At 43.7% G+C, this 72,089-nt stretch overlaps 1 protein-coding gene across 3 annotated transcripts; it reads left to right on the top strand.

The window, feature by feature from the left end:
* Positions 1-48,061: 48,061 nt before the first annotated feature.
* LOC106609036 (uncharacterized) lies at positions 48,062-54,913 on the top strand. Of its 3 annotated transcripts, none has more exons than XM_014207371.3 (4): positions 48,062-48,199; positions 48,528-48,604; positions 49,179-50,820; positions 51,025-54,913. In XM_014207371.3, exons 2-4 carry the CDS (start codon positions 48,538-48,540, stop codon positions 52,121-52,123), a joined length of 2,808 nt encoding a protein of 935 aa, XP_014062846.1. In that variant the 5' UTR covers positions 48,062-48,199; positions 48,528-48,537; the 3' UTR covers positions 52,124-54,913. The 3 variants fall into 3 exon arrangements, with proteins under 3 accessions (XP_014062846.1, XP_014062849.1, XP_014062848.1); XM_014207374.3 differs by having other exon boundaries at positions 48,076-48,199; positions 48,532-48,604; XM_014207373.3 differs by having other exon boundaries at positions 48,076-48,199; positions 48,513-48,604.
* Positions 54,914-72,089: the final 17,176 nt, after the last annotated feature.

The raw sequence follows: 72,089 nt of genomic DNA, 5'->3' as shown, positions 1-72,089 counted from the left end.
AGCTACACGTCAACTAGCTACACATCAACTAGCTACACATCAACTAGCTATACGTCAACTAGCTTCACATCAACTAGCTATACGTCAACTAGCTATACGTCAACTAGCTACACGTCAACTAGCTACACGTCAACTAGCTACACATCAACAAGCTTCACATCAACTAGCTACACGTCAACTAGCTACACATCAACTAGCTATACGTCAACTAGCTTCACATCAACTAGCTATACGTCAACTAGCTATACGTCAACTAGCTACACGTCAACTAGCTACACGTCAACTAGCTACACATCAACAAGCTTCACATCAACTAGCTACACGTCAACTAGCTACACATCAACTAGCTATACATCAACTAGTTTCACATCAATTAGCTATACGTCAACTAGCTATACGTCAACTAGCTACACATCAACTAGCTACACGTCAACTAGCTACACATCAACAAGCTTCACATCAACTAGCTACACGTCAACTAGCTATACGTCAACTAGCTACACGTCAACTAGCTACACGTCAACTAGCTACACATCAACTAGCTACACATCAACTAGCTACAAATCAACTAGCTATACGTCAACTAGCTTCACATCAACTAGCTATTCGTCAACTAGCTATACGTCAACTAGCTACACGTCAACTAGCTTCACGTCAACTAGCTATACGTCAACTAGCTATACGTCAACTAGCTACACGTCAACTAGCCTCACGTCAACTAGCCACACGTCAACTAGCCACACGTCAACTAGCCACACGTCAACTAGCCATACGTCAACTAGCTTCACGTCAACTAGCTATACGTCAACTAGCTATACGTCAACTAGCTTCACGTCAACTAGCTACACTTCAACTAGCTATACGTCAACTAGCTACACGTCAACTAGCTACACATCAACTAGCTACACATCAACTAGCTACAAATCAACTAGCTACACGTCAACTAGCTATACGTCAACTAGCTACATGTCAACTCGCTATACGTCAACTTTTTATAAAATGTTTTATTTTACCTTTTTTTAACTAGGCACGTCAGTTAAGAACAAATTCTTATTTTCAATGACGGCCTAGGAACAGTGGTCAACTGCCTTAAGTGGCAGAACGACAGATTTGTACCTTGTCAGCTTGGGGATTCAATCTTGCAACCTTTCGGTTACTAGTCCAACGCTCTAACCACTAGGCTACGCTGCCGCCCTTGTTAAATGTCAACTAGCTATACATCAACTAGCTACACGTCAACTAGCTATACGTCAACTAGCTTCACATCAACTAGCTGTACGTCAACTAGCTATACATCAACTAGCTACACGTCAACTAGCTTCACATCAACTAGCTATACGTCAACTAGCTATACATCAACTAGCTATACGTCAACTAGCTTCACATCAACTAGCTATACGTCAACTAGCTATACCTCAACTAGCTACACGTCAACTAGCTATACATCAACTAGCTACACATCAACTAGCTACACGTCAACTAGCTATACATCAACTAGCTATACGTGAACTATCTGCACATCAACTAGCTATACGTCAACTAGCTTCACATCAACTAGCTATACGTCAACTAGCCTCACGTCAACTAGCCACACATCAACTAGCTACACGTCAACTAGCTACACGTCAACTAGCTTCACATCAACTAGCTATACGTCAACTAGCTATACGTCAACTAGCTACACGTCAACTAGCTTCACATCAACTAGCTATACGTCAACTAGCTATACGTCAACTAGCTACACGTCAACTAGCCTCACGTCAACTAGCCACACATTAACTAGCCACACGTCAACTAGCTATACGTCAACTAGCTACACGTCAACTAGCTATACATCAACTAGCTACACGTCAACTAGCTACACATCAACTAGCTACACGTTAACTAGCTATACGTCAACTAGCTATACGTCAACTAGCTATACGTCAACTAGCTACACGTCAACTAGCTACACGTCAACTAGCTATACATCAACTAGCTTCACATCAACTAGCTACACGTCAACTAGCTATACGTCCACTAGCTACACGTCAACTAGCTATACATCAACTAGCTACACATCAACTAGCTACAAATCAACTAGCTATACGTCAACTAGCTTCACATCAATTAGCTATACGTCAACTAGCTATACATCAACTAGCTACACGTCAACTAGCTACATGTCAACTAGCTATACGTCAACTAGCTTCACATCAACTAGCTATACGTCAACTAGCCTCACGTCAACTAGCCACACATCAACTCGCTACACGTCAACTAGCTACACGTCAACTTGCTACACGTCAACTAGCTACACGTCAACTAGCTACACGTCAACTAGCTACACGTCAACTAGCTATACGTCAACTAGCTATACGTCAACTAGCTACACGTCAACTAGCTACACGTCAACTAGCTACACGTCAACTAGCTACACGTCAACTAGCCTCACGTCAACTAGCCACACGTCAACTAGCTACACGTCAACTAGCTATACGTCAACTAACTACACATCAACAAGCTTCACATCAACTAGCTACACGTCAACAAGCTTCACATCAACTAGCTTCACGTCAACTAGCTATACGTCAACTAGCTATACGTCAACTAGCTACACGTCAACTAGCTACACGTCAACTAGCTTCACGTCAACTAGCTACACTTCAACTAGCTATACGTCAACTAACTACACGTCAACTAGCTACACGTCAACTAGCTACACGTCATCTAGCTTCACGTCAACTAGCTACACGTCAACTAGCTACACGTCAACTAGCTACACGTCAACTAGCTACACGTCAACTAGGTACACGTCAACTAGCTACACGTCAACTAGCTACACGTCAACTAGCTACACATCAACTAGCTACACGTCAACTAGCTAATCATCAACTAGCTTCACATCAACTAGCTATACGTCAACTAGCTATACGTCAACTAGCTTCACATCAACTAGCTATACGTCAACTAGCCTCACGTTAACTAGCCACACATCAACTAGCTACACGTCAACTAGCTACACATCAACTAGCTACACATCAACTAGCTACACATCAACTAGCTACACGTCAACTAGCTACACGTCAACTAGCTACCCGTCAACTAGCTATACATCAACTAGCTACACATCAACTAGCTCCACATCAACTAGCTATACGTCAACTAGCTATACATCAACTAGCTATACGTCAACTAGCTTCACATCAACTAGCTATACGTCAACTAGCTATACCTCAACTAGCTACACGTCAACTAGCTATACGTCAACTAGCTTCACATCAACTAGCTGTACGTCAACTAGCTATACATCAACTAGCTACACGTCAACTAGCTTCACATCAACTAGCTATACGTCAACTAGCTATACATCAACTAGCTATACGTCAACTAGCTTCACATCAACTAGCTATACGTCAACTAGCTATACCTCAACTAGCTACACGTCAACTAGCTATACATCAACTAGCTACACATCAACTAGCTACACGTCAACTAGCTATACATCAACTAGCTATACGTGAACTAGCTGCACATCAACTAGCTATACGTCAACTAGCTTCACGTCAACTAGCTATACGTCAACTAGCCTCACGTCAACTAGCCACACATCAACTAGCTACACGTCAACTAGCTACACGTCAACTAGCTTCACATCAACTAGCTATACGTCAACTAGCTATACGTCAACTAGCTACACATCAACTAGCTTCACATCAACTAGCTATACGTCAACTAGCTATACGTCAACTAGCTACACGTCAACTAGCCTCAAGTCAACTAGCCACACATTAACTAGCTACACGTCAACTAGCTATACGTCAACTAGCTACACGTCAACTAGCTATACGTCAACTAGCTACACGTCAACTAGCTACACGTCAACTAGCTACACGTCAACTAGCTACACGTCAACTAGCTATACGTCAACTAGCTATACGTCAACTAGCTATACGTCAACTAGCTACAAGTCAACTAGCTACACGGCAACTGGCTATACATCAACTAGCTTCACATCAACTAGCTACACGTCAACTAGCTATACGTCCACTAGCTACACGTCAACTAGCTATACATCAACTAGCTACACATCAACTAGCTACAAATCAACTAGCTATACGTCAACTAGCTTCACATCAATTAGCTATACGTCAACTAGCTATACATCAACTAGCTACACGTCAACTAGCTACATGTCAACTAGCTATACGTCAACTAGCTTCACATCAACTAGCTATACGTCAACTAGCTATACGTCAACTAGCTACACGTCAACTAGCTACACGTCAACTAGCTACACATCAACAAGCTTCACATCAACTAGCTACACGTCAACTAGCTACACGTCAACTAGCTACACGTCAACTAGCTACACGTCAACTAGCTACACATCAACTAGCTACACATCAACTAGCTACAAGTCAACTAGCTATACGTCAACTAGCTTCACGTCAACTAGCTATTCGTCAACTAGCTATACGTCAACTAGCTACACGTCAACTAGCTTCACGTCAACTAGCTATACGTCAACTAGCTATACGTCAACTAGCTACACGTCAACTAGCCTCACGTCAACTAGCCACACGTCAACTAGCCACACGTCAACTAGCCACACGTCAACTAGCTACACGTCAAATAGCTATACGTCAACTAGCTTCACGTCAACTAGCTATACGTCAACTAGCTATACGTCAACTAGCTACACGTCAACTAGCTACACGTCAACTAGCTACACGTCAACTAGCTACACGTCAGCTATCTACACGTCAACTAGTTACACATCAACTAGCTACACGTCAACTAGCTAATCATCAACTAGCTTCACGTCAACTAGCTATACGTCAACTAGCTATACGTCAACTAGCTTCACGTCAACTAGCTATACGTCAACTAGCCTCACGTTAACTAGCCACACATCAACTAGCTACACGTCAACTAGCTACACATCAACTAGCTACACGTCAACTAGCTACACGTCAACTAGCTACACGTCAACTAGCTACACGTCAACTAGCTACACGTCAACTAGCTACCCGTCAACTAGCTATACATCAACTAGCTACACATCAACTAGCTACACATCAACTAGCTACACTTCAACTAGCTATACGTCAACTAGCTACATGTCAACTCGCTATACGTCAACTTTTTATAAAATGTTTTATTTTACCTTTATTTAACTAGGCAAGTCAGTTAAGAACAAATTCTTATTTTCAATGACGGCCTAGGAACAGTGGGTCAACTGCCTTGTTAAGTGGCAGAACGACAGATTTGTACCTTGTCAGCTTGGGGATTCAATCTTGCAACCTTTCGGTTACTAGTCCAACGCTCTAACCACTAGGCTACGCTGCCGCCCTTGTTACATGTCAACTAGCTATACATCAACTAGCTACACGTCAACTAGCTATACGTCAACTAGCTTCACTTCAACTAGCTGTACGTCAACTAGCTATACATCAACTAGCTACACGTCAACTAGCTTCACATCAACTAGCTATACGTCAACTAGCTATACATCAACTAGCTATACGTCAACTAGCTTCACATCAACTAGCTATACGTCAACTAGCTATACCTCAACTAGCTACACGTCAACTAGCTATACATCAACTAGCTACACATCAACTAGCTACACGTCAACTAGCTATACATCAACTAGCTATACGTGAACTAGCTGCACATCAACTAGCTATACGTCAACTAGCTTCACGTCAACTAGCTATACGTCAACTAGCCTCACGTCAACTAGCCACACATCAACTAGCTACACGTCAACAAGCTACACGTCAACTAGCTTCACATCAACTAGCTATACGTCAACTAGCTATACGTCAACTAGCTACACGTCAACTAGCTTCACATCAACTAGCTATACGTCAACTAGCTATACGTCAACTAGCTACACGTCAACTAGCCTCAAGTCAACTAGCCACACGTTAACTAGCTACACGTAAACTAGCTATACGTCAACTAGCTACACGTCAACTAGCTATACGTCAACTAGCTACACGTCAACTAGCTACACATCAACTAGCTACACGTCAACTAGCCTCACGTCAACTAGCCACACGTCAACTAGCCACACGTCAACTAGCCACACGTCAACTAGCCACACGTCAACTAGCCACACGTCAAATAGCTATACGTCAACTAGCTTCACGTCAACTAGCTATACGTCAACTAGCTATACGTCAACTAGCTACACGTCAACTAGCTACACGTCAACTAGCTACACGTCAACTATCTACACGTCAACTAGCTACACGTCAACTAGCTACACGTCAACTAGCTAATCATCAACTAGCTTCACGTCAACTAGCTATACGTCAACTAGCTATACGTCAACTAGCTTCACATCAACTAGCTATACGTCAACTAGCCTCACGTTAACTAGCCACACATCAACTAGCTACACGTCAACTAGCTACACATCAACTAGCTACACGTCAACTAGCTACACGTCAACTAGCTACACGTCAACTAGCTACCCGTCAACTAGCTACCCGTCAACTAGCTACACATCAACTAGCTACACATCAACTAGCTACACATCAACTAGCTACACTTCAACTAGCTATACGTCAACTAGCTACATGTCAACTCGCTATACGTCAACTTTTTATAAATTTTTTTATTTTACCTTTATTTAACTAGGCAAGTCAGTTAAGAACAAATTCTTATTTTCAATGACGGCCTAGGAACAGTGGGTCAACTGCCTTGTTAAGTGGCAGAACGACAGATTTGTACCTTGTCAGCTTGGGGATTCAATCTTGCAACCTTTCGGTTACTAGTCCAACGCTCTAACCACTAGGCTACGCTGCCGCCCTTGTTACATGTCAACTAGCTATACATCAACTAGCTTCACTTCAACTAGCTGTACGTCAACTAGCTATACATCAACTAGCTACACGTCAACTAGCTTCACATCAACTAGCTATACGTCAACTAGCTATACATCAACTAGCTATACGTCAACTAGCTTCACATCAACTAGCTATATGTCAACTAGCTATACCTCAACTAGCTACACGTCAACTAGCTATACATCAACTAGCTACACATCAACTAGCTACACGTCAACTAGCTATACATCAACTAGCTATACGTGAACTAGCTGCACATCAACTAGCTATACGTCAACTAGCTTCACGTCAACTAGCTATACGTCAACTAGCCTCACGTCAACTAGCCACACATCAACTAGCTACACGTCAACTAGCTACACGTCAACTAGCTTCACATCAACTAGCTATACGTCAACTAGCTATACGTCAACTAGCTACACGTCAACTAGCTTCACATCAACTAGCTATACGTCAACTAGCTATACGTCAACTAGCTACACGTCAACTAGCCTCAAGTCAACTAGCCACACATTAACTAGCTACACGTCAACTAGCTATACGTCAACTAGCTACACGTCAACTAGCTATACATCAACTAGCTACACGTCAACTAGCTACACATCAACTAGCTACACGTCAACTAGCTATACGTCAACTAGCTATACGTCAACTAGCTATACGTCAACTAGCTATACGTCAACTAGCTACAAGTCCACTAGCTACACGTCAACTAGCTATACATCAACTAGCTACACATCAACTAGCTACAAATCAACTAGCTATACGTCAACTAGCTTCACATCAATTAGCTATACGTCAACTAGCTATACATCAACTAGCTACACGTCAACTAGCTACATGTCAACTAGCTACACGTCAACTAGCTTCACATCAACTAGCTATACGTCAACTAGCTATACGTCAACGAGCTACACGTCAACTAGCTACACGTCAACTAGCTACACATCAACAAGCTTCACATCAACTAGCTACACGTCAACTAGCTATACGTCAACTAGCTACACGTCAACTAGCTACACGTCAACTAGCTACACATCAACTAGCTACACATCAACTAGCTACAAGTCAACTAGCTATACGTCAACTAGCTTCACGTCAACTAGCTATTCGTCAACTAGCTATACGTCAACTAGCTACACGTCAACTAGCTTCACGTCAACTAGCTATACGTCAACTAGCTATACGTCAACTAGCTACACGTCAACTAGCCTCACGTCAACTAGCCACACGTCAACTAGCCACACGTCAACTAGCCACACGTCAACTAGCCACACGTCAACTAGCCACACGTCAACTAGCTATACGTCAACTAGCTTCACGTCAACTAGCTATACGTCAACTAGCTATACGTCAACTAGCTACACGTCAACTAGCTACACGTCAACTAGCTACACGTCAACTAGCTTCACGTCAACTAGCTACACGTCAACTAGCTACACTTCAACTAGCTATACGTCAACTAGCTACACGTCAACTAGCTACACATCAACTAGCTATACGTCAACTAGCTACATGTCAACTCGCTATACGTCAACTTTTTATAAAATGTTTAGCTACACATCAACTAGCTACACATCAACTAGCTACACATCAACTAGCTACACGTCAACTAGCTATACATCAACTAGCTTAACATCAACTAGCTATACGTCAACTAGCTATACATCAACTAGCTACACGTCAACTATCTACACGTCAACTAGCTATAAGTCAACTAGCTTCACATCAACTAGCTATACGTCAACTAACCTCACGTTAACTAGCCACACATCAACTAGCTACACGTCAACTAGCTATACATCAACTAGCTTCACATCAACTAGCTATACGTCAACTAGCTATACGTCAACTAGCTTCACGTCAACTAGCTACACATCAACTAGCTACACATCAACTACCTATACGTCAACTAGCTTCACATCAACTAGCTATACGTCAACTAGCTATACGTCAACTAGATACACGTTAACTAGCTACACATCAACTAGCTACACATCAACTACCTACACGTCAACTAGCTACACGTCAACTAGCTACACATCAACTAGCTACACGTCAACTAGCTAATCATCAACTAGCTTCACATCAACTAGCTATACGTCAACTAGCTATACGTCAACTAGCTTCACATCAACTAGCTATACGTCAACTAGCCTCACGTTAACTAGCCACACATCAACTAGCTACACATCAACTAGCTACACATCAACTAGCTACACGTCAACTAGCTACACGTCAACTAGCTATACGTCAACTAGCTTCACATCAACTAGCTATACGTCAACTAGCTATACATCAACTAGCTACACGTCAACTAGCTACACGTCAAGTAGCTATACGTCAACTAGCTTCACATCAACTAGCTATACGTCAACTAGCTACACATCAACTAGCTATACGTCAACTAGCTTCACATCAACTAGCTATACGTCAACTAGCTATACATCAACTAGCTACACGTCAACTAGCTACACGTCAACTAGTTATACATCAACTAGCTTCACATCAACTAGCTATACGTCAACTAGCCTAACGTCAACTAGCCACACATCAACTAGCTACACGTCAACTAGCTACACGTCAACTAGCTACACATCAACTAGCTACACATCAACTAGCTACACGTCAACTAGCTATACATCAACTAGCTTCACATCAACTAGCTATACGTCAACTAGCTATACGTCAACTAGCTTCACATCAACTAGCTATACGTCAACTAGCCTCACGTTAACTAGCCACACATCAACTAGCTACACGTCAACTAGCTACACATCAACTAGCTACACATCAACTAGCTACACGTCAACTAGCTACACGTCAACTAGCTACACATCAACTAGCTACACATCAACTAGCTATAGATCAACTAGCTATACATCAACTAGCTACACATCAACTAGCTATACGTCAACTAGCTGCACATCAACTAGCTACACATCAACTAGCTACACGTCAACTAGCTACACGTCAACTAGCTATACGTCAACTAGCTTCACATCAACTAGCTATACGTCAACTAGCCTCACGTCAACTAGCCACACATCAACTAGCTACACGTCAACTAGCTACACGTCAACTAGCTACACGTGAACTAGCTATACGTCAACTAGCTACACGTCAACTAGCTATACATCAACTAGCTACACATCAACTAGCTACACATCAACTAGCTATACGTCAACTAGCTTCACATCAACTAGCTATACGTCAACTAGCTATACATCAACTAGCTACACGTCAACTAGCTACACGTCAAGTAGCTATACGTCAACTAGCTTCACATCAACTAGCTATACGTCAACTAGCTATACGTCAACTAGCTACACGTCAACTAGCTATACATCAACTAGCTACACATCAACTAGCTATACGTCAACTAGCTTCACATCAACTAGCTATACGTCAACTAGCTATACATCAACTAGCTACACGTCAACTAGCTACACGTCAACTAGCTATACGTCAACTAGCTACACGTCAACTAGCTACACATCAACTAGCTATACGTCAACTAGCTACATGTCAACTCGCTATACGTCAACTTTTTATAAAATGTTTAGCTACACATCAACTAGCTACACATCAACTAGCTACACATCAACTAGCTACACGTCAACTAGCTATACATCAACTAGCTTAACATCAACTAGCTATACGTCAACTAGCTATACATCAACTAGCTACACGTCAACTATCTACACGTCAACTAGCTATAAGTCAACTAGCTTCACGTCAACTAGCTATACGTCAACTAGCCTCACGTCAACTAGCCACACATCAACTAGCTACACGTCAACTAGCTACACGTCAACTAGCTACACGTCAACTAGCTACACGTCAACTAGCTACACGTCAACTAGCTACACGTCAACTAGCTACACATCAACTAGCTATACGTCAACTAGCTATACGTCAACTAGCTACACATCAACTAGCTATACGTCAACTAGCTACACATCAACTAGCTACACGTCAACTAGCTACACGTCAACTAGCTACACGTCAACTAGCTACACATCAACTAGCTACACGTCAACTAGCTACACATCAACTAGCTTCACATCAACTAGCTATACGTCAACTAGCTATACGTCAACTAGCTATACGTCAACTAGCTTCACATCAACTAGCTATACGTCAACTAGCCTCACGTTAACTAGCCACACATCAACTAGCTACACGTCAACTAGCTACACATCAACTAGCTACACATCAACTAGCTACACATCAACTAGCTACACGTCAACTAGCTACACGTCAACTAGCTACACGTCAACTAGCTATACATCAACTAGCTACACATCAACTAGCTACACATCAACTAGCTACACATCAACTAGCTATACGTCAACTAGCTTCACATCAACTAGCTATACGTCAACTAGCTATACATCAACTAGCTACACGTCAACTAGCTACACGTCAACTAGCTACACGTCAACTAGCTTCACATCAACTAGCTATACGTCAACTAGCTATACGTCAACTAGCTACACGTCAACTAGCTACACATCAACTAGCTACACATCAACTAGCTATACGTCAACTAGCTATACGTCAACTAGCTTCACATCAACTAGCTATACGTCAACTAGCCTCACGTTAACTAGCCACACATCAACTAGCTACACGTCAACTAGCTACACATCAACTAGCTACACATCAACTAGCTACACGTCAACTAGCTACACGTCAACTAGCTACACATCAACTAGCTACACATCAACTAGCTATACATCAACTAGCTATACATCAACTAGCTACACGTCAACTAGCTATACGTCAACTAGCTGCACGTCAACTAGCTACACGTCAACTAGCTACACGTCAACTAGCTACACGTCAACTAGCTATACGTCAACTAGCTTCACGTCAACTAGCTATACGTCAACTAGCCTCACGTCAACTAGCCACACATCAACTAGCTACACGTCAACTAGCTACACGTCAACTAGCTACACGTGAACTAGCTATACGTCAACTAGCTACACGTCAACTAGCTATACATCAACTAGCTACACATCAACTAGCTACACATCAACTAGCTATACGTCAACTAGCTTCACATCAACTAGCTATACGTCAACTAGCTATACATCAACTAGCTACACGTCAACTAGCTACACGTCAAGTAGCTATACGTCAACTAGCTTCACATCAACTAGCTATGCGTCAACTAGCTATACGTCAACTAGCTACACGTCAACTAGCTATACATCAACTAGCTACACATCAACTAGCTATACGTCAACTAGCTTCACATCAACTAGCTATACGTCAACTAGCTATACATCAACTAGCTACACGTCAACTAGCTACACGTCAACTAGTTATACATCAACTAGCTTCACATCAACTAGCTAAACGTCAACTAGCTACAACATCCAACTAGCTATACGTCAACTAGCTTCACATCAACTAGCTATACGTCAACTAGCTATACGCAACGTCAACTAGCTACACGTCAACTAGCTACACGTCAACTAGCTACACATCAACTAGCTACACATCAACTAGCTACACGTCAACTAGCTACACGTCAACTAGCTACACGTCAACTAGCTACCCGTCAACTAGCTACACATCAACTAGCTACACATCAACTAGCTACACATCAACTAGCTACACGTCAACTAGCTATACATCAACTAGCTTAACATCAACTAGCTATACGTCAACTAGCTATACATCAACTAGCTACACGTCAACTATCTACACGTCAACTAGCTATAAGTCAACTAGCTTCACATCAACTAGCTATACGTCAACTAGCCTCACGTTAACTAGCCACACATCAACTAGCTACACGTCAACTAGCTACACATCAACTAGCTATCACATCAACTAGCTATACGTCAACTAGCTACACGTCAACTAGCTACACATCAACTAGCTACACATCAACTAGCTACACATCAACTAGCTATACGTCAACTAGCTTCACATCAACTAGCTATACGTCAACTAGCTATACATCAACTAGCTACACGTCAACTAGCTACACGTCAAGTAGCTATACGTCAACTAGCTTCACATCAACTAGCTATGCGTCAACTAGCTATACGTCAACTAGCTACACGTCAACTAGCTATACATCAACTAGCTACACATCAACTAGCTATACGTCAACTAGCTTCACATCAACTAGCTATACGTCAACTAGCTATACATCAATTAGCTACACGTCAACTAGCTACACGTCAACTAGTTATACATCAACTAGCTTCACATCAACTAGCTATACGTCAACTAGCCTCACGTCAACTAGCCACACATCAACTAGCTACACGTCAACTAGCTACACGTCAACTAGCTACACATCAACTAGCTACACGTCAACTAGCTATACATCAACTAGCTTCACATCAACCAGCTATACGTCAACTAGCTATACGTCAACTAGCTTCACATCAACTAGCTATACGTCAACTAGCCTCACGTTAACTAGCCACACATCAACTAGCTACACGTCAACTAGCTACACATCAACTAGCTACACATCAACTAGCTACACATCAACTAGCTACACGTCAACTAGCTACACGTCAACTAGCTACCCGTCAACTAGCTACACATCAACTAGCTACACATCAACTAGCTACACATCTACTAGCTACACGTCAACTAGCTATACATCAACTAGCTTAACATCAACTAGCTATACGTCAACTAGCTATACATCAACTAGCTACACGTCAACTATCTACACGTCAACTAGCTATAAGTCAACTAGCTTCACATCAACTAGATATACGTCAACTAGCCTCACGTTAACTAGCCACACATCAACTAGCTACACGTCAACTAGCTACACATCAACTAGCTACACGTCAACTAGCTACACGTCAACTAGCTACACGTCAACTAGCTACACATCAACTAGCTACACATCAACTAGCTATACATCAACTAGCTATACATCAACTAGCTACACATCAACTAGCTATACGTCAACTAGCTGCACATCAACTAGCTACACATCAACTAGCTACACGTCAACTAGCTACACGTCAACTAGCTACACATCAACTAGCTACACGTCAACTAGCTATACATCAACTAGCTTCACATCAACTAGCTATACGTCAACTAGCTATACGTCAACTAGCTATACGTCAACTAGCTTCACATCAACTAGCTATACGTCAACTAGCCTCACGTTAACTAGCCACACATCAACTAGCTACACGTCAACTAGCTACACATCAACTAGCTACACATCAACTAGCTACACATCAACTAGCTACACGTCAACTAGCTACACGTCAACTAGCTACCCGTCAACTAGCTATACATCAACTAGCTACACATCAACTAGCTACACATCAACTAGCTATACGTCAACTAGCTTCACATCAACTAGCTATACGTCAACTAGCTATACATCAACTAGCTACACGTCAACTAGCTACACGTCAAGTAGCTATACGTCAACTAGCTTCACATCAACTAGCTATACGTCAACTAGCTATATGTCAACTAGCTACACGTCAACTAGCTATACATCAACTAGCTACACATCAACTAGCTATACGTCAACTAGCTTCACATCAACTAGCTATACGTCAACTAGCTATACATCAACTAGCTACACGTCAACTAGCTACACGTCAACTAGTTATACATCAACTAGCTTCACATCAACTAGCTATACGTCAACTAGCCTAACGTCAACTAGCCACACATCAACTAGCTACACGTCAACTAGCTACACGTCAACTAGCTACACATCAACTAGCTACACATCAACTAGCTACACGTCAACTAGCTATACATCAACTAGCTTCACATCAACTAGCTATACGTCAACTAGCTATACGTCAACTAGCTTCACATCAACTAGCTATATGTCAACTAGCCTCACGTTAACTAGCCACACATCAACTAGCTACACGTCAACTAGCTACACATCAACTAGCTACACATCAACTAGCTACACGTCAACTAGCTACACGTCAACTAGCTACACATCAACTAGCTACACATCAACTAGCTATACATCAACTAGCTATACATCAACTAGCTACACATCAACTAGCTATACGTCAACTAGCTGCACATCAACTAGCTACACATCAACTAGCTACACGTCAACTAGCTACACGTCAACTAGCTATACGTCAACTAGCTTCACATCAACTAGCTATACGTCAACTAGCCTCACGTCAACTAGCCACACATCAACTAGCTACACGTCAACTAGCTACACGTCAACTAGCTACACGTGAACTAGCTATACGTCAACTAGCTACACGTCAACTAGCTATACATCAACTAGCTACACATCAACTAGCTATACGTCAACTAGCTTCACATCAACTAGCTATACGTCAACTAGCTATACATCAACTAGCTACACGTCAACTAGCTACACGTCAAGTAGCTATACGTCAACTAGCTTCACATCAACTAGCTATGCGTCAACTAGCTATACGTCAACTAGCTACACGTCAACTAGCTATACATCAACTAGCTACACATCAACTAGCTATACGTCAACTAGCTTCACATCAACTAGCTATACGTCAACTAGCTATACATCAACTAGCTACACGTCAACTAGCTACACGTCAACTAGTTATACATCAACTAGCTTCACATCAACTAGCTATACGTCAACTAGCCTCACGTCAACTAGCCACACATCAACTAGCTACACGTCAACTAGCTACACGTCAACTAGCTACACATCAACTAGCTACACGTCAACTAGCTATACATCAACTAGCTTCACATCAACTAGCTATACGTCAACTAGCTATACGTCAACTAGCTTCACATCAACTAGCTATATGTCAACTAGCCTCACGTTAACTAGCCACACATCAACTAGCTACACGTCAACTAGCTACACATCAACTAGCTACACATCAACTAGCTACACATCAACTAGCTACACGTCAACTAGCTACACGTCAACTAGCTACCCGTCAACTAGCTACACATCAACTAGCTACACATCAACTAGCTACACATCAACTAGCTACACGTCAACTAGCTATACATCAACTAGCTTAACATCAACTAGCTATACGTCAACTAGCTATACATCAACTAGCTACACGTCAACTATCTACACGTCAACTAGCTATAAGTCAACTAGCTTCACATCAACTAGCTATACGTCAACTAGCCTCACGTTAACTAGCCACACATCAACTAGCTACACGTCAACTAGCTACACATCAACTAGCTACACGTCAACTAGCTACACGTCAACTAGCTACACGTCAACTAGCTACACATCAACTAGCTACACATCAACTAGCTATACATCAACTAGCTATACATAAACTAGCTATACATCAACTAGCTATACGTCAACTAGCTGCACATCAACTAGCTACACATCAACTAGCTACACGTCAACTAGCTACACGTCAACTAGCTACACATCAACTAGCTACACGTCAACTAGCTATACATCAACTAGCTTCACATCAACTAGCTATACGTCAACTAGCTATACGTCAACTAGCTTCACATCAACTAGCTATACGTCAACTAGCCTCACGTTAACTAGCCACACATCAACTAGCTACACATCAACTAGCTACACATCAACTAGCTACACATCAACTAGCTACACGTCAACTAGCTACCCGTCAACTAGCTACACATCAACTAGCTACACATCAACTAGCTACACATCAACTAGCTACACCTCAACTAGCTATACATCAACTAGCTTAACATCAACTAGCTACACGTCAACTAGCTATACATCAACTAGCTACATGTCAACTATCTACACGTCAACTAGATATAAGTCAACTAGCTTCACATCAACTAGCTATACGTCAACTAGCCTCACGTTAACTAGCCACACATCAGCTAGCTACACGTCAACTAGCTACACATCAACTAGCTACACATCAACTAGCTACACGTCAACTAGCTACACGTCAACTAGCTACACATCAACTAGCTACACATCAACTAGCTATACATCAACTAGCTATACATCAACTAGCTACACATCAACTAGCTACACATCAACTAGCTACACGTCAACTAGCTATACATCAACTAGGTATACGTCAACTAGCTGCACATCAACTAGCTATACGTCAACTAGCCTCACGTCAACTAGCCACACGTCAACTAGCTACACGTCAACTAGCTACACGTCAACTAGCTACACGTCAACTAGCTTCACATCAACTAGCTATACGTCAACTAGCTATACATCAACTAGCTACACGTCAACTAGCCTCACGTCAACTAGCCACACGTCAACTAGCTACACGTCAACTAGCTATACGTCAACTAGCTACACGTCAACTAGCTATACGTCAACTAGCTTCACTTCAACTAGCTACACATCAACTAGCTACACATCAACTAGCTATACGTCAACTAGCTTCACATCAACTAGCTATACGTCAACTAGCTATACATCAACTAGCTACACGTCAACTAGCTACACGTCAAGTAGCTATACGTCAACTAGCTTCACATCAACTAGCTATACGTCAACTAGCTATACATCAACTAGCTACACGTCAACTAGCTACACGTCAACTAGTTATACATCAACTAGCTTCACATCAACTAGCTATACGTCAACTAGCCTAACGTCAAATAGCCACACATCAACTAGCTACACATCAACTAGCTACACGTCAACTAGCTACACGTCAACTAGCTACACATCAACTAGCTACACGTCAACTAGCTATACATCAACTAGCTTCACATCAACTAGCTATACGTCAACTAGCTATACGTCAACTAGCTTCACATCAACTAGCTATACGTCAACTAGCCTCACGTTAACTAGCCACACATCAACTAGCTACACGTCAACTAGCTACACATCAACTAGCTACACATCAACTAGCTACACGTCAACTAGCTACACGTCAACTAGCTACACATCAACTAGCTACACATCAACTAGCTACACATCAACTAGCTACACCTCAACTAGCTATACATCAACTAGCTTAACATCAACTAGCTACACGTCAACTAGCTATACATCAACTAGCTACATGTCAACTATCTACACGTCAACTAGATATAAGTCAACTAGCTTCACATCAACTAGCTATACGTCAACTAGCCTCACGTTAACTAGCCACACATCAGCTAGCTACACGTCAACTAGCTACACATCAACTAGCTACACATCAACTAGCTACACGTCAACTAGCTACACGTCAACTAGCTACACATCAACTAGCTACACATCAACTAGCTATACATCAACTAGCTATACATCAACTAGCTACACATCAACTAGCTACACATCAACTAGCTACACGTCAACTAGCTATACATCAACTAGGTATACGTCAACTAGCTGCACATCAACTAGCTATACGTCAACTAGCCTCATGTCAACTAGCCACACGTCAACTAGCTACACGTCAACTAGCTACACGTCAACTAGCTACACGTCAACTAGCTTCACATCAACTAGCTATACGTCAACTAGCTATACATCAACTAGCTACACGTCAACTAGCCTCACGTCAACTAGCCACACGTCAACTAGCTACACGTCAACTAGCTATACGTCAACTAGCTACACGTCAACTAGCTATACGTCAACTAGCTTCACTTCAACTAGCTACACATCAACTAGCTACACATCAACTAGCTATACGTCAACTAGCTTCACATCAACTAGCTATACGTCAACTAGCTATACATCAACTAGCTACACGTCAACTAGCTACACGTCAAGTAGCTATACGTCAACTAGCTTCACATCAACTAGCTATACGTCAACTAGCTATACATCAACTAGCTACACGTCAACTAGCTACACGTCAACTAGTTATACATCAACTAGCTTCACATCAACTAGCTATACGTCAACTAGCCTAACGTCAAATAGCCACACATCAACTAGCTACACATCAACTAGCTACACGTCAACTAGCTACACGTCAACTAGCTACACATCAACTAGCTACACGTCAACTAGCTATACATCAACTAGCTTCACATCAACTAGCTATACGTCAACTAGCTATACGTCAACTAGCTTCACATCAACTAGCTATACGTCAACTAGCCTCACGTTAACTAGCCACACATCAACTAGCTACACGTCAACTAGCTACACATCAACTAGCTACACATCAACTAGCTACACGTCAACTAGCTACACGTCAACTAGCTACCCGTCAACTAGCTACACATCAACTAGCTACACATCAACTAGCTACACATCAACTAGCTACAAGTCAACTAGCTATACATCAACTAGCTTAACATCAACTAGCTATACGTCAACTAGCTATACATCAACTAGCTACACGTCAACTATCTACACGTCAACTAGCTATAAGTCAACTAGCTTCACATCAACTAGCTATACGTCAACTAGCCTCACGTTAACTAGCCACACATCAACTAGCTACACGTCAACTAGCTACACGTCAACTAGCTACACGTCAACTAGCTACACATCAACTAGCTACACGTCAACTAGCTACACGTCAACTAGCTACACGTCAACTAGCTACACATCAACTAGCTACACGTCAACTAGCTATACATCAACTAGCTTCACATCAACTAGCTATACGTCAACTAGCTATACGTCAACTAGCTTCACATCAACTAGCTATACGTCAACTAGCCTCACGTTAACTAGCCACACATCAACTAGCTACACATCAACTAGCTACACATCAACTAGCTACACATCAACTAGCTACACGTCAACTAGCTACACGTCAACTAGCTATACATCAACTAGCTTAACATCAACTAGCTACACATCAACTAGCTATACATCAACTAGCTATACATCAACTAGCTACACATCAACTAGCTATACGTCAACTAGCTGCACATCAACTAGCTACACATCAACTAGCTACACGTCAACTAGCTATACATCAACTAGGTATACGTAAACTAGCTGCACATCAACTAGCTATACGTCAACTAGCTTCACGTCAACTAGCTATACGTCAACTAGCCTCACGTCAACTATCCACACGTCAACTAGCTACACGTCAACTAGCTACACGTCAACTAGCTACACGTCAACTAGCTTCACATCAACTAGCTATACGTCAACTAGCTATACATCAACTAGCTACACGTCAACTAGCCTCACGTCAACTAGCCACACGTCAACTAGCTACACGTCAACTAGCTATACGTCAACTAGCTACACGTCAACTAGCTATACGTCAACTAGCTATACGACAACTAGCTACACGTCAACTAGCTACACATCAACTAGCTACACATCAACTAGCTACACGTCAACTAGCTACACGTCAACTAGCTACACATCAACTAGCTACACGTCAACTAGCTAATCATCAACTAGCTTCACATCAACTAGCTATACGTCAACTAGCTATACGTCAACTAGCTTCACATCAACTAGCTATACGTCAACTAGCCTCACGTTAACTAGCCACACATCAACTAGCTACACGTCAACTAGCTACACATCAACTAGCTACACGTCAACTAGCTACACGTCAACTAGCTACCCGTCAACTAGCTATACATCAACTAGCTACACATCAACTAGCTACACATCAACTAGCTATACGTCAACTAGCTTCACATCAACTAGCTATACGTCAACTAGCTATACATCAACTAGCTACACGTCAACTAGCTACACGTCAACTAGCTACACATCAACTAGCTACACGTCAACTAGCTATACGTCAACTAGCTATACGTCAACTAGCTATACGTCAACTAGCTATACGTCAACTAGCTACAAGTCCACTAGCTACACGTCAACTAGCTATACATCAACTAGCTACACATCAACTAGCTACAAATCAACTAGCTATACGTCAACTAGCTTCACATCAATTAGCTATACGTCAACTAGCTATACATCAACTAGCTACACGTCAACTAGCTACACGTCAACTAGCTACACGTCAACTAGCTTCACATCAACTAGCTATACGTCAACTAGCTATACGTCAACGAGCTACACATCAACTAGCTACACGTCAACTAGCTATACATCAACTAGCTTCACATCAACTAGCTACACGTCAACTAGCTATACGTCAACTAGCTACACGTCAACTAGCTACACGTCAACTAGCTACACATCAACTAGCTACACATCAACTAGCTACAAGTCAACTAGCTATACGTCAACTAGCTTCACGTCAACTAGCTATTCGTGAACTAGCTATACGTCAACTAGCTACACGTCAACTAGCTTCACGTCAACTAGCTATACGTCAACTAGCTATACGTCAACTAGCTACACGTCAACTAGCCACACGTCAACTAGCCACACGTCAACTAGCCACACGTCAACAAGCCACACGTCAACTAGCCACACGTCAACTAGCCATACGTCAACTAGCTTCACGTCAACTAGCTATACGTCAACTAGCTATACGTCAACTAGCTACACGTCAACTAGCTACACGTCAACTAGCTTCACGTCAACTAGCTACACGTCAACTAGCTACACTTCAACTAGCTATACGTCAACTAGCTACACGTCAACTAGCTACACATCAACTAGCTATACGTCAACTAGCTACATGTCAACTCGCTATACGTCAACTTTTTATAAAATGTTTAGCTACACATCAACTAGCTACACATCAACTAGCTACACATCAACTAGCTACACGTCAACTAGCTATACATCAACTAGCTTAACATCAACTAGCTATACGTCAACTAGCTATACATCAACTAGCTACACGTCAACTATCTACACGTCAACTAGCTATAAGTCAACTAGCTTCACATCAACTAGCTATACGTCAACTAACCTCACGTTAACTAGCCACACATCAACTAGCTACACGTCAACTAGCTATACATCAACTAGCTTCACATCAACTAGCTATACGTCAACTAGCTATACGTCAACTAGCTTCACGTCAACTAGCTACACATCAACTAGCTACACATCAACTACCTATACGTCAACTAGCTTCACATCAACTAGCTATACGTCAACTAGCTATACGTCAACTAGATACACGTCAACTAGCTACACATCAACTAGCTACACATCAACTACCTACACGTCAACTAGCTACACGTCAACTAGCTACACATCAACTAGCTACACGTCAACTAGCTAATCATCAACTAGCTTCACATCAACTAGCTATACGTCAACTAGCTATACGTCAACTAGCTTCACATCAACTAGCTATACGTCAACTAGCCTCACGTTAACTAGCCACACATCAACTAGCTACACGTCAACTAGCTACACATCAACTAGCTACACATCAACTAGCTACACATCAACTAGCTACACGTCAACTAGCTACACGTCAACTAGCTATACGTCAACTAGCTTGACATCAACTAGCTATACGTCAACTAGCTATACGTCAACTAGCTACACGTCAACTAGCTACACGTCAAGTAGCTATACGTCAACTAGCTTCACATCAACTAGCTATACGTCAACTAGCTACACATCAACTAGCTATACGTCAACTAGCTTCACATCAACTAGCTATACGTCAACTAGCTATACATCAACTAGCTACACGTCAACTAGCTACACGTCAACTAGTTATACATCAACTAGCTTCACATCAACTAGCTATACGTCAACTAGCCTAACGTCAACTAGCCACACATCAACTAGCTACACGTCAACTAGCTACACGTCAACTAGCTACACATCAACTAGCTACACATCAACTAGCTACACGTCAACTAGCTATACATCAACTAGCTTCACATCAACTAGCTATACGTCAACTAGCTATACGTCAACTAGCTTCACATCAACTAGCTATACGTCAACTAGCCTCACGTTAACTAGCCACACATCAACTAGCTACACGTCAACTAGCTACACATCAACTAGCTACACATCAACTAGCTACACGTCAACTAGCTACACGTCAACTAGCTACACATCAACTAGCTACACATCAACTAGCTATACATCAACTAGCTATACATCTGGAGCGAGCAGAGCGAGCAGTCGCACCACGCTTCGCTCCACAGGTAATATTCCACTTCGCTACATTACAACGGCTTGATTTGTTTGATCTGAGCAATTCTTCTTAGCTAGCTACATAGCCGTCTTTGTATCAAAGATAATTGTGTAGTTTAGAGTAACTGAGTAATTATCGAGGCTAGCTATCTTCGTCCTCCTAACGTAGTCAACACTGCTAGCTGCTAGCTAGCTAGTCATCACCGTTAGCTAGCCAACTTCTACCGACTAGCAGAAACTATTACATTACAACGCAACGACTTGATTAGTGTGGTGTTAGTGTTAGTTAGCCAGCTACATAGTTGTCCGTGCTGTCTCTGTATCTAAGATAATTGTGTAGTTTGAGTTTGAGTATTATCGAGGTGTTCTAGCCAGCCGCGACGCGGCGCCAGACTTACTCAACACACCTAGTCATCATTAACCCACTGCCAGCTAGCCATCCGTTACCGACTAGCAGCGCTGTAGTTACTAATACTAAACAACGGAACGATTAGACTAGTGCAGTGTTACCTAGCTAGCTACCTAGTTGTCTTTGTCATAACTTGATAATTGTTAATTGATAATTGTTAGCTAGCCAGCCATCGAGGTTAGCTAGCCAGCTATTTCCGTCCCCCGCGACGCCATTTTTCCTAACCTAGCCAACTATTACCGACGAGCAGCATTGTTGAAACTAAATACACTACAAGGAACGTCTTGATTAGTGTTATGTTAGCTAGCTAGCTACAAAGTTGCTTTGTATCATGACAAGGTGTAGTACTGAAACTACCGAGGTTACCTAGCCAGCTACACGTTCAAAGTCAACAACGCAGCCACTGCTAGCTAGCCTACTCCACCAGCCAGCAGTACTGTATCATCTTAGTCAATAACATTTTTGCAACGTAAGCTTAACTTCCTGAACATTCGAGACGTGTAGTCCACTTGTCACTCCAATCTCATTTGCATTAGCGTAGCCTCTTCTGTAGCTTGTCTACTATGTGTCTGCCTATCCCTGTTCTCTCTCCTCTGCACAGGCCATACAAACGCTCCACACCGCGTGGCCGCTGCCACTCTAACCTGGTGGTCCCAGCGCGCACGACCCACGTGGAGTTCCAGGTCTCCGGCAGCCTCTGGAACTGCCGGTCTGCGGCCAACAAGGCAGAGTTCATCTCAGCCTATGCTACCCTCCAGTCCCTAGACTTCCTGGCGCTGACGGAAACATGGATCACCACAGATAACACTGCTACTCCTACTGCTCTCTCCTCGTCTGACTACGTGTTCTCGCATACCCCTAGAGCATCGAGCCAGCGGGGTGGTGGCACTGGAATCCTCATCTCTCCCAAGTGGACATTCTCTCTTTCTCCCCTGACCCATCTGTCTATCTCCTCATTTGAATTCCATGCTGTCACAGTTACCAGCCCTTTCAAGCTTAACATCCTTATCATTTATCGCCCTCCAGGTTCCCTTGGAGAGTTCATCAATGAGCTTGACGCCTTGATAAGTTCCTTTCCTGAGGATGGCTCACCTCTCACAGTTCTGGGTGACTTTAACCTCCCCACGTCTACCTTTGACTCATTCCTCTCTGCCTCCTTCTTTCCACTCCTCTCCTCTTTTGACCTCACCCTCTCACCTTCCCCCCCTACTCACAAGGCAGGCAATACGCTTGACCTCATCTTTACTAGATGCTGTTCTTCCACTAATCTCATTGCAACTCCCCTCCAAGTCTCCGACCACTACCTTGTATCCTTTTCCCTCTCGCTCTCATCCAACACTTCTCACTCTCCCCCTACTCGGATGGTATTGCGCCGTCCCAACCTTCGCTCTCTCTCTCCCGCTACTCTCTCCTCTTCCATCCTATCATCTCTTCCCTCTGCTCAAACCTTCTCCAACCTATCTCCTGATTCTGCCTCCTCAACCCTCCTCTCCTCCCTCTCTGCATCCTTTGATCTCCTCTGTCCCCTATCCTCCAGGCCGGCTCGGTCCTCCCCTCCTGCTCCGTGGCTCGACGACTCACTGCGAGCTCACAGAACAGGGCTCCGGGCAGCCGAGCGGAAATGGAGGAAAACTCGCCTCCCTGCGGACCTGGCATCCTTTCACTCCCTCCTCTCTACATTTTCCTCTTCTGTCTCTGCTGCTAAAGCCACTTTCTACCACTCTAAACTCCAAGCATCTGCCTCTAACCCTAGGATGCTCTTTGCTACCTTCTCCTCCCTCCTGAATCCTCCTCCCCCTCCCCCCCCCCTCCTCCCTCTCTGCGGATGACTTCGTCAACCATTTTGAAAAGAAGGTTGACGACATCCGATCCTCGTTTGCTAAGTCAAACGACACTGCTGGTCCTGCTCACACTGCCCTACCCTGTGCTTTGACCTCTTTCTCCCCTCTCTCTCCAGATGAAATCTCGCGTCTTGTGACGGCCGGCCGCCCAACAACCTGCCCACTTGACCCTATCCCCTCCTCTCTTCTCCAGACCATTTCCGGAGACCTTCTCCCCTACCTCACCTCGCTCATCAACGCATCCTTGACCGCTGGCTACGTCCCTTCCGTCTTCAAGAGAGCGAGAGTTGCACCCCTTCTGAAAAAACCTACACTCGACCCCTCCGATGTCAACAACTACAGGCCAGTATCCCTTCTTTCCTTTCTCTCCAAAACTCTTGAACGCGCCGTGCTTGGCCAGCTCTCTTGCTATCTCTCTCAGAATGACCTTCTTGATCCTAATCAGTCAGGTTTCAAGACTGGGCATTCAACTGAGACTGCTCTTCTCTGTGTCACGGAGGCTCTCCGCACTGCTAAAGCTAACTCTCTCTCCTCTGCTCTCATCCTTCTAGACCTATCTGCTGCCTTTGATACCGTGAACCATCAGATCCTCCTCTCCACCCTCTCCGAGCTGGGCATCTCTGGCACCGCGCACGCTTGGATTGCGTCCTACCTGACAGGTCGCTCCTACCAGGTGGCGTGGCGAGAATCTGTCTCCGCACCACGTGCTCTCACCACTGGTGTCCCCCAGGGCTCTGTTCTTGGCCCACTCCTATTCTCGCTATACACCAAGTCACTTGGCTCTGTCATATCCTCACATGGTCTCTCATATCATTGCTATGCAGATGACACACAATTAATCTTCTCCTTTCCCCCTTCTGACAACCAGGTGGCGAATCGCATCTCTGCATGTCTGGCAGACATATCAGTGTGGATGACGGATCACCACCTCAAGCTGAACCTCGGCAAGACGGAGCTGCTCTTCCTCCCGGGGAAGGACTGCCCGTTCCATGATCTCGCCATCACGGTTGACAACTCCCTTGTGTCCTCCTCCCAGAGTGCTAAGAGCCTTGGCGTGACCCTGGACAACACCCTGTCGTTCTCCACCAACATCAAGGCGGTGACCCGATCCTGTAGGTTCATGCTCTACAACATTCGCAGAGTACGACCCTGCCTCACACAGGAAGCGGCGCAGGTCCTAATCCAGGCACTTGTCATCTCCCGTCTGGATTACTGCAACTCGCTGTTGGCTGGGCTCCCTGCCTGTGCCATTAAACCCCTACAACTCATCCAGAACGCCGCAGCCCGTCTGGTGTTCAACCTTCCCAAGTTCTCTCACGTCACCCCGCTCCTCCGCTCTCTCCACTGGCTTCCAGTCGAAGCTCGCATCCGCTACAAGACCATGGTGCTTGCCTACGGAGCTGTGAGGGGAACGGCACCTCCGTACCTTCAGGCTCTGATCAGGCCCTACACCCAAACAAGGGCACTCCGTTCATCCACCTCTGGCCTGCTCGCCTCCCTACCTCTGAGGAAGCACAGTTCCCGCTCAGCCCAGTCAAAACTGTTCGCTGCTCTGGCACCCCAATGGTGGAACAAGCTCCCTCACGACGCCAGGACAGCGGAGTCAATCACCACCTTCCGGAGACACCTGAAACCCCACCTCTTCAAGGAATACCTGGGATAGGATAAGGTAATCCTTCTAACCCCCCCCCCTTAAAAGATTTAGATGCACTATTGTAAAGTGGTTGTTCCACTGGATATTATAGGTGAATGCACCAATTTGTAAGTCGCTCTGGATAAGAGCGTCTGCTAAATGACTAAAATGTAAAAAATGTAAAAAAAAATCAACTAGCTACACATCAACTAGCTATACGTCAACTAGCTGCACATCAACTAGCTACACATCAACTAGCTACACGTCAACTAGCTACACGTCAACTAGCTATACGTCAACTAGCTTCACATCAACTAGCTATACGTCAACTAGCCTCACGTCAACTAGCCACACATCAACTAGCTACACGTCAACTAGCTACACGTCAACTAGCTACACGTGAACTAGCTATACGTCAACTAGCTACACGTCAACTAGCTATACATCAACTAGCTACACATCAACTAGCTACACATCAACTAGCTATACGTCAACTAGCTTCACATCAACTAGCTATACGTCAACTAGCTATACATCAACTAGCTACACGTCAACTAGCTACACGTCAAGTAGCTATACGTAAACTAGCTTCACATCAACTAGCTATGCGTCAACTAGCTATACGTCAACTAGCTACACGTCAACTAGCTATACATCAACTAGCTACACATCAACTAGCTATACGTCAACTAGCTTCACATCAACTAGCTATACGTCAACTAGCTATACATCAACTAGCTACACGTCAACTAGCTACACGTCAACTAGTTATACATCAACTAGCTTCACATCAACTAGCTATACGTCAACTAGCCTCACGTCAACTAGCCACACATCAACTAGCTACACGTCAACTAGCTACACGTCAACTAGCTACACATCAACTAGCTACACGTCAACTAGCTATACATCAACTAGCTTCACATCAACCAGCTATACGTCAACTAGCTATACGTCAACTAGCTTCACATCAACTAGCTATACGTCAACTAGCCTCACGTTAACTAGCCACACATCAACTAGCTACACGTCAACTAGCTACACATCAACTAGCTACACATCAACTAGCTACACATCAACTAGCTACACGTCAACTAGCTACACGTCAACTAGCTACCCGTCAACTAGCTACACATCAACTAGCTACACATCAACTAGCTACACATCAACTAGCTACACGTCAACTAGCTATACATCAACTAGCTTAACATCAACTAGCTATACGTCAACTAGCTATACATCAACTAGCTACACGTCAACTATCTACACGTCAACTAGCTATAAGTCAACTAGCTTCACATCAACTAGATATACGTCAACTAGCCTCACGTTAACTAGCCACACATCAACTAGCTACACGTCAACTAGCTACACATCAACTAGCTACACGTCAACTAGCTACACGTCAACTAGCTACACGTCAACTAGCTACACATCAACTAGCTACACATCAACTAGCTATACATCAACTAGCTATACATCAACTAGCTACACATTAACTAGCTATACGTCAACTAGCTGCACATCAACTAGCTACACATCAACTAGCTACACGTCAACTAGCTACACGTCAACTAGCTACACATCAACTAGCTACACGTCAACTAGCTATACATCAACTAGCTTCACATCAACTAGCTATACGTCAACTAGCTATACGTCAACTAGCTATACGTCAACTAGCTTCACATCAACTAGCTATACGTCAACTAGCCTCACGTTAACTAGCCACACATCAACTAGCTACACGTCAACTAGCTACACATCAACTAGCTACACATCAACTAGCTACACATCAACTAGCTACACGTCAACTAGCTACACGTCAACTAGCTACCCGTCAACTAGCTATACATCAACTAGCTACACATCAACTAGCTACACATCAACTAGCTACACATCAACTAGCTATACGTCAACTAGCTTCACATCAACTAGCTATACGTCAACTAGCTATACATCAACTAGCTACACGTCAACTAGCTACACGTCAAGTAGCTATACGTCAACTAGCTTCACATCAACTAGCTATACGTCAACTAGCTATACGTCAACTAGCTACACGTCAACTAGCTATACATCAACTAGCTACACATCAACTAGCTATACGTCAACTAGCTATACGTCAACTAGCTTCACATCAACTAGCTATACGTCAACTAGCCTCACGTTAACTAGCCACACATCAACTAGCTACACGTCAACTAGCTACACATCAACTAGCTACACATCAACTAGCTACACGTCAACTAGCTACACGTCAACTAGCTACACATCAACTAGCTACACATCAACTAGCTATACATCAACTAGCTATACATCAACTAGCTACACATCAACTAGCTATACGTCAACTAGCTGCACATCAACTAGCTACACATCAACTAGCTACACGTCAACTAGCTACACGTCAACTAGCTATACGTCAACTAGCTTCACATCAACTAGCTATACGTCAATTAGCCTCACGTCAACTAGCCACATATCAACTAGCTACACGTCAACTAGCTACACGTCAACTAGCTACACGTGAACTAGCTATACGTCAACTAGCTACACGTCAACTAGCTATACATCAACTAGCTACACATCAACTAGCTACACATCAACTAGCTATACGTCAACTAGCTTCACATCAACTAGCTATACGTCAACTAGCTATACATCAACTAGCTACACGTCAACTAGCTACACGTCAAGTAGCTATACGTCAACTAGCTTCACATCAACTAGCTATGCGTCAACTAGCTATACGTCAACTAGCTACACGTCAACTAGCTATACATCAACTAGCTACACATCAACTAGCTATACGTCAACTAGCTTCACATCAACTAGCTATACGTCAACTAGCTATACATCAACTAGCTACACGTCAACTAGTTACACGTCAACTAGTTATACATCAACTAGCTTCACATCAACTAGCTAAACGTCAACTAGCCTCACGTCAACTAGCCACACATCAACTAGCTACACGTCAACTAGCTACACGTCAACTAGCTACACATCAACTAGCTACACGTCAACTAGCTATTCATCAACTAGCTTCACATCAACTAGCTATACGTCAACTAGCTATACGTCAACTAGCTTCACATCAACTAGCTATACGTCAACTAGCCTCACGTTAACTAGCCACACGTCAACTAGCTACACGTCAACTAGCTACACATCAACTAGCTACACATCAACTAGCTACACATCAACTAGCTACACGTCAACTAGCTACACGTCAACTAGCTACCCGTCAACTAGCTACACATCAACTAGCTACACATCAACTAGCTACACATCAACTAGCTACACGTCAACTAGCTATACATCAACTAGCTTAACATCAACTAGCTATACGTCAACTAGCTATACATCAACTAGCTACACGTCAACTATCTACACGTCAACTAGCTATAAGTCAACTAGCTTCACATCAACTAGCTATACGTCAACTAGCCTCACGTTAACTAGCCACACATCAACTAGCTACACGTCAACTAGCTACACATCAACTAGCTATACATCAACTAGCTATACGTCAACTAGCTGCACATCAACTAGCTACACATCAACTAGCTACACATCAACTAGCTACACATCAACTAGCTATACGTCAACTAGCTTCACATCAACTAGCTATACGTCAACTAGCTATACATCAACTAGCTACACGTCAACTAGCTACACGTCAAGTAGCTATACGTCAACTAGCTTCACATCAACTAGCTATGCGTCAACTAGCTATACGTCAACTAGCTACACGTCAACTAGCTATACATCAACTAGCTACACATCAACTAGCTATACGTCAACTAGCTTCACATCAACTAGCTATACGTCAACTAGCTATACATCAATTAGCTACACGTCAACTAGCTACACGTCAACTAGTTATACATCAACTAGCTTCACATCAACTAGCTATACGTCAACTAGCCTCACGTCAACTAGCCACACATCAACTAGCTACACGTCAACTAGCTACACGTCAACTAGCTACACATCAACTAGCTACACGTCAACTAGCTATACATCAACTAGCTTCACATCAACCAGCTATACGTCAACTAGCTATACGTCAACTAGCTTCACATCAACTAGCTATACGTCAACTAGCCTCACGTTAACTAGCCACACATCAACTAGCTACACGTCAACTAGCTACACATCAACTAGCTACACATCAACTAGCTACACATCAACTAGCTACACGTCAACTAGCTACACGTCAACTAGCTACCCGTCAACTAGCTACACATCAACTAGCTACACATCAACTAGCTACACATCTACTAGCTACACGTCAACTAGCTATACATCAACTAGCTTAACATCAACTAGCTATACGTCAACTAGCTATACATCAACTAGCTACACGTCAACTATCTACACGTCAACTAGCTATAAGTCAACTAGCTTCACATCAACTAGATATACGTCAACTAGCCTCACGTTAACTAGCCACACATCAACTAGCTACACGTCAACTAGCTACACATCAACTAGCTACACGTCAACTAGCTACACGTCAACTAGCTACACGTCAACTAGCTACACATCAACTAGCTACACATCAACTAGCTATACATCAACTAGCTATACATCAACTAGCTACACATCAACTAGCTATACGTCAACTAGCTGCACATCAACTAGCTACACATCAACTAGCTACACGTCAACTAGCTACACGTCAACTAGCTACACATCAACTAGCTACACGTCAACTAGCTATACATCAACTAGCTTCACATCAACTAGCTATACGTCAACTAGCTATACGTCAACTAGCTATACGTCAACTAGCTTCACATCAACTAGCTATACGTCAACTAGCCTCACGTTAACTAGCCACACATCAACTAGCTACACGTCAACTAGCTACACATCAACTAGCTACACATCAACTAGCTACACATCAACTAGCTACACGTCAACTAGCTACACGTCAACTAGCTACCCGTCAACTAGCTATACATCAACTAGCTACACATCAACTAGCTACACATCAACTAGCTATACGTCAACTAGCTTCACATCAACTAGCTATACGTCAACTAGCTATACATCAACTAGCTACACGTCAACTAGCTACACGTCAAGTAGCTATACGTCAACTAGCTTCACATCAACTAGCTATACGTCAACTAGCTATATGTCAACTAGCTACACGTCAACTAGCTATACATCAACTAGCTACACATCAACTAGCTATACGTCAACTAGCTTCACATCAACTAGCTATACGTCAACTAGCTATACATCAACTAGCTACACGTCAACTAGCTACACGTCAACTAGTTATACATCAACTAGCTTCACATCAACTAGCTATACGTCAACTAGCCTAACGTCAACTAGCCACACATCAACTAGCTACACGTCAACTAGCTACACGTCAACTAGCTACACATCAACTAGCTACACATCAACTAGCTACACGTCAACTAGCTATACATCAACTAGCTTCACATCAACTAGCTATACGTCAACTAGCTATACGTCAACTAGCTTCACATCAACTAGCTATATGTCAACTAGCCTCACGTTAACTAGCCACACATCAACTAGCTACACGTCAACTAGCTACACATCAACTAGCTACACATCAACTAGCTACACGTCAACTAGCTACACGTCAACTAGCTACACATCAACTAGCTACACATCAACTAGCTATACGTCAACTAGCTGCACATCAACTAGCTACACATCAACTAGCTACACGTCAACTAGCTACACGTCAACTAGCTACACGTCAACTAGCTATACGTCAACTAGCTACACATCAACTAGCTATACGTCAACTAGCCTCACGTCAACTAGCCACACATCAACTAGCTACACGTCAACTAGCTACACGTCAACTAGCTACACGTGAACTAGCTATACGTCAACTAGCTACACGTCAACTAGCTATACATCAACTAGCTACACATCAACTAGCTATACGTCAACTAGCTATCACATCAACTAGCTATCACGTCAACTAGCTATCACATCAACTAGCTACACGTCAACTAGCTACACGTCAAGCTAGCGTATACGTCAACTAGCTTCACATCAACTAGCTATACGTCAACTAGCCTCACGTCAACTAGCCACACATCAACTAGCTACACGTCAACTAGCTACACGTCAACTAGCTACACAGTCAACTAGCTACACGTCAACTAGCTATACATCAACTAGCTTCACATCAACTAGCTATACGTCAACTAGCTATACGTCAACTAGCTTCACATCAACTAGCTATATGTCAACTAGCCTCACGTTAACTAGCCACACATCAACTAGCTACACGTCAACTAGCTACACATCAACTAGCTACACATCAACTAGCTACACATCAACTAGCTACACGTCAACTAGCTACACGTCAACTAGCTACCCGTCAACTAGCTACACATCAACTAGCTACACATCAACTAGCTACACATCAACTAGCTACACGTCAACTAGCTATACATCAACTAGCTTAACATCAACTAGCTATACGTCAACTAGCTATACATCAACTAGCTACACGTCAACTATCTACACGTCAACTAGCTATAAGTCAACTAGCTTCACATCAACTAGCTATACGTCAACTAGCCTCACGTTAACTAGCCACACATCAACTAGCTACACGTCAACTAGCTACACATCAACTAGCTACACGTCAGCTAGCTACACGTCAACTAGCTACACGTCAACTAGCTACACATCAACTAGCTACACATCAACTAGCTATACATCAACTAGCTATACATAAACTAGCTATACATCAACTAGCTATACGTCAACTAGCTGCACATCAACTAGCTACACATCAACTAGCTACACGTCAACTAGCTACACGTCAACTAGCTACACATCAACTAGCTACACGTCAACTAGCTATACATCAACTAGCTTCACATCAACTAGCTATACGTCAACTAGCTATACGTCAACTAGCTTCACATCAACTAGCTATACGTCAACTAGCCTCACGTTAACTAGCCACACATCAACTAGCTACACATCAACTAGCTACACATCAACTAGCTACACATCAACTAGCTACACGTCAACTAGCTACCCGTCAACTAGCTACACATCAACTAGCTACACATCAACTAGCTACACATCAACTAGCTACACCTCAACTAGCTATACATCAACTAGCTTAACATCAACTAGCTACACGTCAACTAGCTATACATCAACTAGCTACATGTCAACTATCTACACGTCAACTAGATATAAGTCAACTAGCTTCACATCAACTAGCTATACGTCAACTAGCCTCACGTTAACTAGCCACACATCAGCTAGCTACACGTCAACTAGCTACACATCAACTAGCTACACATCAACTAGCTACACGTCAACTAGCTACACGTCAACTAGCTACACATCAACTAGCTACACATCAACTAGCTATACATCAACTAGCTATACATCAACTAGCTACACATCAACTAGCTACACATCAACTAGCTACACGTCAACTAGCTATACATCAACTAGGTATACGTCAACTAGCTGCACATCAACTAGCTATACGTCAACTAGCCTCACGTCAACTAGCCACACGTCAACTAGCTACACGTCAACTAGCTACACGTCAACTAGCTACACGTCAACTAGCTTCACATCAACTAGCTATACGTCAACTAGCTATACATCAACTAGCTACACGTCAACTAGCCTCACGTCAACTAGCCACACGTCAACTAGCTACACGTCAACTAGCTATACGTCAACTAGCTACACGTCAACTAGCTATACGTCAACTAGCTTCACTTCAACTAGCTACACATCAACTAGCTACACATCAACTAGCTATACGTCAACTAGCTTCACATCAACTAGCTATACGTCAACTAGCTATACATCAACTAGCTACACGTCAACTAGCTACACGTCAAGTAGCTATACGTCAACTAGCTTCACATCAACTAGCTATACGTCAACTAGCTATACATCAACTAGCTACACGTCAACTAGCTACACGTCAACTAGTTATACATCAACTAGCTTCACATCAACTAGCTATACGTCAACTAGCCTAACGTCAAATAGCCACACATCAACTAGCTACACATCAACTAGCTACACGTCAACTAGCTACACGTCAACTAGCTACACATCAACTAGCTACACGTCAACTAGCTATACATCAACTAGCTTCACATCAACTAGCTATACGTCAACTAGCTATACGTCAACTAGCTTCACATCAACTAGCTATACGTCAACTAGCCTCACGTTAACTAGCCACACATCAACTAGCTACACGTCAACTAGCTACACATCAACTAGCTACACATCAACTAGCTACACGTCAACTAGCTACACGTCAACTAGCTACCCGTCAACTAGCTACACATCAACTAGCTACACATCAACTAGCTACACATCAACTAGCTACAAGTCAACTAGCTATACATCAACTAGCTTAACATCAACTAGCTATACGTCAACTAGCTATACATCAACTAGCTACACGTCAACTATCTACACGTCAACTAGCTATAAGTCAACTAGCTTCACATCAACTAGCTATACGTCAACTAGCCTCACGTTAACTAGCCACACATCAACTAGCTACACGTCAACTAGCTACACATCAACTAGCTACACGTCAACTAGCTACACATCAACTAGCTACACATCAACTAGCTACACGTCAACTAGCTACACGTCAACTAGCTACACATCAACTAGCTACACGTCAACTAGCTATACATCAACTAGCTTCACATCAACTAGCTATACGTCAACTAGCTATACGTCAACTAGCTTCACATCAACTAGCTATACGTCAACTAGCCTCACGTTAACTAGCCACACATCAACTAGCTACACATCAACTAGCTACACATCAACTAGCTACACATCAACTAGCTACACGTCAACTAGCTACACGTCAACTAGCTACACATCAACTAGCTTACACATCAACTAGCTATACGTCAACTAGCTATACATCAACTAGCTACACGTCAACTATCTACACGTCAACTAGCTATAAGTCAACTAGCTTCACATCAACTAGCTACATGTCAACTAGCTACACATCAACTAGCTACACATCAACTAGCTATACATCAACTAGCTATACATCAACTAGCTACACATCAACTAGCTATACGTCAACTAGCTGCACATCAACTAGCTACACATCAACTAGCTACACGTCAACTAGCTATACATCAACTAGGTATACGTCAACTAGCTGCACATCAACTAGCTATACGTCAACTAGCTTCACGTCAACTAGCTATACGTCAACTAGCCTCACGTCAACTATCCACACGTCAACTAGCTACACGTCAACTAGCTACACGTCAACTAGCTACACGTCAACTAGCTTCACATCAACTAGCTATACGTCAACTAGCTATACATCAACTAGCTACACGTCAACTAGCCTCACGTCAACTAGCCACACGTCAACTAGCTACACGTCAACTAGCTATACGTCAACTAGCTACACGTCAACTAGCTATACGTCAACTAGCTATACGACAACTAGCTACACGTCAACTAGCTACACATCAACTAGCTACACATCAACTAGCTACACGTCAACTAGCTACACGTCAACTAGCTACACATCAACTAGCTACACGTCAACTAGCTAATCATCAACTAGCTTCACATCAACTAGCTATACGTCAACTAGCTATACGTCAACTAGCTTCACATCAACTAGCTATACGTCAACTAGCCTCACGTTAACTAGCCACACATCAACTAGCTACACGTCAACTAGCTACACATCAACTAGCTACACGTCAACTAGCTACACGTCAACTAGCTACCCGTCAACTAGCTATACATCAACTAGCTACACATCAACTAGCTACACATCAACTAGCTATACGTCAACTAGCTTCACATCAACTAGCTATACGTCAACTAGCTATACATCAACTAGCTACACGTCAACTAGCTACACGTCAAGTAGCTATACGTCAACTAGCTTCACATCAACTAGCTATACGTCAACTAGCTATACGTCAACTAGCTACACGTCAACTAGCTATACATCAACTAGCTACACATCAACTAGCTATACGTCAACTAGCTTCACATCAACTAGCTATACGTCAACTAGCTATACATCAACTAGCTACACGTCAACTAGCTACACGTCAACTAGTTATACATCAACTAGCTTCACATCAACTAGCTATACGTCAACTAGCCTCACGTCAACTAGCCACACATGAACTAGCTACACGTCAACTAGCTACACGTCAACTAGCTACACATCAACTAGCTACACATCAACTAGCTACACGTCAACTAGCTATACATCAACTAGCTTCACATCAACTAGCTATACGTCAACTAGCTATACGTCAACTAGCTTCACATCAACTAGCTATACGTCAACTAGCCTCACGTTAACTAGCCACACATCAACTAGCTACACGTCAACTAGCTACACATCAACTAGCTACACATCAACTAGCTACACGTCAACTAGCTACACGTCAACTAGCTACACATCAGCTAGCTACACATCAACTAGCTATACATCAACTAGCTATACATCAACTAGCTACACATTAACTAGCTATACGTCAACTAGCTGCACATCAACTAGCTACACATCAGCCAATGAACTCTGACACAGGGCCTAATAAAACAAAACCACTGGTTTAATATCCTCTATGATATTCTGGGCAGAGACAGCAGAGCTCTAGTCTTCTGTACTACTAGGTCCCAGTCTCTCTCTCTCTCTCTTTCTCTCTCTCTCTCTCTCTCTCTCTCTCTCTTTCTCTCTTTATCTCTGTAAAGATGGATCAGAAGAAATATTTGGATGATCACACAAACTAAATAGTGTGAGAGCCCCAAAGTGCAGTGTACACACACACATGCGCACACACTGAGAGAGACAGCCATTCCAGGGCGTACATGTTTTCTTTTCATCGCTGTGGGTGTTAGAGGTTAAATAGCACTCTGTTTGAAACTATTCAATCTAAAAACCATAACAAATGTTCTTCTCACGCGTCAAGAGAATGTTTGAATTGAGATGTAGTATGGATAAATTTTTTCTTGAACTTTGTAGTCTTAGATGTAGAAAAAGAATGTTGTTTATATAACTAATCCCTGAAACTTGGTTATTAAAACATATTGAAAGAGGTTTTATTGTAGCACAGAATCATTAAGGGTAGTTTGGTATTTTCCTCCACCACTTGTGCAAAGAATAATCAACTACCTCAGTCACACATTAACAGCTCTTAACTGATGTAGTCCTCGACTGCAGGGCTAAACACAAACTATTCAATATTTACTTTGGATTTCCTCAGGGTTGCAGATAAACATACTGTACAGTCAAAAATAAAAAATAAATGTCATTTTTCTCCAGTCTTATCTCAATAGAGTTACAACCCCCTGGTACAGGACCTGATAGTGGGAGATTTGGAAGTACAGTTCATGGGTATAATATTTTATTTGATTTAAAGTATATGGCTTTGTACTCTGTGTTAGCCAGGGATCTACATACAGCTAGACTAGGACACTGCCTCAGTAAATCAATCGTCTGTCTATCACCTTTAACCTTTGCCCCATGACCCCCCGCCGCTGCTTCCACCAGCAGAGAGACCACGAGCAGATGGGTGTGTCGAGAGAGCTCTCTCTCTCTCTCTCTCTCTCTCTGTTCCTCTCTCTCTCTCTCTCTCGTTCCTCTCTCTCTCCTTGTCTCTATCTCGCTCTCTTGCTCTTTCTCTCTCTGTGTCTCTGTCTCTCTCTCTCTTACCCCCCCTCTCTATTTTTGTATTTTTCTCTCTTTATGTTCAGTCATCTCTCTATGCTCCTGTCCTTTCTTCTCTCTCTCTGACTGTGTCTCTTCTGTACTCTCTGCCCCTAGGACAGGTCACATTGATGTTTGCTCCAGTTTGAATAAGTGAATACTGTATGAATCCTAAACCCCAGGGCAGGGCTGTCAATGGAGATGTCAATACATTTATACCACCGAGGCCACTGTGCCCTAGTATCCATGTCTACTTTTTAGTTGCCTGCAAGCCAAGAATGTGCGCATGCACACACACACACACACACACACACACACACACACACACACACACACACACACACACACACACACACACACACACACACACACACACACACACACACACACACACAGAGAGAGGCTATTACAGCATGATTGATTGGGTTTACCTGCGTGAAGCACCCACACACAGTGCACACCTAATGTGCACTTGGCACACAGACACACAGACACAAACACAGACACACGCACATACACTCTCACTCTCACACACTTAGCCCCCACAGTGTGAAATGATTGATCAGGGCTCCAATTTCTGCACCGCTCTGCGAAGCCACTCACCTAACCCCTACCCAGCTCTCTTGGTGAAAGCACACGACGCATATCTTCCAGGAGTAGAAGTCTCACCAGAGATATCACATATCACAGAGATCCACTGGAGAGTTCTCACCAGTGATATCACATATCACAGAGATCCACTGGAGAGTTCTCACCAGTGACATCACATATCACAGAGATCCACTGGAGAGTTCTCACCAGTGATATCACATCTCACAGAAATCCACTGGAGAGTTCTCACCAGTGATATCACATCTCACAGAGATCCACTAGAGAGGTCTCACCAGAGATATCACATCTCACAGAGATCCACTGGAGAGTTCTCACCAGTGATATCACATCTCACAGAGATCCACTGGAGTGGTCTCACCAGAGATATCACATCTCACAGAGATCCACTGGAGAGGTCTTTGGGACGTGGGTGAGAGACCAGACAACTAGCATGACTAGTGGCCATCTGCCAAGGCAAGTGGGCATACTGGGGAACAATAGCAGGACTGTGGGGAAGACTAGGACAGATATGGGAGTGGGACAGACAGTCAAACCATAAGAACAAGAGAGACACTGTCAGTATTCAGACTACACACACACACACACACACACACACACACACACACACACACACACACACACACACACACACACACACACACACACACACACACACACACACACGCGCGCGCACACACACACACACACACACGCACAAACACAGTGCACACACATTCTGAGCTGTTTATTGTAACTTTTCCTCATGATAATAAACAGGTGCCCTCTGAGACATCGTGTCCTACTGTCTCTCCTCCTCCACCACTCTGTCGCTTTTTACTCATCTACCACTCACCCTCACAGGTCTCTCCTCCTCCACCACTCTGTCGCTTTTTACTCATCTACCACTCACCCTCACAGGTCTCTCCTCCTCCACCACTCTGTCGCTTTTTACTCATCTACCACTCACCCTCACAGGTCTCTCCTCCTCCACCACTCTGTCGCTTTTTACTCATCTACCACCCACCCTCACAGGTCTCTCCTCCTCCACCACTCTGTCGCTTTTTACTCATCTACCACTCACCCTCACAGGTCTCTCCTCCTCCACCACTCTGTCGCTTTTTACTCATCTACCACTCACACTCACAGGTCTCTCCTCCTCCACCACTCTGTCGCTTTTTACTCATCTACCACTCACCCTCACAGGTCTCTCCTCCTCCACCACTCTGTCGCTTTTTACTCATCTACCACTCACCCTCACAGGTCTCTCCTCCTCCACCACTCTGTCGCTTTTTACTCATCTACCACCCACCCTCACAGGTCTCTCCTCCTCCACCACTCTGTCGCTTTTTACTCATCTACCACTCACCCTCACAGGTCTCTCCTCCTCCACCACTCTGTCGCTTTTTACTCATCTACCACTCACCCTCACAGGTCTCTCCTCCTCCACCACTCTGTCGCTTTTTACTCATCTACCACCCACCCTCACAGGTCTCTCCTCCTCCACCACTCTGTCGCTTTTTACTCATCTACCACTCACCCTCACAGGTCTCTCCTCCTCCACCACTCTGTCGCTTTTTACTCATCTACCACTCACACTCACAGGTCTCTCCTCCTCCACCACTCTGTCGCTTTTTACTCATCTACCACTCACCCTCACAGGTCTCTCCTCCTCCACCACTCTGTCGCTTTTTACTCATCTACCACTCACCCTCACAGGTCTCTCCTCCTCCACCACTCTGTCGCTTTTTACTCATCTACCACCCACCCTCACAGGTCTCTCCTCCTCCACCACTCTGTCGCTTTTTACTCATCTACCACTCACCCTCACAGGTCTCTCCTCCTCCACCACTCTGTCGCTTTTTACTCATCTACCACTCACCCTCACAGGTCTCTCCTCCTCCACCACTCTGTCGCTTTTTACTCATCTACCACCCACCCTCACAGGTCTCTCCTCCTCCACCACTCTGTCGCTTTTTACTCATCTACCACTCACCCTCACAGGTCTCTCCTCCTCCACCACTCTGTCGCTTTTTACTCATCTACCACCCACCCTCACAGGTCCGCGGCATTACGTCACCGCCGTGGGGAAACAAGGAGTACAGCCAAAAGTGCCAACGACAGACGGCAATCTCTGTTATGTTGTTTGATTATGGTCCGCACACACTCTCACACACACACATACTCATGCACACGCACGCACGCACGCACACACACACTCACGCACACACACACTCACACTGTATTTCAAACAGCTCGGTTATGATTTGGTTCCAGATGGTGTAATTAGTTATTCATATTTTAATGTATTCCTCAGTTTCATCTTTCAGGACATATGATGTGGTAAACAATCTATTAATACTCAGCAGTGATCTGTATGCTTATGTAATATTATGCAATACAGACTGTTATCAAGGCAACCTGTGGTCTCGTTTGTGGTCCTTTAGCGCCCCCACGTGTTTTTTTCTACATGCACAGCTGTGGATAAGGCCTTGTTGTTTCCGTATGAAATGCTGTTTCTGATTCATTGATCATTTTCTATCCTCAGTGAAACTTTAAATACATTTTGTTTGGGCTCTTTTCATTGTCATATTCCATTCCCACGTGATCATTGGTCTATTATTGTAAACCATGAGGTCAAAGGTCAAATGTGTACCTTGACCACCAGATGGCGCCAATAGATTTATTTGAATTTATATATCAGGGCTGTTAAACTTCTGGTTTTCCTCCTCTCCTTCCAATCAGGGACTAATTCAGACCTGGGACACAAAGTGAGTGCAATTAACTACCAGGTAGAAACAAAAACCAGAAGTGTTTTGGCCCTCCAGGACCAGGGTTGAACAGCCCTGGTCTATATTGAGGTCTGAATCCTAACGAGAGACTTACATGATGTAACTCAGACGTTCACAGTTATCACTGGAGACATACATGATGTAATCCAGACTGTCACAGTTATCACTGGAGACATACATGATGTAATCCAGACTGTCACAGTTATCACTGGAGATGTACATGATGTAACTCAGACAGTCACAGTTATCACTGGAGACATACATGATGTAATCCAGACTGTCACAGTTATCACTGGAGACATACATGATGTAACTCAGACTGTCACAGTTATCACTGGAGACATACATGATGTAACTGAGACTGTCACAGTTATCACTGGAGATGTACATGATGTAACTCAGACTGTGACAGTTATCACTGGAGATGTACATGATGTAATCCAGACTGTCACAGTTATCATTGGAGATGTACATGATGTAATCCAGACTGTCACAGTTATCACTGGAGATGTACATGATGTAACTCAGACTGTCACAGTTATCATTGGAGATGTACATGATGTAATCCAGACTGTCACAGTTAAACCTGGAGATGTACATGATGTAACTCAGACTGTCACAGTTATCACTGGAGACATACATGATGTAACTCAGACTGTCACAGTTATCACTGGAGATGTACATGATGTAACTCAGACTGTCACAGTTATCACTGGAGATGTACATGATGTAACTCAGACTGTGACAGTTATCACTGGAGATGTACATGATGTAACTGGGTCTCGACCCCACCCTGTGCAACTGGATCCTGGACTTTCTGACGGGCCGCCCCCAGGTGGTGAGGGTAGGAAACAACATCTTCACTCTGATCCTCAACACTGGGGCCCCACAAGGGTGCGTTCTCAGCCCTCTCCTGTACTCCCTGTTCACCCATGACTGCGTGGCCATGCACGCCTCCAACTCAATCATCAAGTTTGCAGACGACACTACAGTGGTAGGCTTGATTACCAACAACGACGAGACGGCCTACAGGGAGGAGGTGAGGGCTCTCGGAGTGTGGTGTCAGGAAAATAACCTCACACTCAACGTCAACAAAACAACGTCAACGAAACCCCCTGTTCACATCGACGGGGCAGCAGTGGAGAAGGTAGAAAGTTTTAAGTTCCTCGGCGTACACATCACGGACAAACTGAATAGGTCCACCCACACAGACAGCGTGGTGAAGAAGGTACAACAGAGCCTCTTCAATCTCAGGAGGCTGAAGAAATTTGTCACCAAAAACACTCACAAACTTTTACAGATGCACAATCGAGAGCATCCTGTCAGGCTGTATCACCACCTGGTACACAACTGCTCCGCCCATAACCGGAAGGCTCTCCAGAGGGTAGAGAGGTCTGCACAACGCATCACCCGGGGCAAACTACCTGCCCTCCAGGACACCTACACCACCCGATGTCACAGGAAGGCCAAAAAGATCATCAAGGACAACAACCACCCGAGCCACTGCCTGTTCACCCCGCTAACATCCAGAAGACGAGGTCAATACAGGTGCATCAAAGCTCGGACCGAGAGACTGAAAAACAGCTTCTATCTCAAGGCCATTAAACAGCCATCACTAACATTGAGTTGCTGCTGCCAACATACTGACTCAATCACTAGCCACTTTAATAATTAAAAATTGGATGTAATAAATGTATCACTAGTCACTTTAAACAACGCCACTTTATATAATGTTTACATACCCTACATTACTCATTTCATATGTATATATTGTACTCTATACCATCTGCTGCATCTTGCCTATGCTGCACGGCCATCCATATAGTCATCATCCATATATTTTTATTTAAAACATTTTTTTTAAATAAGTATTTATTACAAAAAACACAAGGAAGGGGTAACATTAAAGTATTAGAACATGAAGGACAAATACAGCATCAAGACACTACCAAACATGTATCAGTCTTTCCGCAACAGAGCCATCCTGAGGGTGCATGTGCATGATAGTGATATAAAATATATGTCATAGTTTCCTTTTTCATGATCACAATCTTGTGAAACCCGAACTCTCCAAGATCCCCCCACAGTTCCCAAATAGCTGTCCCTCAACCATTCGAGACCCCTCCCACAGTCCCCCCCCCCCCCCCCGGAATTTAAAAAATAAATCCATTCCCCATCCCCAAGAACCCCCCAATGCACTAACAACCAAGAGAATGAACTAAAGACAAAAAAGGAAAAGATAGAAGAAAACAGCAAACAACAATGCCATTTTTTATATATATATATATATATATAATACATTTAAAACAAAGGACATCAAGGACAACTGAAATCATAACAGCAATGCCAACCGTATATGTTTGTGTGCATGTCTGGCACTATTACATGTATGTGTGTGTTCTTGTATGTGTTTATTTGAATGAGAGTGTGTGTATATGCATGTGTACAAACACCTGCACGGCATTAGCCTCAGGCAAACCGGCATTTGTCATCCATATATTTATATGTACATATTGTTATTAATTCCTTTACACTTGTGTGTATAAGGTAGTTGTTGTGAAATTGTTAGATTACTTGTTAGATATTACTGCACAGTCGGAACTAGAAGCATTTCACTACACTCGCATTAACATCTGCTAACCATGTGTATGTGACCAATAAAATTTGATTTGATTTGATTTGATTTGGCTATGAGGTGTGGCCAGTCCTCTTCTGGCTGTGCCGGGTGGAGATTATAACAGAACATGGCCAAGATGTTCAAATGTTCATAGATGACCAACAGGTCATCTATGAATGACCAGGTCATCTATGAATGACCAGGTCATCTATGAATGAGGTCATCTATGAATGAGGGTCAAATAATAATAATCACAGTGGTTGTCGAGGGTGCAACAGTTCAGCACCTCAGGAGTAAATGTCAATTGGCTTTTCATAGCCGATCATTCAGAGTATCTCTACCGCTCCTGCTGTCTCAAGAGAGTTGAAAACAGCAGGTCTGGGACAGGTAGCACGTCCGGTGAACAGATTAGGGTTCCATAGCCACAGGCAGAACATTTGAAACTGGAGCAGCAGCACGACCAGGTGGACAGCAAGGAGTCATCAGGCCAGGTAGTCTAGGTGACCTTACACACTGTCTATACAGTCCATATCCCAGCATGCCATTTTCCCTTCATATAATACTGTTTTGTTTATCTATCAGTCTCTGTTACTGTGTCTCTGTGTTATTCATTGGGACAGTGGGTGTTGTAATTCTGTAGTTAGACGGTGACGGCTGGGTTTTATTTGGAGTCTCTGAAGGAGCACGTCAGCAATGCAAGGACAGGCCACTGGTCCCAGGGTCTTACAGTAACTCCTAAACAGTGAATTAACAGGATTCTCTTTACTTTACTGCGTGATACTCAGGCGATTAGACAAGTGATCAGACTAGAAAACAGTTTAACACTCACTCACTAGTGATGTAATGCTGTAACAAGTGTGTGTGTGTGCGCACGTCTATGTATGTGTATGAATGTGTGTTTCTAACCATCCCCAGCTCTGTTGCTTGTAAACAACAGGCCATTGTTTGTGCTGTACGATCACAAATCTGTACACAAGTTATACTGAACTGAATTGTGAAATTGCTCAACGTTCATAAACCATTCCCAACCCATATCGTGTTGAAAACAAACTATTCCGATAAATCCTTTGGGAATGTTTGGCTCCGTTTACTACACTGTAGATGATAGATGAGAAACACCAAGGTTACGAACGCCGAGAATAAGGAGTGGCTAAAAGAGAGGAGTGAAACACTGCAATAAGAAGCCGTTTTCATTGTCCGTTGCAAAATGTTTTACTTCGGTGTGCCCCAATGAATAAGACCAAGCAGAATGTCTCTATTTTACTTCCTGTTTTTTACTACAGTACAGCTGTTCTCTTCCAAACAGAAAAATGTAGACATCGGATAAACCCTGTTTTCTCAAGACATTAGATGTTTTGAATGCCACACAACATGAGATGTACATTTAATGGGAAATATCTATTTTGACGAGTCTTTGCTGAAAACATGGTGTCCAAATATAGGTTTTAAAGGAAGATACAGTATACATTTTGGCCAGACATCAAACTTAAAACACTAACCAATGTATGGAGACCAGGGTAGGCCCTACTTTGAAGTCTGAATATTCTGGAACAAAAGAACATTGTAGGGGATAGTGGGGTAAGTTGATCCAAAGGGTAAGTTGAGCAACCCCTTTTTTCTGGGAAACCAAAAACAAAATGAATCATGTGACCAAAAATGTAGGAAGAGTTCATCATTTCATGGAGTCTGTGAAGGAAGAAACCACATAGAAAAGTTAGCTCCAAAAAACTGTTTTTCACAAAGTCTAATTAATTGATTGTGTTATAGCAGGGTTCCCCCAAATGGCTGTGGTTTTATTTGGCACCCCAAGTTTTCTGAGCATAAAAATGTTTTCCCCCCCAGGAAATCAGATCCAAGTGATTTTAATGTAAGAAGTCTGTTCCCAATTATTCCCACGCACAATAGAAAGACGTGGTCGTATGCAAATGTAAGCAAGGTTTGAAATGATTATGTTTTAGTCAAACATTATATCTGTTTGGACTTCTTGCAGTCAATTTGCAGTCTGCAAATGATTAGTATTATGCTCCGGCCCACCGACCATCCGCTCAATAAAACATATGCCCACTAGCTGATGATCCCTGTGTTATGGGTTTCATGATGCTTGTATCTAAACCAAAGTAGATATTTTTAAGATTGTTTTGTACATCAGTTAGGGTCTCTATAAGCTGCAATATGATGTCTTAAACCTAGCACGAAATTGTATCCTTGTAGCTGTGCGGGCTAATATAGTCAAAATGTTTGCCTTGGAGTAAGTTGAGCCAATGGCCACCATATCCCATATAAATAATGATTACATTTAGTCAGTTTTATGCCCAGTATGCAATGTGTCATGCATGTGGACTTGAGTGCATTTTTCTTGTTACAGAGCAGACATCATCATGCCCTGTGTATACAAACGTATAACAAGCAGGGGTCTAGCCCCCCCTTGAGGTTCTTTGAGAGAGCAGCCAAGGAAGTGAGAGAAGGGAAGAAGTCCATTTGAGCAGCAGCAAGGGATGAAAAATAGACTGAATTACATTGAAGAGGTACATTGACGAAAAAGAAAACAAAACATGAACCTGTGTGAAAGAGAGGCTATGACAGATTAACAGAGCCACACAAGGTCTTATCTGATGACATGGAGTCTGAGCTTGATAAACATATCAAACATCTCACGGACAAGTTTCATGGACTAAGTAGCCTCAAATGCAGAGAGCTTGCCTACGAATTGGTACATCGAAAGAACACCCCTGTCCCAGACAACTGGTCAAGAAATAGAAGGGTAAGTTATATTGAACAGAAATATCTATATCTGAATGTAGGCATACATTTAAGACCTACAATATACCACAACCCCATTCCATGAATTCAACTATCACCCACTGTCACAGGACACCATCACCCACTTACCCCAAGGCTGCTCAACTCACCCCGTCCCTATGCTCAACTTACTTTATATCTGAGGTAAGTTGTGCCAAGAGACCACTTTGGTTAGAGAAGCTATGTTTTCAAAAAACACACAACATCCTGAAATATATGTAGATACCTGTATCTTTGTAGAAAGAATACTGTTGGCCCAGCGTTGTCCATGTTTGGCCGGTGTAGGCCGTCATTGTAAATAAGAATTTGTTTCTAACTGACTTGCCTAGTTAAATTTAAAAAATGACTCAACCTACCCCCCTCTCCCCTAACCCAATGCACTATCAATGCAACCGCTATGGGTCAAAGGTCAGGCAATTCCCCCGGAGCCACTTGCCACCACGGTGTCACCCGCCGGGCTGCTAATGCCCCTCTGGAACAAGGGCAAACAGAATCCCCTCTAAAACCACCTCTCCCCTTTGACCTCCCATCCATACATTGACCCCCTCATCTCCCGTTTTTTTTTTTTACCTTTCCTGCTATTGATCTTCCCAGATTCCACTATCCTGGAGGGTCGGTGTGAAAATTCCCTTTGAGATATGAGTATTCAGAGTCATTACCCGCCGCCGGCTCCCGGCCCGGAGTGTGTGTGTGAAAACTCCCCACAGAGAGGGGACTCTTAAATAGGTCATTAAAGTCACCCGTTAGCCCCCAGTTTAGTCGGTGTGTGTGTGTGTGTGTGTGTGTGTGTGTGTGTGTGTGTGTGTGTGTGTGTGTGTGTGTGTGTGTGGTGTGTGTGTGTGTGTGTGTGTCATGTCATACTATTTGGGGGTCCTCATTCCTAGAAGACTGCTTGGTTCAGCAGCTTTTCTCCTTGCATTGAGAGAGTTTGGTATGACTCCCACTGGACAACATACACAGATGCATGATATTGGCTCTGACGTCTAAGGGCACAGCAGGTAAGCAAGACTGACACCCATACATGTAATAGATAGAACTTCAGATACTACCTGCTCTATTACTCTAGATCTATGTTGGACATTAAGAGGACACCTGCCTTATCTATAGTAGTTACCGTTTGCTCTTGCAATGCATTCTAGACAGAAAAGGCCCATGAAAATCATTTTTGAAAACTCACTTGTGCTAGTGGGAAGATCTATAAAGTTAATTTCAGATAGTTTTTTTTTTTGCTTTTGATAACAAAATAGGATAGACTCAATTAGATACTGTTGTTGTTATACATGATACTATCTCTTAAGTTGTTGGACTAAGGTTCTTGTCTTTAAGATAGAAGACCATGGAAGAACTCACTCTGCTACTCTGGCTCCTGATAGTTCCTCTTCAATCATTTGTACTTCAGCCCAGTAAGTGCCTATGAACTTTCATCATCCACAGGATCTACACACTGATTTTACATTCACAAACTTGAAAAACTAATTCAACAATTTCTAATTTACAATAGCTTGATTTTCTGATCCTCCTAATTGTCTGATCAGTTTGGAAAATGCATCATATGTATGTATGTATGTATGTATGTATGTATGTATGTATGTATGTATGTATGTATGTATGTATGTATGTATGTATGTATGTATGTATGTGTGCAGCAAAGGAACCTAAGTACACTTGAATTCAGATGTTTCCACACTGCATAGGAATAATGTTTTTTTCAAACGAACCAAGTCTGTTAACATATCCCAGACTTATTCAGGCAACCTAGTCACAGGTTTGAATAGAACCGGAGACATTTGCCAAATTTTGGTAATTCATTTAAAGTACTGTAAGAAGTGGTTTTATTTTATTATGCTTCTATTCTTTTATGAAAATAACAACTGCAAACTTCGTAAAATCTCTGTCAATATGGCCCACATTGTCTGTAATTTTGTAGCGATGCCTAATCCTGAGTGTCAATACTAAGATAGTGCTGTGTGTGTCTAGGAGTGGAAATGATCCCCATAGAATACTCGGTCAGAGAAACAGATCCCTGGTCAGACTGGAGACCTGAGAGACTGAGGGAGACACCAACAGCAGACAAAGAGGAGGGTGAAGAACTCATTGCAACCCACCTTGAAGAGAGGAGGGAGGAAGAGGGGAGGAGCGAGGAAGGACTAACTCCAGAGACTGACTCTGAGAAGTGGAGAATAGAGGAGGAGAAGGGGGCAGCAGAGCAGGAGGGCCATGAGGAAGAGCAAGGGATGGAGGAAGAGAGAACGCTGGTTGGAGGGCTTGATTACAGAGAGAAGAAGAGATTTGAAAATTGGGAGATAGAAGCTGATGAGGAAGATGAAAAGGAGGAGGAGAGAAGAGATAATGGAGAGGGGAGACATGAAGAAGGGATTAGATCAGATGATGAGGAGAGAGATGGTAAGGAACAGAGAGTATATGGAGGAGAGGATAAACTAGAGGAAGACCTGAGAGTTGGGGAAGTTAAAGAACCCAGTGTAGATCAAAGCGAGGGAGACTACTTAGTCGTTACACACATAGACCTCCCCTCTCCAACCAGCACTTCCTCCTCTCCTGTAGAAAAAGCAATGGACACTCAACCTGTCAATCAAGCTATCAACGAACCCATGTCCCCTCCCCCTGCAGCTATGCCTGTTCCACTTTATGATGTCACTCCTCCACCTGCCACTCAACATGGCCCTCCACCAGTTACACCCTCTACCCCCTCTCAAGTTCCAGAGTCTGCCACTCATGCTCTCGCTCAACCTGCCAGTCATATCCAAGACCCGGCTCCAGAGGCAGAAGAGACCATCTCTTTGGTGGACAGTGAGCTCATTATGGTTCAGAGTGTGACTGACAGCCCCCAGACCAACCTCAGGGAGTGGGAGAGTTTTATTTCGCAGGCAATGGAGGTCAATGTTGTCCCAATTATCAAGGTTTCAATCAACCACAATCAGACTGAGAGGACCAGCATTGTCTTTCTCAAAGAGACAGAAAATACAGTCAAGCAGCTAAAGTCTACAGCCAAACCAAAACAAGCAAAACCTACAGCCAAGGAATTGCAACCTACAGCCAAACCAAAAGAGATGACAAAACCAACAGCCAAGGAACTGCAACCTACAGCCAAACCAAAAGAGATGACAAAACCTACAGCCAAGGAACTGCAACCTACAGCCAAACCAAAAGAGATGACAAAACCAACAGCCAAACCCAAAGTGACGGTACAGACAAACTCCACACCCAAAACACAACAGACAAACCATACACCCAAAACACAACAGACAAAATCTACACTTGAAACACAACTGACAAAACCTACACCCAAAACACTACAGGCAAAACCTACACACAAAACACTACAGACAAAACGTACACCCAAAACACAACAGACAAAACCTACAGCCAAACCAGCAGTGCCAAAACACACAATGAAGCTGACACAGACCACCAAGAGTCTCAAGACAAAGACAGGGAAACATCAAAAGAAAGACAAAATAAATGAGAGGAAAGGTAAACCTCTGAAAAAGGACAACAAAACCAAAGAGACAAAACAGGAGAAGAAGGAGAGCACAAATCCGGCATACTTCCCCTACTTCAAAGACAACTACTGTCCCCCGGAGTGTGCCTGCTATGGACGGTGAGATGTTCACGGACTAAATCAGGCTTACTATTGCCCATTTGTAATGAATTATATTTTATCATTATGTTATTTCCATATTGTCACAGTCTTATTTAATCACCCAAACCATTTTGTACAGTAATGTTTGTTGCGTGCATAATGTATGCATCTTTACAGGTCCACATTCATTACTCCAATGTTTTCTATTGTCCCCTTTCCCAGAGTGGTCCAGTGTTCCGACAAGGGGGTGGAGAAGGTTCCGTACGGCATCCCTTATAACTCCCGCTACGTCCTCCTGATGAACAACCGCATCGACAGCATTCAGCTGGACCTGCTCAATGAGTACCTGTCCATGGAGTTCCTGGTGCTCAGCAACAACCGGCTGACAGACGGCTCCATCGAGGGGGCCTTCGAGGGCATCCCGGCCCTGAGGCGGCTCTACCTGGACCGGAACCTACTGGAGAGTGTGCCCACAGACCTGCCTGCCTCCCTGGAAGAGTTGCGTCTGGATAACAACCGGCTGAACGTGATGTCGGAGGGGGCCTGGGCCCACTGCCCCAGCCTGCTGGTCCTCAGCCTCAGCAACAACAGCCTGGGGAATGGGAACAATACTCTGCCCGCCAGTGTGCTCTCACCTCTGGGCAGCCTGCGTACCCTCAGCCTGGACCGCAACCGGCTGGCCTCGGTGCCTCTGGGCTTACCGCTATCTATCAGGGAGTTGTACCTCCGTGGCAACCTTATCCAGAAGTTCCCAGGGGAGGCCTTTATGGGTACCTCAGAGCTGGTGATTCTGGATCTGAGCGTTAACCGGCTAACCAACCATGGCCTGCTCAGGGAGTCCCTCGTCAACGCCACCCACCTGGAGAGCCTCAACTTAGAGGGCAACCAGCTCAAGAAGGTACCCCGCCACCTCCCCTCTTCCCTCAAAACCCTCAACCTAGAGGGCAACCTCATCTCCTCCGTGGGCAAAGCCTCCTTCCTCCACCTCCCCCACTTGGAGCACCTGGGCCTGGCCAGGAACAAGATAGCCAGGGTGGCCTCGGGGGCCTTCAGGGCACTGCCCGTCCTGCACCAACTGGACTTGTGTCACAACGCCCTGAGCCAGGTACCCAGGCAGCTGCCCCGGGGGCTACACTCGGTGGCACTCACACACAACAAGATCCACTCAGTGCCCCGCGATGCCTTCTGCTGGGGGGGTTCAGACCCCGGCCTCAGCAGCCTGGTGCTGGTGCAGCTGGAGCACAACCTCATAGACCTGGGCCACCTGGACGCAAAAGCCTTCCACTGCCTCAGAGGCTTCCAGGTGGTACACTTCTACTGAGCTGCAGTCTATAGAATCCTGCAGGACAGTCATACTGCAAATATAGATTATAGACAATCCCACAACTGAAACCAATTGCAGTGTTTTTTCTGCTCAACCTGAAAGTCCGTTGGGCTCCAACATGGCGGTAAAATGTTCTGCAATACACATAGAGAAACAGACATCATGTCGGAAGCTGATTTTGATTCAACATTACAAGTTAACAATGCAAGATGGCCAGTTGAGTGAACTTGGATCTCAATGTGGATAGCTATACTGTACTGTATGTCGTTGCTTTGGGTAAAGCTGTGATTGATGGAAGCCGTGATAAGTGTTCAGAGAAAATACTTATTTGAACCGCTCCCATGAAGTCGGTGTTGAAAGACTATGGCCTACTTAAAGGTCAATGACGCCACATACAGTTGATGTCGGAAGTTTACATACACCTTAGCCAAATACATTTAAACTCAGTTTTTCAAAATTCATGACATTTAATCCTAGTAAAAATTCTCTGTCTTAGGTCAGTTAGGATCACCACTATTTTAAGAATGTGAAATGTCAGAATAACCCATAGAGAGAATGATTTATTTAAGCTTTTATTTCTTTCATCACATTCTCAGTGGATCAGAAGTTTACATACACTCAATTAGTATTTGATAGCATTGCCTTTAAATTGTTTAACTTGGGGCAAACGTTTCAGGTAGCCTTCTACAAGCTTCCCACAATAAATTGGGTGAATTTTGGCCCATTCCTCCTGACAGAGCTGGTGTAACTGAGTCAGGTTTGTAGGCCTCCTTGCTCGCACACACCTTTTCAGTTCTGCCGACAAATTTTCTATGGGATTGAGGTCAGGGCTTTGTGGCCACTCCAACACCTTGACTTTGTTGTCCTTAAGGCATTTTCCCACAACTTTGGAAGTATGCTTGGGGTCATTGTCCATTTGGAAGACCCATTAGCGACCAAGCTTTAACTTCCTGACCGATGTCTTGAGATGTTGCTTCAATATATCCACATCATTTCCCTGCTGCCACCCCCGTTCTTCACAGTTGGGATGGTGTTCTTCGGCTTGCAAGCCTCCCCCTTTTTCCTCCAAACATAACGATGGTCATTGTGGCCAAACAGTTCTATTTTTGTTTCATCAGACCAAAGGACATTTCTCCAAAAAGTATGATCTTTGTCCCCATGTGCAGTTGCAAACCGTAGTCTGGCTTTTTTATGGCGGTTTTGGAGCAGTGGCTTCTTCCTTGCTGAGTGGCCATTCAGGTTATGTCGATATAGGACTCGTTTTACAGTGGATATAGATACTTTTGTACCTGTTTCCTACAGCATCTTCACAAGGTCCTTTGCTGTTGTTCTGGGATTGATTTGCACTTTTCGCACCAAAGTACGTTCATCTCTAGGAGACAGAACGTGTCTCTTTCCTGAGCGGTATGATGGCTGTGTGGTCCCATGGTGTTTATACTTGCGTACTATTGTTTGTACAGATGAACGTGATACCTTCAGGTGTTTGGAAATTGCTCCCAAGGATGAACCAGACTTGTGGAGGTCTACAATTATTTTTCTGAGGTCTTGGCTGATTTATTTTGATTTTCCCATGATGTCAAGCAAAGAGGCACTGAGTTTGAAGGTAGGCCTTGAAATACATCCACAGCTACACCTCCAATTGACTCAAATTATCAGAAGCTTCTAAAACCATGACATAATTTTCTGGAATTTTTCAAGTTGTTTAAAGGCACAGTCAACTTAGTGTATGTAAACGTCTGACCCACTGGAATTGCGATACAGTGAATTATAAGTGAAATAATCTTTCTGTAAACAATTGTTGGAAAAATAACTTGTGTCATGCACAAAGTAGATGCCCTAACCGACTTGCCAAAACTATAGTTTGTTAACAAGACATTTGTGGAGTGGTTGAAAACGACTACAACCTAAGTGTATGTAACTTCCAACTTCAACTTTATGTGACTGTCAGCTGTATCTTAGCAATCTTATCATTGGAACAATTGTTAGCTAAATGTGTTTCTATTTAATGTTGTCATGTGATTTAAATTAAAGTGCCATTAGTGGTCTGGATGAGTCTCTTTTCTGGAAGAGTGTGAATTGGCGAGTAAATGGCAAAGCCTTTTCAACAAAAGCAACTCCATTTCAACTCACGTTGGCCTAATACGGGCAAGAAACAATAGCACAGTCTAGGAAAAATGTCTGCCTTCTGCAAAATTATTCTCCAAAAGCCCTTTATTAATTTCCAAAACCACCTCCAGATACTTTTCATAAGAGGGCTGGAGTAATATTTGATTGCCTATCGTTATTTAAGCTGAAATGTGTTTATCTGAAGGCAAGTTTATTTTCTGGGTAAGAGCTTGGCCGTGCTGTACACCAAATCCTTGGCTTGGCTGCTGGTTATTGTTGGATAGAAACATGTTTTCAAACTTTGGCAGACATTTTTCAAGGGCACCACTTGTTTTTCTCATGCCTCATAATGACCTCTCCAGTCCAAGTGTTTCCATTATAAAGCGTTCTCTCCACTTCCTGTAAACAAGTTAATAAGAGATGGTTTTTTTTATATAAAATGTGTTTACAGCCATGTCTGGTGATTAACTGCACCAAAATTATCAACCTTCCTGGGTGAACACCACATTCAAGTCAGAGTTTCTTGATTAGATAATGTTTTACCCTGTAGCAATGATGGATAACTGCTGTACATTGCAAATGTATCCATGATTGGATGTTGATACAGTGCATTCGGGAAAGTATTCAGACCCCTTGACTTTTTCCACATTTTGTTACATTAAAGCCTTATTCTAAAATTGATTCAATTCATTATTTTCCTCAACAATCTACACACAATACCCCATAATAACAGAGTGAAAACAAGTTTAGACATTTTTGCAAATGTATTACAAATAAAAAACTGAATTCAGACCCTTTGCTATGAGACTCGAGCTCAGGTGCGTCCTGTTTCCATTGATCATCCTTGAGATGTTTCTACAACTTGATTGGAGTCCACCTGTGGTAAATTCAATTGATTGGACATGATTTGGAAATTCACACACCTGTCTATATAAGGTCTACAGTTGACAGTGCATGTCAGAGCAAAAACCAAGCCATGACCTCTGAGACAGGATTGTGTCGAGGCACAGAGCTGGGGAATGTGTTTGGATATTTGACCACTAGATGGAAGTAACATATAGAGGGAAAGAGAATGAAGTAACAGGTAAAACCCTAACTGTATGCAATGAATACATTTATGATGAACAGAACATTCAGAGGCAGATTTGGCCCTGCTTCAGTAGCCAAAAATAAAATTGCTGCAATTAAAATTCAAGGAAGTTTATTTTGGGCTGAAAAAAAGTAAGCTCACACCTGCTCTGTAATGAATGGTCTCTCTCCTTCATATACTGAGTCAGCTACCATTTGACATTTTAGTCATCTCTCTTATCCAGAGAGACTTACAGTATTAATTCCATACATTTTCATAGTGGGCCCCCTCAGGAATCAAACCCACAACCCTGGCGTTGCAAGCGCCATGCTCTACAAACTGAGCTACACGGGACAATAAAGACTTTCACAGAGTAGTGACAGCTTGTGATCCTCCATTTCAATACAGTGAGAGTATTTACTATTTACACCAGGAGAAATAATGGAGGGTAAAAGAAGGGCTGAACAGTAGAGAGAAAGATGATACACAGAATCTAATCTAGAGAGGGGAGTGAGGTGATTGGTGCTCTCTCTCAATTTCTCTCTCTTTCTCTCTCCCTCTCTCTTTCTCTCGCTCATAACATTGCTCAGCTACGTGGCAGTGCACCCATAAGGCCTGTGAAAGAGGAGGAGGAGGAGGGGGATGAGCGAGGGAAGGAGAGTGAAAGGCAGGATAGTTCCAGACTTCATTTTCTCCTACCGTGCACGGAGGAGAGCCGCTTTTGGCAGGCCTGGGGTTCACCAGCACCTCCCTACGGTCCAGCAGGACCTCCGCTCTCACAGCACTGTCTACCTGACGCTACTGCCCCCTTCCCTCTTCCCTCTTTTTGTCTCACTCTCTCTCTTGGTCTCTCTTTTTCTCCCTTTCTCTTCCTCTCTCTCTCTCTGTATCTCTCCATATTTATCTCCTCCCATTTCCCTCTCCCTTATTTCCCCAATCCATCTCTGACTTTCCCTCTCTCTCCTTCCCTCTTAGATCATAGATCTTAGATGACACGTGTCAGGCTTGCAGGTGTGTTTGTGTGTGTGTGATTTGTGCGTGTTCATGCGTGTGTATGTGTGTGTGTGAGCACGTATTTACACAGGTATGTTTTAATCTATCTCGGTTATTAATAGCATAGCACACCTGAGGCATGTGAGTTGGTCTCAAGCTAGAGTTTGACCCATAATGTCAGCAGCCTCTAGCTCCCCTCATGACTTGTTGTGACATGAGCACAGCGGTAAAAGGCTGTTTTCTGAAGGGCTGCTTATTTGTGTACCTCTCAGTGGTTCTCTGTTGGACTCTGACTGACAGCCGTATCACCACGTGAGATAAGTAGTGAAAGGTGCAGGCTGGCTTCTCAAAATAACTATCTCTCTGTCGGTCGGTCGGTCGGTCGGTCGGTCGGTCGGTCGGTCGGTCGGTCGGTCGGTCGGTCGGTCGGTCGGTCGGTCGGTCGGTCTGTCTGTCTGTCTGTCTGTCTGTCTGTCTGTCTGTCTGTCTGTCTGTCTGTCTGTCTGTCTGTCTGTCTGTCTGTCTGTCTGTCTGTCTGTCTGTCTGTCTGTCTGTCTGTCTGTCTGTCTGTCTGTCTGTCTGTCTGTCTGTCTGTCTGTCTGTCTGTCTGTCTGTCTGTCTGTCTGTCTGTCTGTCTGTCTGTCTGTCTGTCTGTCTGTCTGTCTGTCTGTCTGTCTGTCTGTCTGTCTGTCTGTCTGTCTGTCTGTCTGTCTGTCTGTCTGTCTGTCTGTCTGTCTGTCTGCTGCTGTCTGTCTGTCTGTCTGTCTGTCTGTCTGTCTGTCTGTCTGCCCTCTCTCTCTCTAACTCTCTCTCTCTGTCTGTCTGCCCTCGCTGTCTGTCTGTCTGCCCTATCTGTCTGTCTTTCTGTATTTCCTACTGTTGGTCAAATCTCTTCTGATCTATCCATCTGGTCGGTCATCCGTTCGTGTGTCAGTCTATTTCTGACTGTCTTTCCATCTGTCCGCCTGTCTGTATGTTCCACCTCTCCTTACCTGTCCATCTGTTCATTTTTCTAGTCTATTTCTGTCTCTCTGTCCATCTGTCTTCCCATATGTCCTTCTGTCTGGGTCTTTTTGTCGGCCATGTATGTCTGTCGGTCAGTCCGACTGTCCGTCCGTCCATATAGGCTATTTGTCTGTTCTTCCATATATCTATCTGTCCGTCTGTTCGATCATACACTTTTGCCTGTCTGTCAGACATTTTCTTTCTGTTAGACACAACAAAGAGAGCTGTGGTGGGTCTTTGTCTTTGTTGTCGCAGCCTAAACCGTAACACCATCAATCTCTGACTGCACCTGAGCTGGAAGGAGCTAGAGAGGCTTTGGAGCGTGTTTGGGCCATTATATTCTTTAGTGTCTTTGGTGGTTTTGATTTCATCTTGGATTGAATATTTATTTGATTAAGATAAATTGCCCTGGGTAAGAGAGGTTAAAAAAGGTTTGAAAAATATATACAGGTATAATTCATCTCTGTTTTACCCACCCTTTCCTGCACTAAGGCTCAGCATGGATGAACGTTGACAGAATGGTAATGTTGCAATAAGAGATTTAGGGAAAGAAAAGGGAATAAAAATCCATGACAAGATCAATGCAGCTGGAGTGAGAACTGGAAAATATAAGGTTTGATTGTTTAAATCACTCAATACGGCTGATTCTAGATCATGTGATTAATCATTACAGTGCAGTACAACAAGGCCAAGAATATTTCACTAATCACTGGACATGATGTAGTAGTGTGACGAATAAGGCAATACTCTGTTTTCTGATACTTTATCAATAAATTCATAGCCTAGTGTAGATGTATTTGGTGCAGACTGCAACTCTATTGACATGCAACAACATAGTTATTCAGCCACTCTAGCAGTAAAACGTACATTCAACCTCTATTCCACGTTGGTTCAATGTAATTTCATTGAAATGAAGTGGAAACAACGTTGATTCAACCAGTGTGTGCCCAGTGCGTTGCTAGTAAATATATAGATCATCTATGGGGGACTGTTGAAGTAAAGTTGAACATATATAGAAGAAAGTGACTATGGTGTCAGTACAGAGACTCATTGACCACAAATAGGCTGAACAGGGATCCAGCTGAACAAAGAGAAAATTGCGTGAGGGAAGAGAGAGAGAGAGAGAGAGAGAGAGAGAGAGAGAGAGAGGGGGAACGAAGGAGAGAACGAACAAAACAGGATATTAAACCGCACCCTTGGAGAAAAGTCAGACAGACAGACAGACAGACAGACAGACAGACAGACAGACAGACAGACAGACAGACAGACAGACAGACAGACAGACAGACAGACAGACAGACAGACAGACAGACAGACAGACAGAGACGCCATACTTCCTCTGTCAATGTGATGCTTGGAGGCTCGATGTGTTAGGAGGAATGAGTGTTCATCCTTATAAGGCTTTGAATAAGGCGTTATATTTATGAAATATCTCTTTAATGACCAATAGACAACATCTTGAAATGACAACATTAACACGTGTTATAGCTATGTGTTCACTGAACACTGATACACAATGGCTTAAAGCAGATGTGTCAAAGGTATTCTACGGAGGGCCGAGTGTCTGCAGGTTTTTGGTTTTTCCTTTCAAATGAAGACCTAGACAACCAGGTGAGGGGAGTTCTTTACTAATTAGTGACCTTAATTAATGAGTTTGGAATGAGTGAGTTTGACACATGGCTTAAAGTATTAAGAATTTAAAGGGATGTTAGTTTGAAGCTCACGTTGATGGTTTTGATTGACACTGGGTGTGTTTAATGTTCTCTCTCATAGACAGTAATTGAATAAATGGAAGTGGTGGTCAAAGCGGTACTTCTCCCTCCTACACGCACACACAGACAGACAGACAGACAGACAGACAGACAGACAGACAGACAGACAGACAGACAGACAGACAGACAGACAGACAGACAGACAGACAGACAGACAGACAGACAGACAGACAGACAGACAGACAGACAGACAGACAGACAGACAGACAGACAGACAGACAGAGAGATAGTTATTTTGAGAAGCCAGCCTGCACCTTTCACTACTTATCTCACGTGGTGATACGGCTGTCAGTCAGAGTCCAACAGAGAACCACTGAGAGGTACACAAATAAGCAGCCCGATTTTGGTATACAGTACCAGTCAAAAGTTTGGACACATTTACTAATGCAAGGGTTTTTCTTTATTTGTACTATTTAGATAATGTAGTAACCAAAAAAGTGTAAACAAATCAAAATATATTTTAGATTTGAGATTCTTCAAAGTAGCCACCCTTTGCCTTGATGACAGCTTTGCACACTCTTGGCATTCTCTCAACCAGCTTCATGAGGTAGTCACCTGGAATGCTTTTCCAACAGTCTTGAAGGAGTTCCCACATATGCTGAGCACTTGTTGGTTGCTTTTCTTTCACTCTGCAGTCCAACTCATCCCAAACCATCTCAATTGGGTTGAGGTCAGGTGATTGTGGAGGCCAGGTCATCTGATGCAGCACTCCATCACTATCATTCTTGGTCAAATAGCCCTTACACAGCCTGGAGGTGTGTTGGGTCATTGTCCTGTTGAAAACAAATGATAGTCCCACTAAGCCCAAACCAGATGGTATGTCGTATGCAGAATGCTGTGGTAGCCATGCTGGTTAAGTGTGCCTTGAATTCACTAGCAATGCACCACCACACCATCACAACTCCTCCTTCATGCTTCATGGTGGGAACCACACATGCGGAGATCATCCGTTCACCTACTCTGCATCTCACAAAGACATGGCAGTTGGAACCAAAAATCTAAAATCTGGACTCATCAGACCAAAGGACAGATTTCCACCGGTCTAATGTCCATTGCTCGTGTTTCTTGGCCCAAACAAGTCTCTTATTATTGGTGTCCTTTAGTTGTGGTTTCCTTGCAGTAATTCGACCATGAAGGCCTGATTCACACAGTTGATGTTGAGATGTGTCTGTTACTTGAACTCTGTGAAGCATTTATTTGGGCTGCAATCTGAGGTGCAGTTAATTGCCGATTTCTGAGGCTGGTAACGCTAATGAACTCTGCAGCAGAGGAAACTCTGGGTCTTCCTTCCTGTGGTGGTCCTCATGAGAGCCAGTGTCATCATAGCGCTTGATGGTTTTTGCAACTGTACTTGAAGAAACTTCTGGAAGTTTTCCGCATTGACTGACCTTCATGTCTTAAAGTAATGATGGACTGTTGTTTGTCTTTGCTTATTTGAGCTGTTCTTGCCATAATATGGTATTTTACCAAATAGGGCCACCTTCTGTATACCAACCCTACCTTGTCACAACACAACTGTTTGGCTCAAACGCATTAAGAAGGAAAGAAATTCCACAAATTAACTTTAAATAAGGAACACCTGTTCATTGAAATGCATCCAGGTGTCTACTTAATGAAGCTGGTTGAGAGAATGCCAAGAGTGTGCAAAGGGTGGCTACTTTGAAGAATCTCAAATAAGAAATATATTTTGATTGTATTTAACACTTTTTTGGTTACTACATGATTCCATATATGTTATTTAATTGTTTTGATGTCTTCACTATTATTCTACAATGTAGAACATCGTAAAAATAAAGAAAAACCCTTGAATGAGTAGGTGGGTCCAAACTTTTAACTGGTACTGTATATCTGCAGTAACAGACATTGCTATTGCATGAGCGAGAGAGAGATGGCGCTTGAGTCAGCAGAGAGAAAGTAAAGAAGGAGGAGATAGAGAGAGAGAGAGAGAGAGAGAGAGAGAGAGAGAGAGAGAGAGAGAGAGAGAGAGAGGAGGGGATAGAGAGAGAGAGAGAGAGAGAGAGAGAGAGAGAGAGAGAGAGAGAGAGAGAGAGGAGGGGATAGAGAGAGAGAGAGAGAGAGAGAGAGGAGGGGATAAAGTGAGAGAGAGAGAGAGAGAGAGAGAGAGAGAGAGAGAGAGGAGGGGATAGAGAGAGAGAGAGAGAGAGAGAGAGAGAGAGAGAGAGAGAGAGAGGAGGGGATAGAGAGAGACCATGGGAGCCAGACGGACCTCTACACACACACACTTTTTGTTCCTGGCCATGAAAAACCCATAAGGCTGTGTGCTGCACTGACAACTCACACACAAGCGTGTACACAAACTCACACCACACACACACAAACACACACACACATTTTTCTTCAGGGGCTCCACAAGGGGGCCAGCATGTTTTATTTTTTGGACAGGCAGGGGATCTCTCTACCTCCCAGTTACAGAGTAGCCTTGCTGTGCAGACAGGGGTAGCAGCTCACATTATCCCTAGTACAGTAGGTAAACATCAATACACACTTTGAGATACACACACAAACTGTTTCATGGAGAAGGCGGTACGCATGTCTCAGATCTAGTTGTATGTTATCAAGAGAGGGAAATGAATGAACTGCACCAGTTTGTAGAGCAGCACTGCAAACTAGAGGAGTTACAGAGAGCGAGAGAGAGAGAGAGAGAGAGACGGACAGAGAGCGAGAGAGAGAGAGGGGGACAGAGAGAGAGCAAGAGAGAGAGGGACAGAGAGAGAGGGACAGAGTGAGTGAGAGAAATAAAGAAAAAAGACTGAAAGAGATATAGAAGGGTGTGTTTTCCTTTACCTCTCCAACCAGTGTCTCTCTGTCTATGGCCTTTATCCTATGGTCTCTCTCTATGGTCTTTATCCTATGGTCTCTGTCTATGGTCTCTCTCTATAGTCTTTATCCTATGGTCTCTGTCTATGGTCTCTGTCTATGGTCTCTCCCTATGGTCTTTATCCTATGGTCTCTGTCTATGGTCTTTATCCTATGGTCTCTGTCTATGGCCTTTATCCTATGGTCTCTGTCTATGGTCTTTATCCTATGGTCTCTCTCTATGGCCTTTATCCTATGGTCTCTCTCTATGGCCTTTATCCTATGGTCTCTCTCTATGGTCTTTATCCTATGGTCTCTGTCTATGGTCTTTATCCTATGGTCTCTCTCTATGGTCTTTATCCTATGGTCTCTCTCTATGGTCTTTATCCTGTGGTTTCTTTCTATGGTCTTTATCCTATGGTCTCTGTCTATGGTCTTTATCCTATGGTCTATGTCTATGGTCTCTCTCTATGGTCTTTATCCTATGGTCTCTCTCTATGGTCTTCATCCTATGGTCTCTGTCTATGGTGTTTATCATATGGTCTCTGTCTATGGTCTTTATCCTATGGTCTTTATCCTATGGTTTCTGTCTATGGTCTTTATCCTGTGGTCTCTGTCTATGGTCTTTATCGTATGGTCTCTCTCTATGGTCTTTATCCTATGGTCTTTATCCTATGGTTTCTGTCTATGGTCTTTATCCTGTGGTCTCTGTCTATGGTCTTTGTCCTATGGTCTCTGTCTATGGTCTTTATCCTATGGTCTCTCTCTATGGTCTTTATCCTATGGTCTCTGGCTATGGTCTTTATCCTGTGGTCTCTGTCTATGGTCTTTATGGCTTTCCACCTGGCTACCCCTACCCCGGTCAACACCTCTGCACCCCCCACAGCAACTTGCCCAAGCCTCCCCCTTTTCTCCTTCACCCAAATCCAGATAGCTGATGTTCTGAAAGAGCAGCGAAATATGGACCCATGCAAATCATCTGGGCTAGACAATCTGGACCCTCTCTTTCTAAAATTATCCACCGCAATTGTTGCAACCCCTATTACTAGCCTGTTCAACCTCTCTTTCGTATCGTCAGAGATCCCCAAAGATTGGAAATCTGCTGCGGTCATCCCCTTCTTCAAAGGGGGAGACACTCTAGACCCAAACTGTTACAGACCTATATCTATCCTACCCTGCCTTTCTAAGGTCTTCAAAAGCCAAGTTATCAAACAGATCACCGACCATTTCGAATCCCACCGTACCTTCTACACTATGCAATCTGGTTTCAAAGCTGGTCATGGGTGCACCTCAGCCACGCTCAAGGTCCTAAACGATATCATAACCGCCATCAATAAAAGACAATACTGTGCAGGCGTATTCATCAACCTGGCCAAGGCTTTCGACTCTGTCAATCACCACATTCTAATCGCAGACTCAACAGCCTTGGTTTCTCTAATGACTGCCTCACCTGGTTCACCAACTACTTCTCAGACAGAGTTCAATGTGTCAAATCGGAGGGTCTGTTGTCCGGACTTCTGGCAGTCTCTATGGGGTTGCCACAGGGTTCAAATCTCGGGCCGACTCTTTTCTCTGTATACATCAATGATGTCGCTCTTGCTGCTGGTGATTCTCTGATCCACCTCTATGCAGATGACACCATTCTGTATACTTCTGGCCCTTCTTTGGACACTGTGTTAACTAACCTCCAGACGAGCTTCAATGCCATACAACTCTCCTTTTGTGGCTTCCATCTGCTCTTAAATGCAAGTAAAACTAAATGCATGCTCTTCAACCGATCGCTGCCCGCACCTGCCCGCCCGTCTAGCATCACTACTCTGGACAGTTCTGACTTAGAATATGTGGACAACTACAAGTAACTAGGTGTCTGGTTAGACTGTAAACTCTCCTTCCAGACTCACATTAAGCATCTCCAATCCCAAATTAAATCTAGAATTGGCTTCCTATTTTGCAAGAAATCATCCTTCACTCATGCTGCCAAACATACCCTCGTAAAACTGACTATCCTACCGATCCTTGACTTCGTCGATGTCATTCATAAAATAGCCTCCAACACTCTACTCAGCAAATTGGATGCAGTCTATCACAGTGCCATCCATTTTGTCACCAAAGCCCCATATGCTACCCACCACTGCAACCTGTATGCTCTCGTTGGCTGGCCCTCACTTCATATTCGTTGCCAAACCCACTGGCTCCAGGTCATCTATAAGTCTTTGCTAGGTAAAGCCCCACCTTATCTCAGCTCACTGGTCACCATAGCAGCACCCACCCATAGCACGCGCTCCAGCAGGTATTTCACTGGTCACCCCCAAAGCCAATTCCTCCTTTGGCCACCTTTCCTTCCAGTTCTCTGCTGCCAATGACTGGAACGAATTGCAAAAATCACTGAAGCTGGAGACTCATATCTCCCTCACTAACTTTAAGCATCAGCTGTCAGAGCAGCTTACAGATCATTGCACCTGTACATAGCCCATCTGTAAATAGCCCATCCAACTACCGCATCCCCATATTGTTATTTTTTTTCTTTTCTTTGCTCCTTTGCACCCCAGTATCTCTACTTGCACATTCATCTTCTGCACATCTATCACTCCAATGTTTAATTGCTAAATTGTAATTATTTTGCCACTACTGCCTATTTACTGCCTTACCTCCCTAATCTTACTTCATTTGCACACACTGTATATAGACTTTTCTATTGTGTTATTGACTGTACGTTTGTTTATTCCATGTGTAACTCTGTGTTGTTGTTTGTGTCGCACTGCTTTGCTTTATCTTGGCCAGGTAGCAGTTGTAAATGGCCTACCTGTAAATGGCCTTCTCAACTGGCCTACCTGCTAAATAAAGGTCAAATAAAAAAATTATCCTATGGTCTCTGTCTATGGTCTTTATCCTATGGTCTCTGTCTATGGTCTTTATCCTATGGTCTCTGTCTATGGTCTTTATCCTATGGTCTTTATCCTATGGTCTCTGTCTATGGTCTTTATCCTATGGTCTCTCTCTATGGTCTTTATCCTATGGTCTTTATCCTATGGTCTCTGTCTATGGTCTTTATCCTATGGTCTCTGTCTATGGTCTTTATCCTATGGTCTCTCTCTATGGTCTTTATCCTATGGTCTTTATCCTATGGTCTCTGTCTATGGTCTTTGTCCAATGGTCTCTGTCTATGGTCTTTATCCTATGGTCTCTGTCTACGGTCTCTGTCTATGGTCTCTGTCTATGGTCTTTATCCTATGGTCTCTGTTGTCATGACGTTGGCCTGTGGGTAAGGTTTATGATCCCCCCCATAAATACCTTTTACCACTTCCCCTCTCTGAATCTACTGAAGGACTTGAATAGCCTGTGTTAAATATAGAGAGTCTGGGAACATCAAACAAATGGGGAAAGGTACCACATATTTTGTTAATAAAACCAGTTGGAAATATGCTTGGGAACGTAATGAGTATATATGTCAGTTCGGTTGTCATCTGAGACATTATGACTGATGACAGGACGACATAAACTATATCTGAGAAAGTATACGCCCTCTAGTTATCAGAGTCACATGGAATTGTTATGCAATTGAAATGTTTGATATTGAAAATGTTTGTTAGGAGATGAAATGTAATTTTAGCTTCCGAATGAGAGATTTGGGTTTTCATAAGGAAAGTGCCCTGCTCGATCAGTGGCCCAACCCTGTGAAGAGACAGGGGTTATAAACGATGAAACACCTCCCTCCCCCTCTCCACTATATAATCCTTTGACGAAAAGATAACCAGTTGTTCCAGTACGGGAGGTCTGCAGCCTCTACGTTAGAAGGACACACATGTCAAGTACAGAACTAAGCCAACCTCGGCGTGAGCTTTGGTGGCGAATGGTATGAACTTTGAGCTTATTCACTACAGAAGTGCTACTTCCTAGCCGTTGAGTTAGCAGCGGCCGCTGCTTACGTGGGCTAGGAAAGGACGGACGACGGATCCAGTCTAACAGACGGACGAAGATACCACCACTTATCCAATTTACCACCAGAGACATTCTTAAGAGTTTACAGGAAGATCTGTTGGCCAACCCGACCAGCATCTACGACCAATCTACCGAAGCGCAGCTCAGAGTAAATATTTATTGCATTTTCCTTTTCCAAATGGGCGGTAATTTAGAATGCATAAGATAATGTATTTACGATAGCATAGCTGCTGTTTCTCTGTTCCTAAATCTTCCCGCTCTTTCATTCAAGCCCAACCCCCTTTCCTTTGTGTAACCAGCTTTCATACAGGTTCCGTTCACCAGGGACGTTTTCTGTATGACATCATTGTATTCTGTGTATTTGTAATTCTGTGTGATTAGTTAGGTATTTAGTAAATAAATAATTAAACCCAATTTTGTATTGCTGATTCAACTTGTTAGCCAGGGTTCGTGAAGATAACCAAGAATTTACAACTTTCATTATGAGACTGAAAATAAAACAAGGGTTAATATTGACTGCTATCGATGTAAAATCCTCTTCCATCCTATCATCTCTTCCTTCTGCTCAAACCTTCTCCAACCTATCTCCTGATTCTGCCTCCTCAACCCTCCTCTCCTCCCTTTCTGCATCCTTTGATTTTCTCTGTCCCCTATCCTCCAGGCCGGCTCGGTCCTCCCCTCCTGCTCCGTGGCTCGACGACTCACTACGAGCTCACAGAACAGGGCTCCGGGCAGCCGAGCGGAAATGGAGGAAAACTCGCCTCCCTGCGGACCTGGCATCCTTTCACTCCCTCCTCTCTACATTCTCCTCTTCTGTCTCTGCTGCTAAAGCCACTTTCTACCACTCTAAATTCCAAGCATCTGCCTCTAACCCTAGGAAGCTCTTTGCTACCTTCTCCTCCCTCCTGAATCCTCCTCCCCCTCCCCCCCCCCCTCCCTCTCTGCGGATGACTTCGTCAACCATTTTGAAAAGAAGGTTGACGATATCCGATCCTCGTTTGCTAAGTCAAACGACACCGCTGGTCCTGCTCACACTGCCCTACCCTGTGCTTTGACCTCTTTCTCCCCTCTCTCTCCAGATGAAATCTCGCGTCTTGTGACGGCCGGCCGCCCAACAACCTGCCCACTTGACCCTATCCCCTCCTCTCTTCTCCAGACCATTTCCGGAGACCTTCTCCCCTACCTCACCTCGCTCATCAACTCATCCTTGACCGCTGGCTACGTCCCTTCCGTCTTCAAGAGAGCGAGAGTTGCACCCCTTCTGAAAAAACCTACACTCGATCCCTCCGATGTCAACAACTACAGACCAGTATCCCTTCTTTCTTTTCTCTCCAAAACTCTTGAACGTGCCGTCCTTGGCCAGCTCTCCTGCTATCTCTCTCAGAATGACCTTCTTGATCCTAATCAGTCAGGTTTCAAGACTGGGCATTCAACTGAGACTGCTCTTCTCTGTGTCACGGAGGCTCTCCGCACTGCTAAAGCTAACTCTCTCTCCTCTGCTCTCATCCTTCTAGACCTATCTGCTGCCTTTGATACTGTGAACCATCAGATCCTCCTCTCCACCCTCTCCGAGTTGGGCATCTCCGGCGCGGCCCACGCGTGGATTGCGTCCTACCTGACAGGTCGCTCCTACCAGGTGGTGTGGCGAGAATCTGTCTCCGCACCATGCGCTCTCACCACTGGTGTCCCCCAGGGCTCTGTTCTAGGCCCACTCCTATTCTCGCTATACACCAAGTCACTTGGCTCTGTCATATCCTCACATGGTCTCTCCTATCATTGCTATGCAGACGACACACAATTAATCTTCTCCTTTCCCCCTTCTGATAACCAGGTGGCGAATCGCATCTCTGCATGTCTGTCAGACATATCAGTGTGGATGACGGATCACCACCTCAAGCTGAACCTCGGCAAGACGGAGCTGCTCTTCCTCCCGGGGAAGGACTGCCCGTTCCATGATCTCGCCATCACGGTTGACAACTCCCTTGTGTCCTCCTCCCAGAGTGCTAAGAACCTTGGCGTGATCCTGGACAACACCCTGTCGTTCTCCACTAACATCAAGGCGGTGACCCGATCCTGTAGGTTCATGCTCTACAACATTCGTAGAGTACGACCCTGCCTCACACAGGAAGCGGCGCAGGTCCTAATCCAAGCACTTGTCATCTCCCGTCTGGATTACTGCAACTCGCTGTTGGCTGGGCTCCCTGCTTGTGCCATTAAACCCCTACAACTCATCCAGAACGCCGCAGCCCGTCTGGTGTTCAACCTTCCTAAGTTCTCTCACGTCACCCCGCTCCTCCGCTCTCTCCACTGGCTTCCAGTTGAAGCTCGCATCCGTTACAAGACCATGGTGATTGCCTACGGAGCTGTGAAGGGAACGGCACCTCCATACCTTCAGGCTCTGATCAGGCCCTACACCCAAACAAGGGCACTGCGTTCATCCACCTCTGGCCTGCTGGCCCCCCTACCTCTGAGGAAGCACAGTTCCCGCTCAGCCCAGTCAAAACTGTTCGCTGCTCTGGCACCCCAATGGTGGAACAAGCTCCTTCACGACGCCAGAACAGCGGAGTCAATCACCACCTTCCGGAGACACCTGAAACCCCACCTCTTTAAGGAATACCTCGGATAGGATAAAGTAATCCTTCTAACCCCCCCCCCCCTTAAAAGATTTAGATGCACTATTGTAAAGTGGTTGTTCCACTGGATATCATAAGGTGAATGCACCAATTTGTATGTCGCTCTGGATAAGAGCGTCTGCTAAATGACTTAAATGTAAATGTAAATGTAAAATATTACAAAGTATTTTAAGAGTTTATTCGGAAGATAACGGCTCTATAAACGTTCTTCCGTGGTGCCCCGACTTTCTAGTTAATTACATTTACATGACTAGCTTAATCAGGTAATATTAATTACAGAGAAATCATTTTATAAGTTAGCATGTCATATCACTTAATCCGGCATAGCCAAAGACACGACATATTGGTGCCCCCTGTGAGGAATCTAAAATAGGATGAAGCTTTTATTTTGATTCAGCATATATAAAATTGAAAAGCAGATTACATAATATACCAAGTTGATTATATACATTATGGGAATTGTAGACTGGAATTATTGGTGCGTGTGTGTTCCGGAGAATAGCCTCCGTGTTGTGCTCTGACGTAGTCAGTGGGTAGCATAAACTATACATGTATGTATGATGGCTGATAAAGCTATCTGAGAAATAGCGCGTTTGGCCAAACGCTAAGTATTTCTGCCTCTCGCGTTTCAGACGCGTGTTGGCTAGGTCATTATTAATTTCTCGAGCGAGGACAAAGAGCCAGCCGATTGAAATTTAGGAGAGATTAGCTTGACCAGCGATAAGTATCTCTCTGTCTCTCGCGTTTCGATGCGAGTAGACCACGGTGCATTTCGTTGTTTCCCGCGAGTTCCGGTTAAAACATCGTCAAATATCGCCGAAAAGTGTTTGAACATAATACGTTATAAGTAAAACCTTTCCCTTGCCAAGGGAATCCTATGTTGAGCACTTTTCAGGCATCAAGTAGCATTAGCTTGCTCGAGATGCTAAGCTAACAAAAGGTAAAACAGCCATTTTGTTTGTGCCACATGGTAATTCATCCGACTTGAGTTGGATTTCAGCGTGTGCCAGCAGGGACCTTTGAAGAGTCACCAGTACTTTGCTTCAAGTAGAATTAGTCAGGTGACACTCAAGTCGTTACTCGTGATATCCAATCAGTGGAGATTGTATGGATTATCATCTCATTCAATTTAATAAGTAAAGTTGTTGAACATACCTTAATGTTCTTGCAATCAAATGAGACACTTTTAAACTTCCCATATTAACCTGGATTGAGCAACCTCAGGTTAATTCAAGTTTAATACCCAGATAGCCTACCCAGGTAGGATTAATCATTGGCATTGATTAATTAATTCAATTTGCTTTTGCAAATTCATTCACGTCCAACTTCCACATTACTGGTACAGTACTGATGGTTCGTCAACATCTATAAATAGATTAAACTTGTCTTTGCAGCTTCCAATGAATTCCAAACCCAAATTTTGAAAAAAAAATAGGAACATTTTTCCTCTAAATTTTTCTAATAATGTGCAAGCTACCAAAGGAGGTGGTCACCACTCCTCCGCAAATTAGTGAACCTCCACCCATAAAAGGATTGATCTCTGACCTCAGCAGTGATACCAACCCTAATTATGCCATTAGAAAAACAACAGCCGAAATTGCGAACGCTCTCCAAAATCAACCATCAAATACAGGCTTTGTGACTGTTCTCTCCACTTTAGCACTTATGTATCGCCATCAAAGGTTGGCATTGGTCCAATACCACAGTGCACAGCTGAAGCACGTGCAAGACATGGCTAACATGAGGGCACAGGTGGAGAGAACTGAGCAACTATTGACAAAAGCAGGAAATGAAAACATTCTGCTAGTCGAGGAACTGCGTTTGAAATCGGAACAATTAAAAGTAATTGCAAATACTTATGACGATGAACGAGCACAAACTCTCCAACAAAATCGTCATCTGCAGGAACAACTCGATTTAGCCAAAACTAAATACGAGGTAGTCCACGCCAAACTAGATAAATCTGTTGAGTTATCTACAAACAGGAGCACGCAATTCGATAACATGCAGGCAGTTTTGTTGAACGTTACTCAAGGTAACAATGTTCTACTCCAAATTCTGCAGACCAAAGACGATCAGTTGATGAACACAATGACAAAGTTGGATGACAAATCAGCAGAACTTATTGAAGTCGCTGACCAAATGAATGATGAGAGAACTCAGGTGATGAGGATGGAAATATTGATTTCTAAGCAAGCAAAGGAAATCTCATCACTGAATCTCTCGCTCCGTACTCGAGACCTCTATCTGCAAACCATGACAGATAAGTTTGAGACCAAAAGGAGCAGGTGTGACACTCACGTGTCCAAAATTGGTACTCTAAGTGCTCAAGTGGACTCTGCAATGCAGCAGAAGACCACCCTTAGGTACCATCTGGAGGAAGTCCAGAATGGTCACGCTCTACAGCATGACTACCCATCCAAGCAACCGGAGTCCGGTACTCAAAGGAGTGAAGACGATAGGTTTCAGACATTGCCTCCATCATGTGACCCTCAGTCTTCTCCTCTTGGCCATTCGGCACTGAGTAATATGGAGCCTCTTGGCCAACAAAGCCAAAGCTTGGCTTCTCCTCTTGGCCTGTTGGCCCCAATTTCTCCACAGGATGAAGCCAACCCTCTCCGCCCGCTTGGCGCGGAATACCTTGACAAACTCGTCAAGAATTTCCCCACCTTTGACCCCGTTCCAGGTCAGCCAAACGATACTGAGACGTTCCTAGCTGACATAGAGGACGCGTTGGGTGGCTACCCGAATGCTACGGGTTCTGACAGGGTTTACCTATTGAAGCGAACGTCGAATAGACACGTGACGAGGTTCATTCGCCTACAACAGCAACACGTGCTAAATGACTACGCTAAACTTGCCACAGCTTTGAAATTAGAATTCAGTGGTTCTGCGACTCGCAAACACGATAGCTCACTGGCTAACACGGTCAAACAAGCTCGGAACGAACACCCACAAGCTTTCTATCATAGGCTTCGTTCAGCTTACTTTGGCCTACTCACGGAAACAGGAATGGAAGAGCTGTTACCATTCAAACAAATGTTTCTGTCGAACATGTATCCCACCTTCATTACCTACTTGGGCCCTGCAGCCCACGTTGGCTTGCCTATCTTACAACTCAGAGAGCTTGCAAGCACAGCTTTTGAGGCATCAAAAGCTCGCAACACTAAGAGCCCTGACCACTCGGTTTTGAAGTTTGACCAGGAGCACTCACTCCAGTTAGAGGGTGCATTATCAGGTATTGGAGCGTCGAGAGATGATGCACCACAACAGTTTCTACCTCGAAACAATGATTCCAATAACCTCCGCGGTCGAAATAACTGTAAAGTACGTAGCCATCAACATGACTACTGCTACAAACGACCCGTTCGCTACGTTCCTGCACCCAACCCACAAAAAGTGTCAGAGCACAAGGGTAACAAAGGGTTGAAGGACGATCAAAACGTAGACCAATGTTCTCCAGAAGTCCCACTATGGGAAGAACTAAAGCGAGAACAATTTGAGAAAAGGGTAAAAGATAAGTCACAAGGACTAGACGGGGAATTACCGGACACCAGGTCCGCAGAAATTAACACCCATAACAAGGACGTTAAAGTTCAAATTCCTCCCGCTCTCATTCAAGACCCTAT

Source organism: Salmo salar, chromosome 07 (assembly GCF_965601325.2).
Source record: "Salmo salar chromosome 07, fSalSal1, whole genome shotgun sequence".
In the NCBI taxonomy this organism is placed as follows: Eukaryota; Metazoa; Chordata; class Actinopteri; order Salmoniformes; family Salmonidae; genus Salmo; species Salmo salar.
The sequence above is the reverse complement of the archived record's forward strand: the minus strand, read 5'-3'. Positions and strand labels throughout refer to the sequence as shown.

What these genes read in the sequence shown, in the direction of transcription:
- LOC106609036 (XM_014207371.3), top strand. Translation starts at nt 48,538, where the DNA reads ATGGAAGAACTCACTCTGCTACTCTGGCTCCTGATAGTTCCTCTTCAA. An exon ending in ATCATTTGTACTTCAGCCCA is followed by an intron (nt 48,605 to 49,178) that starts GTAAGTGCCTAT and finishes GTGTGTGTCTAG; the next exon opens with GAGTGGAAATGATCCCCATA. An exon ending in GAGTGTGCCTGCTATGGACG is followed by an intron (nt 50,821 to 51,024) that starts GTGAGATGTTCA and finishes CCCCTTTCCCAG; the next exon opens with AGTGGTCCAGTGTTCCGACA.